This window comes from Pleurodeles waltl, chromosome 4_1 (genome assembly GCF_031143425.1).
Source record: "Pleurodeles waltl isolate 20211129_DDA chromosome 4_1, aPleWal1.hap1.20221129, whole genome shotgun sequence".
Lineage (NCBI taxonomy): Eukaryota > Metazoa > Chordata > Amphibia > Caudata > Salamandridae > Pleurodeles > Pleurodeles waltl.
This window is the reverse complement of record NC_090442.1, coordinates 789211825-789283913: the sequence shown is the minus strand read 5'-3', so window position 1 is coordinate 789283913 and position 72089 is coordinate 789211825.

Below are 72089 nucleotides of genomic sequence, written 5' to 3'. Positions count from 1 at the left end.
AACAACACAACATTTCACCCCATTACAAAATACCACACATGCACCAACAGCACACCATGTGCTCATACTTCTTACCACACATTTCCACCTCCAGGTTCCTCATTTTGTTCTCAATACTGTGGTAAAGGGACTATTTTAATGTAGCACAAACTACATGAAATTGTGCCAGTGATAATTGCCACCCCATTCTAGCGCCCCTTGGTCATACAGAATAATGATGCTAAAAAGGAGCCTCCAGATTCAACGACAACAAACATTTCTGTAGAAAACTGCATATGCCAACCTCTTTGAAAAGACTGGATTTTGAAATACCTAATGTATTTAAAAAATGCCTTACTTGCTCTGGATCTCACCTTTTCATCTGCCGTCTTCACTGCTGCAGGCCCATTAAACACTTGTCTGACTTCTTTACAATAAATTAATGGCATGATGTTGGATAATATAACTTCAATGTATCAGTTGTGCGTACAACTGGTGCCATTTTTTCCTGAACTTCAGTGCAACATGTGACTCAATGTGTAAGAAGGAACTGCCATTATTTGTGCATGATTTTGAGGCTACACAACGGCAGGTACATAACGTGTATAAAGGGAAACGAGCAGAAAAGGCAGAAAAAACTAGCAGAAAATTAGCAAAAGGGCAGAAAAATCAGAACAAAACAAGAAGAAAAAGGCAAAATAGAGTGCAGAAAAGGCAGAAAAAGAAGCAGAAAAGGAGCAGAAAAAGCAGAAAATGTGTGGAAAAGGAGCAGAAATTGAGCAGAAATGGAGCAGAAGAGGCAGAAAATTAGTGGAAAACAAGCAGATCAGGCACAAATAGAAGGCAGCAGAGGGTAGTGGACTGCAGGCAAGCTGGGCAATAGAACTGTCACAGGGGGAGCTGGCACAAGGTCTTGCTCCATTTTTGCACCCTATTGTGCCTTTTTCTGCTTGTTTTTTGCCCTTTCTGCTCTCTTTCAGCTCATTTTTTCTGCTCCTTTTCTGCGCTTTATTTTGCCTTTTTCAGCTTGTTTTTTGTTTGTTTTCTGATTTTTTTGCACTCTATTGTGCCTTTTTTCTGCTCATTTCCTGCTCGTTTTTCTGCATTTCTGATGCTTTCTTGCCCATTTTTCTGCCTTTTCTGCTCATTGTTCTTCCTTTCCTGCCCCTTTCATGCATTCTATCTTGCTTTTTCCTGCTTATTTTTCTGCCTGTTCTGCTCCTTTTCTTCTTTATTTTCTGCCCTTTCTGATTCTTTTCTGGTTGTTTTTCTGCCTTTTGTGCTCCTTTTGTGCTTGTTTTTCTGCCTTTTCTGCCCCTCTTCTGCACTATAGTTTGCCTTTTTCAGCAAATTTTTTTGCCTTTTCTGCTCATTTTCTCCACTATAGTTTACCTTTTTCAGCTTGTTTTTTGTTTGTTTTCTGATTTTTCTGCACTCTATTGTGCCTTTTTTCTGCTCATTTCCTGCTCGTTTTTCAGCATTTCTGGTCCTTTCTTGCCCATTTTTTCTGCCTTTTCTGCTCATTGTTCTTCCTTTCCTGCCCCTTTTATGCACTCCATCTTGCTTTTTCCTGCTCATTATTCTGCCTCTTCTGCTCCTTTTCTTCTTGTTTTCTTCCTTTTTTGTTCCTTTTCTGCTCCTTTCCTACTCGTCTTTCTACCTTTTCTCCTAATTTTTCTGCCTGTTCTGCTCCTTTTCTTCTTAATTTTCTGCCCTTTCTGATTCTTTTCTGGTTGTTTTTCTGCCTTTTGTGCTTGTTTTTCTGCCTTTTCTGCCCCTCTTCTGCAGTAAAGTTGACCTTTTTCAGCTCATTTTCTACTCATTTTTTTTTGCCTTTTCTGCTCATTTTCTCCACTCTAGTTTGCCTTTTCTCTGCTTGGGTTTCTGCCTTTTCTGCCCCTTTTCTGCACTCTATTTTGCCTTTCTCTGCTCGCTTTCTATTTGTTTTTTCCTTTCTCGGCTTGTTTTTTGCACTCTATTTTGTTTTTTTCTGCCTTTTCTTCTCCCTTTCTCCTTGGTTTTCTCCAGTCTTGGTTTGCACTTTCCTGCTCATTTCTTCCCTCTGTTTCTCTCCCAGCACTCCACTCCCCCAGGATCTACATAATGGAGGCCACAAGGGACCCCATATAACAGGTCCTCGCACCAGCTCCCTCTGATGCAGTTTTCCTGCCCAGCTTGCCTGCAGTCTGCTACCCTCTGCTGCCTTCTGTTTGTGCCCCTTCTACTCATTTTCTGCTCCCTTTTTGCCAATTTTTCTGCCTTTTCTGCTCCTTCTTTACTCATTTTTCTACCTTCTTTGATCCTTTTCTGCATTCTATTTTATCTTTTTTCTGCTAATTCCCTGCTCACTTTTCAGCATTTTCTGCTCCTTTTCTGTAATTTTTCTGCCTTTTCTGCTCCTTTTTTGCTCGTTGTTCAGCCTTTTCTGCACTCAATTTTGACTTTTTCTGCCTGTTTTTCTGCTTCTTCTGCTTCTTTTCTTCTTGTTTTTCTGCCTTTTGTGCTCGTTTTCTGCTCCGTTCCTGCTCATTTCCCACTCCTTTTCTGCGCACTTTTCAGCTCATTTTTTGGAGTTTTTTGCTTATTTTCTGCACTCTGTTTTGCATTTTTCTGCTAATTTTTCTGCCATTTTTTACTCTTTTTTTTTTTTTTTCTACTCCTTTTCTTCTCACTTTTCAGCCTTTTCCGCTCCTGGATGAGTGCAAAGATGAGTGCCAGAGTGCATGTAGGATGACTTACTGAGTGCCTAAACACACCGCCACTAAAGGCACTTTCATTCATAAGCCAGACATATTGGGCCTCATTGCAATTTTGGCAGAGGGGATTACTCCATTACAAACATGACACATATTTCGTCCACCGTATTACAAGTTCCATTATACGCTATGGAACTTGTAATATAGCATCCAGGATATCCGTCATGTTTGTGATGGAGTAATCCCCTCTGCCAAACTCGTAATGAGGCCCATTGTCATTTCTACTGCTTGTTAGAAGAGTGCTCGCATCTGTAGATCTCCCCCAATCCTGCTTGGCATTATATTCAGAATATATTTATTTTCTGTTGGAAATGTTTTCAGCTAGCCCTGACGTTTTTGCCATCAGCACATGTTTACAATGCTACGCAGCCAAACTACAAATTCTAAAATGTAATTCACATTGCTGATGCCTAAAAACGCCAATGCTGGCAGATGTTGCACAAGCTGGAGCCACAAGATAGCTATTCATGTTATTGCTTGGTCCTTATCTGCTTGGAAGAGGAAAGGCATTTGTTGCTCCAAATGTTTACTAACAACTAATGTTAAGTAAATGGAACATTTTTCAGTATTTGATGTTCCATTTGAGAATGGGATAAATCAGTCAATGCCTGTTTATAATGCAAGCAAAGCCCAAGCCATATCCGCCAAGTGGTCATGTTTCCTATGACTGACAGCTTTCATCCCTAGCTTTTCAGACAATAGCCTTTTGTATTCATGCAGAACTCTTTAGGGACAATGCAGTTGCTTGAAGATTAATTTCAGGCTAATATTGTAAGACATTTCTGCTTTATTCGCCTCTTGATCATGCATAATTCATTGAAATGTTACACATAAACACACTGAAAACATGGAAATGTCACATATAAGCAAACTTGCAACTGTTTACTAGGCATTCTCGAAACTGATTTCTTATTGGCTAGTGACCCTTGATGTATATTGTTAAAGAACAACTTAGTAAAGAGAAATTACAAATTGCACAGTCACACACACTGAATCGCGTCACAAAATGTATTGGCTGGCCCTATATTTTGTATTGTTGCTTTAATTACAGTATATTCAGTTTTATCTCTGATGGTCGACATGTAAAATGGTGATAAATCATCTCAATTTGATTTATGCCTTGGTATTCATCCATCTTCACATTGTTCAGACTGAAGGTGTCAATCCCTCCAGCTTTAGCAGGGAAAACTGTCCACCTCCCTCAATTTCCTAGCTTTCCAGAGGATGTTCCATCACTGCGAATTATTTCTATATCCACTATACCACAGTTATTGAAATTGAATTTGACATTATGCACTAACACTTTTTTCGTATCAATTTCATGCAAAAGTCCTCCACTGGGATTTCCAACAAATCTACCCCAGGAGCCATTATAGTAGAATTGAAGCCCATCGATCAGATTCCACTCCCTCACATTTACCTGGGTGACCGGGTCCTCAGTGGAATTATCTTCATTTGGATATGAGACATAGCAGTTTTTGCCACAGTTTCCAACAATACTGTAATATGAAAATGGCCCAAAGAAAGCTGTTATCATGGAAGGATCTGGTTTGGAGAGATTGTCTTCACTCCCTGGCATAAAGATATCCAGGAAAAATATGGGCAACAAGGTTTGCAGTATTGCACCATTAGCCCGATTCCACATCATTGTCTTGACCTTGTTGCAGATCGCTTTGTCGTAAGTGGGGGTTGGACACAGTAAGATAGGGATATGCTTTAAAGTATCTGTCTTCCCCAGAGACCTTGTCATTATCAGCCCTGGTGTAGACATACCAGTAAAAAGGTGGAATGGTTGTTACGGTCTTGTACTCTCCCAAAGTCACAACAATGCTGTTGCTTCACCACTTTTGCCATTTAGCATTGACCTCCTGAAAATCTTGTAAGTTTCAATCTCTTCCTTCAGCTCTTTCCGCCAGGTTGGTGTGTTATCCTCATCGTAGATTTCTTTACAATGCATCAGTCTTTCCTGAAGGTTAGCCAGATGCATGTAAGACAATGTCACTGTCAGAAGAATAAGACTCACTGCATTATCTGAGTGTACAAGTCGTCTGTGAAGATCATTACAAACAGTAATGATGGAGGACATCACTGACCCTTTCTCATATGGCTTTGCTGCCACATACTGCTCCATGGTTTGGCGTAAGCCGTCAAGGCTATTTCTCAGCTGGGTTACCTCTGCAGCAAGGATCTTCTTGTCAGTCATGTACTCCACTTGATCCTTAACAAGCTCCCAGATATCCACAGCAGAGCTTGGCCAGAAGAAGCTGATGAGCATACTAACAAACTTCCCAACTGAGATATCTTCCACGTTAATAAGACCAACCAGACCAGTAACCAACTGCTTCATTCGATCATTCCATGTGTCTGTCAGTTTATCAGTTAGAATGACAGATGGGTCGCCCAGCATCAAACAAGGCTACTCTCTAAAGAAAAGATACTAATGAGACACATGCTATGAAAAAAACAAGACCTAGGGACAAGGTTTAAATTATTAATAGTGGCACAAACATGATAAGGCGGTATAAGGGCACCCACACAGATTTTTAACCAGAAGTGGAAATGATGGTGACTCCTCCATAGTGGCCTGCTACAATTATGTTTATTTGCTATTGTCAGCTGCTGTGTTTTGAGTGACCTTGTCCTTGTCAATGATTTTAGCTGGGTAGAGGCAACACGTTGCTAGACTGGCATTCTGTGCTCACTGTATTGCAATTTATCACATTGATAATGGTCCAAAACTTATAACTAGTCAGCTTATCAGTAGACTTGAGCAAAGGCTTGGCCTAGTCTGACTGTTTTATGCCACAGGAACACAAAAGAGACATGCGGTCTGCAGTCTCTTTAAGACGTCAGTACTCCTCAACAGGGCCCACCTGCTCTGTACAAATTTCCCGTTAAAGGTGATTGTGTCTGGCATAGAGCACCCTAGCTCCTTATGCCCTTGATCCAACTGGTACTGGCAGACCTGGTTGAGGCGTACAGTGAAATTCAGATAGTGGTCACTATCACATTTGCAGCCGAGTCTGGCAGATTGTTACTCTGAACAGAATAAAAGCTGAAAGAATAATCTGTCCATTGGTTCTCACTCGATCGTTTTAATTCATGAATCCATTCATAAAAACCACCAGTTGAAGAAAGATGAAAGAAAGAGAAACCAGTATTTTTCTATGCAAAAGGAAAATGAATGGAATAGTCGTTCCCTCATGATAGAGGTCTCTAAAGTAAAATTCCTGCTGACAGAGCACTTATTACACACCGGTTCCCTTGCCACCACACCCAGCAATACACCTCTTCTCTCACCTTACCTTCTAACAGAGCATCTGCTCCCTATGCATTAATCACGGCCTATGCACCTGATCCGTCCTCATACTCACTCGCACTGCATATGCTCCTTCCCCAAGACAAACACTGCACTTGTATGTCTCACATGACTATTGTCAGTACAACTATTCCTTTCCTTTAACCATTAACAGAGATTCTGTTCCTCCGCCATATCCACAAACGGATCTCCGGAGGTGTGATCATTTTTTATTCCAGTGTTGTAAAATCTCAAAACACTCCGATTCAGGTATCCAATAGAAGAATACATAGGCCCAGAGTGAGACGACTTGCAACTTTTCACATGTTTAAACTTTTATTAAAAGTCCAAGAACTCCATAAAGTGAGAAGATTTACCTTTCAGAAAAGAGGGCATATTTACCTATCCTTTATGGCAGAAGGAGGCCCCTCCTCTTGCACGCAGGCTGTTTAGTGCTGCTTAGCAGCCATCTCACATCAGAGCCTCCACCATAGGGCATGTCCTCTCCTCTTATAATTCTCTGCTTAATTAGAATGCAGAGATCTTGTGTTAAGCACTCTTTTCCGTATGCACTCTGTCCATAGATCCCCAACTATGGCCTAGCCACTACCCAGTCCCTGATGCATCTTTCCATTTCCTCGCTACAGGACTTCATGTTCTTAACAGCCCAGTTGTCCCTGATATCGGTCAGAAAATGTCAATTTGGTGACGTGGGGCAGTGTTTTAAAACTTTGCCAAGGTGAATGCTCTGATTGTGTAACTTTGCAGGCAAGGGCTTTCACTTCACCTGCTCATAGTACTCAAATAAACCTTCTTGTTTTGAATGGGGACATGCCATGTAATTATATTTAATTGTCAAGCCATGTCGTGGACTACGATCTAATTATCCTTTCATTGAATGTAATAAAATAGAGGTCATCTTTTTTTTAGGATAGGGTAGGTTATGGGCATAAGGTGAAGAGTTTAGAGGTGAAGGGTTTAAGGGCGAAAGATGGATTTTATATTTGTGAAGGATTGATGGGTGAGTGGTTTAGGAATGAAGGGTTATAGGAAGCCTTTTAAAGGTGAATAGGTGATGGGTAAAGGGTTAGGAATAAAAGGTTTAAAGGTGAAGAGTGAAGGGTACATGGATGAAGGGCATAAGGGTGAAGGTTAAGGAAAGGTTTAGAAGGTGTTGTGTTGTGCTGAGAATGCCTATGAGCCTGGAACCTGGTTTGCACTTGTGTTCCAGCACAGAGAACCTGGAGCCCTGATGTCATTGAGGTTCTAAAGGTCTGAGAGTATAGCCATTCTACGGCGGTTGGTGGAGCTGACAAGATGTGCTGCTTTGGGTTGGTAACCAAATAAGATAAGTTATTGAAGGCTGGTGTGATTGAAGAGATCGAATCTTCTGAATGGTTAGCCCCTGTTGTTCCAGCACCAAAGGATAATGGGAAGCAGATCCGCATGTGTGTAGACCTCAGGGACCTCAACAAGCATATATGGGTAGATTGCCAACCCTTACCTAATATCTCTGAAGTGTTGTCGTGCCTGGGTGGCTCGAAAGTGTTTAGTGTTATAGATTTATTCTCAGCTTATCATCAGATCGTTCTGCACCCTGAGTCCAGACATTTCACCTCTTTGGAACACCTTCAGGGGCCTATCAGTTTTTGAGAATGCCTTTCGGGGTGGCCTCTGCGGCCGCCTGTTTTCAACATATCATGAAGAAGGTTCTTGACGGAATTTCTGGTACCTTGTGTTTCCAAGATGACATATTGATTCATGGCAGAACTGTGTTTGAGCATGACAAAATCTTTCGAGAAGTTTTAGGAAGGTTGGCCAAAGCTGGTCTTACTGTGAAGGAGGAAAAGTGTAAGTTTAAAGTCACTTCAGTGACTTATCTGGGCCATACCATTTCTAGTGATGGAATCAAACCCAAGTTGGAATTAGTGGACTCCATAGTCCGTGCACCTGAACCTACGGATAGAGATGGGGTGAGGTCATTTTTAGGATTACTCTAAATTCATTGCAAATTTTTCAAGCGTCGCCCAACCCCTGAGAGCTCTTTTGAAGAAGGGATGTGAGTTTATTTGGACTAAGGAGTGTGTGGCTGTGGTTTCTTTTATAAAGGATTGCATTGGGAAGATGCCCACTTTGGGGCATTTTGAAGTGTGTGCCAAAACCTCCTTGTATAAAGATGCTAGCGTCAAGGGTTTGGGAGCAGTTCTAACCCAAAGAGTAAACCAGGAAGAGAAAGTTATTGCTTTTGCCTCCCGTTCCCTCAAAGAGGCTGAGCAACATTATTCGGTCATTGAAAGGGAGGCTCTTGCGTGCATGTGGGCTATCAAGCATTTTACATTTTATTTGTGGGGTTTACCCTTCATGGTGAGGACTGAGCACAGACCTCTTGTTCAAATTTTCTCTTCCAAGAAAGGAGAAGAATTAACCCCTAGGATAAAAAGATGAGTAGAAGGTATACTAGAATAAAATTTTGTCGTGGAATATGTACCTGGGCCAAAGAATATAGTTGCAGACTTCCTTTCCCGATCCTCAATTGATTGTAGTGAAGAGCCTGAGATTGAAGTAGTCAATTGAGAAAGCCAAAAATGAGGAAGAATGGAGATCAGCGGTGGAGCGGGATCCTGATAGACATAAACTTCTTGAGTTCATTGTCAAGGGATGGCCAGAGTATACGTATATTCCGGACTCTCTGAAAAGGTATTGGAAGTGAGGGATGAGCTCTCTTTGTGCGGAGGTGAGTTGTTTAGGGGTACTAAATATGTACCTCCCACGGACATGAGGGATAAGATCTTGAATCTGGCTCATGAGGGACACCTGGGTAGGAACCTGACTAAGTCCAGACTCAGGACAACTTATTGGTGGCCTGGTTTAGATTGTGATGCCGAGTCAGTGGTCAAAGACTGTGTGAGCTGTGCACGTAGTGACAAAAACAAAATTGTAGCAAAAGCTCCACTTTTTCCACTTGTGACTCCTGATAAATCCTGGATGAAACTTGGGCTTGACTTCATGGGTCCATTCCATCTTTTGCCAACAAATAAGCGTTATGTTATACTTATGGTGGATTATGCGTCCAAATGGGTTGTGACCAAATGTGTAAATTCAATTGATACCAGAACAGTCATTAAGTTTTTGGAAGAGGAATTCTCTTGGGAGGGTTTACCCAGTCAACTGGTCACTGACAATGGTGTACAATTGACTTCACTAGACATGAAGACCTTTTTGGATTCTTTAGCTATCGAACATTTAAGGACAGCACTGTACCAACCTCAGGCCAATGGTTTTGCTGAGCGTATGAACAGAATGATGAAGTCTTGTGTGCAAGAAGCTATTAGTACCAGGGTTTCCTTGTCTAGTCACCTCAGGGATATGTGGTGGGCGTATCGCAATACTCCTAAAAGCATCACCAGCATTGCCCCTTTTGAGTATATGATGGGGATGTCGGCTTGTACCAAACTGTTCCCGGCATGGTTCAAGAATAAGGCGGTACAAGATAATTTTGATTGGAGCAGATTTGACAAGGCACCCGAACTTAGAGAAAGGTATCAGAATAAATACAGGTTGCGTTATAATACCAAACATGGTGTTTCTAATGTTGGATGGAAGGTTGGCGACATGGTGTTGGTAAAGAATCCCAGCTTCGGTATTAAGGGTATGTCATCTTTCAAGGGGTCTTTCCACATCAGAGAGGTGAAGAAAAATGTTGTGGTCCTTGATAATGGGGATGTGTGGAGCATGTCCAGGATTGTCAAGTGGAACAACTTGGTAGAGAATTCCTCTACCTTGGGGAGCCAGGATGGAAGTCATTCCTCTTCCGGACCCAAAGATTTTCCACGCATTAAAGGTCCTTCCAGGGTACGCTCTAAACCATTGTGGTTGAAAGACTATGTAACGTGATATCTTGCATTTAGTTTAAGGACAATATTCTCTAACACCTTGCAAATCATTATTTTAATCCCTTATACTTTGTAAAGTTGCAGGATTATGCACCTTAAATCCTTGTAGATTATTTTCCTTTAGTTAATTCCTGTTTTTAACTATTGTTGCAAATTCTCTATGTAATTGGTCATTTACGTTCATTATTTATTTATTTAACACTTTATTTTATTATTCCATGCAAAATGTTCTTAATGTTCTTTGTATGTTTAATGTAAGGGAAGGTGATGTGTTGTGTTGTGCTGAGAATGCCTATGAGCCTGGAACCTGGTTTGCATTTGTGTTCCAGCACAGAGAACCTGGAGCCCTGATGTAATTGAGGTTCTGATGTCTGAGAGTATCGGCATTCTACGGCGGTTGGTGGAGCTGACAAGATGTGCTGCTTTGGGTTGGTAACCAAATAAAGCTTCTGTGAATAACTGTCAGCTTCCACTTCATAACAAAGGGTAGAGTTTGAGAGTGAAGCATTTAAGGGTGAAAGGTATAAGTTTGATGGGTGAATGGTTGAGAGGTAAATAGTTTGGAGTAGAAGGTGTTTAAGTGTGTGTAGAGGTCAGGAGGGAAAATAGAAGGGTTTGAGGTGGAGAATTCAAGGGTGAAATATTGTTAAAATAAGTGAAGAAAAATATCTCCAAAATATTAGAGGAAAAGCAAGCATACATCCTATGGTATATCAAGGCTGTACATTGAATTCAAGGTTGACAATCTTTATAAATGGCATGGCTTAGTTTTGAAAGTATTTTTCACTCAGGAAACTCTGAACAGAATTTAAAAATTAATTCAGAAGTGTCAAATGCAAATCAAAATGCTTGCCAAGTCCTAATTAACTTTCCACATGATTCAGCCGTTTGGTCACCTGGGCCTCCAGGAAATGTGTCATGCTAAATACACCTTTTGCCTCAGACTCCTGCTGAGTCAGTGCACCAGAGAGTCCACCTCCCTGCTCCATAAAAGCCTTTGTTTGTCAAAGCTTGTGCTTTCATTCAGTATATGTGGATTGCAGGAGCTAAAATAAAAACAAATCTTAAAATCTGCTCTTCAGCTATACCCCAGTAAAAATATCCTTGGGAAACAGAAGAAGAAAAAAAACAAAAAGACAAATACAGAAGAGGAAGAGGAAGAGGAAGGTAAATCATATCATAAGAAGAATGATAGCAGCAAAAAAAAGCCTACTAATGGTAAGGAATGGGTAGGCTGTAAGCCCACTATAATTTAACAAGAGGTCGTTCACAATTAGACAACTTAATGGCAACCAATTGCAGTGAGTAGCAATTTTCGGCCCACCTCATTAATATTCATTAAGTAAGCTCAATTACGGCCCACTCGAAATTGGAACATTATAGACTGACATATGAATGCATGGGTTGGGCAGTAAAATTCTTTACTGGATTCAAAAATATTGGTCACAAATTCAAACCAGTATTTTGTGACCCGGCCCATTATTCCTACAGGTTCTTGTCTTTGTAGATTCCAGAAAGATGCTTTAAACCTGAACCATGTTGTTTTTATCTGCTTTCAATTTTTTTTAATTATTAGCACAGAGCAGCATATTGGGGAATTTTACCCTGAATCCTCACACTCTGAATGTCAGCTACAGAACGACTTGATGGTTAATTTTTAGGAAACTTCTACTTGCAAATAGAACCAATGATACATGGGAGGATGCCCAACTCTAGAATAACTTTAAATAACATTTCATAATCAGTGTTGAGGGGCAATACCAGCCAAAATGAGCCACACTCATTTTCAACCATTCCTAACTTCTAAAAGCTGGGATAACAGTTGGGGTGTAACACAGGCCCTGCAGCCACTTATGTGGGGGTAGGTGTTGGGTAATCCTTCAGGGGGGCACCAACTCCTTCAGGGAGGCCATTTTCTGTCAAATACCGATGCATATCTTTGAGATAAGGGAGATCCAGAGGCCCCGCTTCATATCTTCAGAAGAAATTCATGTACTGCGGAGCCATTCTGTCTTTATTCCACCTTTTGAATTTGGGGCAAGTGGATGCCTAGTCAGTGGAATGGGCGAAATTACCTGACGTTTTGAGCCAACTTACCACTGATTAAAAAAAAAAATGTGCCCATCCCTTGGTAAATTGCCTGCTTCACTGCTTTTATAATGTAATCAGTTAGTAGGGCTTTGGCAACTCTGCTATCAATTAGAGAAATCACTGACTTCATCTATAAATCTTCATTACAGAGTTACTCATAAAGCTGCATGGTTATACAACGCGTCTCCACTGCCTTATTGATATACTCCCCGATATTGAGGTCTTCTATCATACATCCAGGAAGATCTCCCCATCATCTCTCCCACCAACCAAAGCTTGCTCAGGACCATCAACTTTAAACAACAAATTTCAGAATGGACATCCCAGTACAGTAACTTGGATAGTGGTCTATGATGATGGGAAATACCACAAAGGGTCCTAAAGAGCAGTTCAAAGCTGCCAGGTTACTGGAAACCATACACTGCGTTTTCCTGTTCATCCATCACACTGCTAAGCAATGTGTCCCATAACATGCTATCATCATGGACATTGAAACACCTTCCAAATAGGATGAAAACAAAGCACCCTTCCAACTACACACCCTACAGTGATATTTAAATACCACCTTTTCTTGTGTTTCTAATATTTGCCTTCTGAATACTTATTTAAAAACTAGGCTATGATTACAAGATCTCTGGTTTTTGATGCTGGGAAACCAAGGGATTGTAATCTCCAGTTCCGGCCAGTATCCCAACACCATAAACCAGCAGTAGTGAGTGTTGTTTCCACAATGGAAAATAACCAGCGGGACATAGGAATACCTGGCCCTTTTCCACTGATTACACTTGAAGGTAAATCCACAAACATTTTTCTCAGTAAGAGGGCCAGAAGGGTCATGGAATGAAAAGAGGGTCACAGGATCAGGAAAGAATATGGTTAAAGGAGGCTGGGAATAGCACTGTCTGCTCCCCCTGTGGCACTGCAGGGGTTGGATGTGGGCTAGCTTAGTGTAAGAAATTGGGCTGTTGGTTGATTGGGCTGTGAACCCTGGTCAAGTAGAAACCACAATCCTTGTCAGGATAAGACGCAACCTCCCCAAATTAACCTGTGCTCAACTCCTGGTAGCTTAGCACAGAGCAGTCAGGCTAAACTAAAGTGCAGGTGCTCTCTCCCATAAAAGCTGGTATGATTAGTTTACACTTGTTTGGCATATTTAATAACCATGGCCTGTAAATTGCAATGTTACTAGTGGTAGTGCAGATTGCCCCATCCACAGAAGTAGCCTTTCAAACCTGTCTCAGCCCTGCCACTGCAGTGGCTGTGTGTACAATTTACATTGACCTACCATTTCAAACTACTTGTCAAGGCCGAAACTCCCCTGTCACTACACCTTAGTCACCCCTAAGGTAGGCCCTAGATAGCCCTATGGGCAATGTGCTGTGTATGTAGAAGGTAGGACATGTACTTTTATGTTTCACATGTACTATTAGTGACAAACAGCCTGTTTTGTTTTTCACTAGTGTGAGGGCTGCTCCTCTCAAAGGTTTGCATTGAGAGTTCCCTTATAAACTTTTAAGTGGTATTTTCTGATCTGAAAGGAGTAGCCTGGGCACGTTTGGTATGTTTGAAATGGTAGTGAAAATTCATGCTTACTGGTGTAGTTAGATTTTACATTACTATTTTAGAAATGCCACTCTTAGATAGTGGGAATTCTCTGTGCTTATAACTCTATGTTGTTTGCAGCCTGACTTCAATCCACATTTAGGGCAGAGTGACAGTTATAGTTTATGCATACTTTCCAGACAGCCACAACACAGGAGACACATCTTCATTCATCTGTATACTGATAGTTTTCCTGGGCTGGGAGAGGGAGAGGTCTTTCACACCCAACATGTCAATAGGGTGTGTCCGACCCTCACACAAAGGGTTGATCTACTCACTACTGATGTCCGAAATCCAGGACTGCAGTGAAAGAGGTTTGTGTTGCACTTAAAAGGATTCCTTTTGAAGTGACACCTTACATTAAATACATTTTTGAGTATAGGTACAGGGGCCCTGACCCCATGTATGTAGAGCACTTCTGGAACTGGGGCTGAACCTCTGTCAGAAGGACTACTGAGCTGCACAAAGGACTCATCTGGACTGCTCTTCTGTTGTTGCCCTACTGCCAGCTATCTACTGGGTGGCATAAAGGACTTACTGGATTGCTTTTCTGCATGCCTTGCTGCCAGATACTCCCTGACTTTAGTTTCCTTAGGCTCTGCTGCTTCTGCCAGAAGGAACCATCATTGAGACTACTTTCTTTGTTGTGCCAACCTGCTTGTCTGCTGGGGCAACTGCCACTCTGCTCAAGGAAACTTATGTGCTGGCCTACTGCATAGCTGCCCTGCTTTGTGCCCAAGTGTTCTCCCAGGGGCCCCAGTGAGGGTAGGCACTGTTTTCTGCCCCTTTGCAGCCTAAACCAATGCATTGGGGAACGCTTTATATTTCCAATTCACTTTTTATCACTAGTGGATAGTGTGCCCTTTTACTTTCCCTCAATGCCTGGTGAGCACTGTTTTGCTGCTCTTTCTCTGGACCGAAGAGAGCAGTGTGTGCGTGTAAGTTCACCGGCCCTGCATGCCGATTTCTGGACCACACATTGCCTGGGACATCAAGGAAGACTACTACCGACAGTTGCACAATGCTGTGTGTGCGTCCCCAGTGTGGCTGGTGCTTCCCCCAGAGGCGTATGACAGCGCCAAAGTGTGAGGACTCGATCACTCTCCCTGCACATCAAGATCTGGAGCACAACATCGTTTTGGTGCCCTCACTAGAACCATGCAGCAGCACTAGAGTTCAGAGACTCAAGTGCACTCCACGCACGCTGCCAAGGGGCTTCCCCGTATTTAACTAGCAAACCTCTGAAGCTCCGGCAGATGCTCTGTGTGTTCATGGGCCGCTGCTCTTGGAATTTCTGCATGTGGGGAGTCGCAGGGTGTGTGCACCCCATAGTGTTAGAGCCATATCACAGGTACTTACTCTGTGGCCTTTTGTTGTAGGTCAGGTCTGCAATGGAGGCCCTGTTCACCACCAGAGAGTGGTTCATGTTGCACTTAGGTACTGATTACCATACTCTAGGTACTAGGTGTACAGGAGCTGTCTTAAGAGAATTTGCTCTGAAAAAAATCCCAATAATTACCACATTCCTGCTAATAGGAGTGCAGAGCTCACTGTGCCTGTGTGGGCTTCCCATCTACTTTTGGGATGGTTGATGATTCATGCATTTGTGGCAATTATAATGTTTCATAGGTCTGACCGCTGAAATCCGGTAACATTACTTGCTCTAATGTAACAATTTTTGTAAATGCTCTTTTTAGCTAGCCTGATGTGCCTCAGTAATTACTGATCTAATGATGTGTAACATATACAGTTTTAGTCCTTGTATTGCCAGGATAAAGAGTATTGACAGAGTATTTATGAATCATGCATAACATGGTCTCACAATATGTACAATAGAGAAACCCATTTTGCATATGATCCTATGTGAAGTCTCATTTGTGATGCGTTTACTGTGTCACTGGTGAGAGTGTGTTGTGCAAACGCTTTACACATTGCCTCTGGGGATAAGACTAACTGCTCTATGCCAAGCTACTAGTGGGTGAGCACAGGTTATCTTTGGTGTATAACTTGCCCTAACTAGAGAGGCGGGTTCTTCCTGGCCTTAGTGCATACTCCAGCCAACCATAAACCCCATTTCTAACAGGGGTACACGTTCCAACTTCCCTCATTATTATGGGTAAGGAATGCCAAGTGTGTCTATGCACCCTGCAGGCATGAGCATCCCACTGCGTGGATGATGGGTAGAAGGACAAAGGGGCTTATCTACCTTCTCCTTATTAAAAAAAATACTTGTATTTATTGTATGGATCAGAGCTATTAATTCCTGCATGCTGCTTAAGCACAGCGACCAAGAGGCCCATAAAATGTGTTAGATTGGCTTATACCCAGTTGGCATATTTAATTTACTTGTAAGGACCTAGTGAAGTGCCACCACCTATGCCTAGGGCCTGTAAATTAAATGCTACTACTTTGCCAGCAGCACTGGTTCTGCCACTCATTTATGTAGCACTTTAAACATGCCTCGGGATTGCCACTGCAGTGTTGTGCTGTGTGTGTGCAGTTTTAAACTACCAATTCAACCTGGCAAAGTAAACAAAGTAAACATTTTGCCAGACACAAGCCTTAATTTTGAATACATATAAGTATCACCCCTAAGGTAGGCCCTCGGCAGCCCAGAGGGCAGGATGCAATGTATTTAAAAGTGGACAATGTACTGTCTAGTTTTACATGTCCTGGTAGTGATAACACTCTTACAGTTGGTTTCACTTCTGCAAGGCCTGTCTCTTCCATGGTTTAACATTGGAGTTGCCTTATTACAAGTATTATTAAAAGTGTAATTTTCAAATGGGAAGAGATAATTCCTTCAAGTTTGGTGTCTCTGGAAGCACAAGTTAAAATACTAACTTAGGGTGGAGTTGGATTTTAAATCGCAATTTTGAAACTACCACTTTTAGAAAGTTGGTGTTTTCTTGTCTTACCCCTTTCGTGTCTGCAGCCTGTCTTTCATCACATGACTGAGTAGAGTTGGCAGTTGGGCTTTGTGTATTCCTTCTAGGCAGTCACACACAGTGGGAGCTTAGGTTGACTTGATTTCCCATCCTGGACAGGATGGGAAGAAGGAACTGGACAATGTAATTAGTCTGGATCCAGGGGCCAAGGAGGCCGGACGCCTGTGCATTTCAAAGGCATGCCTCTAGAAGCTTTCCCCAGTTCAAAGGCACAACTGGGTATCAATGCTGGACCTCAGACACCACAGTCTTCAGTAGTCTTCTGAACCTGTGAAAACTCTGCCAGGATGAAGGACGGCTGTGGTGCCGAAAGGAATGCCATTCTGCTGGACTGCTGATCTGAATGAACTGCTACCCTGCTGTGCTGACTAGCTGCTTGATACCCTTTTGGCTGGGTGAGAAAGACTGGGCATGCATCTCTTGAACCAAGAACCCAGAGTGACTCCAAGGGCTAGTTGGCTGGCCTACTGATCTGAAACCTCAGGGACACAAAAGGCTTCCAACCACCTTGCACCTGTACCTGAACTCTGCCATCTGTGTGTCTACGCTGCCAAATGTTGCCACCCCAATCCTAGACTCTTGGAAATGTTCTTAAGGTGCTCTACCAGCCTCTGTGGATCCAGAGGAACCAACACATCTCCTCTGCTGTGTGGCTCAAACCCGAGCAGAATCAATGCCTTGCCACTGCTGCATGGAATGGACCCATCACAAAGACCTGCACTGCATCACCTCTCTTCAAAACAGATGCAATGCTCAACTGTGTGGTGCATTCTCACCACAGTCCCTCGCATCCCTCATCGACAGCACCCTCAACGATGATGAGGGACTGTGCATCACAGCCCTTCAGTATTGAAGCATTACTCCGACTGCTCACCATATCCCCACTGCAGGCCTTCACATTACAAGCCTCGTTAAAGGGCTTCACGCCACAGGTCCTTGACTTGCAGACTCGTTAAAATCGCAGGACTGATGCATCGCTTTGGATGTGTGATGCATCTTCAACGCTGATCATCACAATGCTGTCTAAACCATGATTTAAGGTACTCTGTTCAGCTGGCCTATCTAGGTCTCTGTAATCAACCCATGCTCCAGTGCAGTCAGCCTGAACTTGTGACTTTGTCCCAGCCTTGCGCAACCAGATATCCACAGTTTGCGCTTTGGGATTTTTGGCACTTTTTAAAACAAAATCTTTCAAACTTCATATCTTCAGTTCCAACTGATTGGATTTTTATGTTCTGTTTTCCTAAGTTTGTATGAGATCTTTTTGTGTGGTGCTTTCACTTTATACCTGTTTGAAGTGTTGCACAAATACCTTATACATTACCTCTAGGTCAAGCTTGACTACTCTGTGCCAAGTTGCCAGAGGGTTGAGCACAGGTTAATCTGAGGTCACTTGTGCCTTACCCTGTGAAGGATTTTGGTTACTGCTTGACCAGGGCTCACACTCCAGCCAACCATCAACCGTGAGGTAAATAAGTATTTATAATTCTTCACTTCTTTCTAGTTCCGTTCCAAGATACTTATGGATGGAGTTAATAATAATAAATATGTCCCTTAAAATGTTGTTTCTTGCTCAATGTAGTGAACGATGTATTAATATAGGTTGATACTGTCGATCACATATAGTGCCATACATTTTGTTTTCTTTCTTTACGGCTCCAGTGATATGTGATGCTATTTACTGTGGCAGACAACTTTCCTTCCACCTTATGGAGTATCATTTCCCGAACCCACCTCATGCGTTTAAAGAGTGGCAAACCCCACAGAATCAAACAGTATTTTCAAATGCTTGATTGGCCTGCACTGGTTTCATGTAGCTAAAAGGGCCCCGTATAAAATCATCTGCATTTGCAATCCAGCTGTCTACAAACAGGTTCATTTCTAGTCATTCCTGTTTCAGTCAATGCACATTTTCTTGCTCTCTTTGATCTTTTTGTGACATCACAGATTAGGTATGATCTTTTCCTGTCTCAACCCCAGCTCATAGAACAATTCAAGGCCTTCTCTTCACAGAAAATGCCAGAGAATAAGGGCAATGCTGTATGAAGCAAAACTAGATGTCATGGCCTGGCACTTCTCCATGTTGTCACTAGTTTTGATCAGGTGGTGATGCAATAGCATTACCTCCGCTTTGGAGACCATTACTGGAGACTGGTTGTTTCATGGTGACAAACACAATGGCATCCCTGTGAAATGATTGCCATCAGGAGTTCTAGCAGCCGCTAAAGTTTATAGGTCTCACCAGGAAAGGCATTTTTTTCTTAATACCTTTAGAGTCACTTGAGGAATCTGCACAAAATTTCTCCCACTTTCAGTCTTTCATGGCAAGGTTAATGCAGATCCATTGAAGAAAGGGGCAAGGAAAAAGAGATTGGCAGCAGTGACAAGTCTTGGCTAGCCCTGTGCCCTATTGTCAGTGGGCGGACAACCCCATCACAATACAGCCTTTGAGGCTGTACAGCAGGAATTGGCCAAAGTGCCTTGTTTTAATCAGGCCTTGTACCCCACTCTCTGCAGATGTCCAAGCCTATTGCACATGTCTTTTGGCCGTGCACAATGAATGTTTGTTGCAGGAGCATCGCGCCCCGAGGAGGACAACCTCAGACTGCACGCGATCTGCAGCCTACTGTGGGCAGCAAACCCCAACTGCACACAACCTGCAGTTGTGGATAGCAGGGGTTGGCAGGTCATGGCCTCTGGCCAGGCCCTTTGCCTTACCCTATGTGGGAAGCCAACCCCCTCTGCACACAGCCTTCTTGCTAATGATGCTCATGACCCTGGCATATAAAGTTGGGTGTGGTGGCAGGGCCTTCACACTGGCCAGGCCCTGTGCCCCACCCTCCACTGGCAGCCAAACCCCACTGCACACAGCCTTTGGTTGAGTGCAGCTGTAGATGGTCTCAGGAGTGTAACCTCCTGGATGAGCACCCAACTTCTGCCAGGCCTTGTAGCCAACCCCTTCTATGCAACACTGCAGGCCATGAGCAGCAGATGTTGGCCAACTGCATGCATCAATGTTCAGGACCCAACTAAGGATGGGCTCAGTGGGGTTTGGCTCAGCCTAGAAACTGGCCATGCTCAGGGCTCCAATCTCTGAGGATGGACAACTCCCACTTCACGCATCCATCATCCTTGCCTTGAATCTGTTGGGCAAAGGAGATCTCATCTTCTGTGGGCAATCAACCCATGCTATAAAGGTATTGTAATATTCTGTTTCATGAGGACAGACTATTAAAAAATGACAATACATTCTAATAAAGTTCATTACCACTGTACAAGGTTATATTAACCATTAAAGGCATTCTACAGCATAATAGGTGTGGTCCTATGGCACATCCCTATAACAAGTGAGCTGACCCTTAATGGTCAGTATGCATGGAATGGTCCACAATTATTAATGCTTTTCATTAGGTTTGTGTTTCTATCGTAATACAAGCCTAATGTAAAATGTTATTGTAAGATTTAATACTCAATGCAAATTATGATTAGCATTGGATAGTTTCTCAAACTAAAAGAAAGTGATGTTATTTGCTACTTTGCATTATTTTATGTGAAGTGGTTATTTTATAGGTGGTGCATGGCCTTTTACATGGAACCATCCAGGTATTGTGGTAGAATCACAATCTCCTATCATTGTGAGATAGAGATGTGTATCAAAATCCTGTGCCTCCTCAAGGCAAGCACAATGAGGGGACATTTCTTCATGTATCCTAATATATCCTCCTTAGTATGTCTGCTCTTTTTTAGAGGACTCATGAAAAGAAGGAAAAGTGTCAATAACTGAGACGATCCCTTTCCAGTAGAACACCTAAGGCCTTATTTAGAACTCAGTGGACAGGTTACTCATTCACAATGGTGACGGATTTTCTGCCTGCCAAAATCTAAATCCCATAGGATAGAATGGGATTTAGATTACCATGGATGGGATATCCGTCGCCATTGTGATGGAATTAATCTGTCCGCGGAGTTCTAAATCAGACCCCTAATCTTTACAGAACACATACACCTTTGCAATTAAACTATAGATGAAAGTGTAAATCAACACCAGACATTTTTCAGAAGAGAACAGCTATCTAGTTCTGAGCAGCAGGAGCTGCCACTAGAGGACGCCAAGGTGCCGCCCACCCCATTTTTTTTTCAAGTTATGTGGATGTTTATTGCAAAGAGCAATTACCATCCACATAAGTTATTTTTTAAATTAAATAAGGGCTTTAAGCCATAGGTTGCTGCTTAAGTGCCTAGCTGCCTCACGCATTTGCTGCATGACAGTCATGCAGCCAGGCACTTTCGTGTGGGACACATGACCTACTCAGCATATGAACCTCAGCATTTTCCTTTAAAAAACATGGCTATGCTATGCAATGTTTGAGGGGCTGAAGAGACCTCCCATTCATGATGCCAGCAGTGTCATATTTACAGGCAGTCCAGGGTGTCTAAGGAATAAGCCCTGTATTCCCCGGACTGCCTGTAAATCACTTTCGCAGGCTGTATGCAACACCCTTTCCCAACTCGTCACCTGTGATGTGTTGGGAAAGGGTGTTCCTTGAAGCCTGTGAAAGACTGCAGGCATGTGAGTCATAACTCTGTGACCTCGAGCTACATGCATGCTTTTGCATCAGAGGCTGAGAGGGGACGCTTGGCACCCTCCAGTCTCCCATCCTGTACTGGAAGAGCAGCAGCACATCCTGTTGCGGGCTGCCCTGCTTTTTTCTAGAGCACGATTTGCCAGGAAACTGGGACGGGGAATGGAGGCCTTCTATCATGCCTCCCTGTGGTTTATTATTTTACTGTTTTAGAAACAATAAAACAATAAAAACAAACCGCAGGCTGGCTGAGTTCGGAACTTGTGCGTTAATAAATGCTACTCAATATAGTGATACATACTAATGTTCCTGCATGTTAAAAGCGTACAAAAGAACACTTTTAAAATGTGAGCTCAGTGTGTGTGCATCCTGAAGTGACATATTTAATAGTTCTCTAGTCTCTTTTATGATTTTAACATGTACTGAAAGGCATTTATTAACAGTTATAATAAATGCCTCTGAATATAGTGGCAAACCTAAGTACTAACGTGAAACGCTCCTGCATGTTAAAGGCATACAAGAGGGCACTTCTAAATATGTGAATTCAGGATGCACGTATCCTGAACAAAAGAGCTTTAGAGGGTCATTCTGACCCTGGCGGCCAGTGGCCGCCAGGGCCACCGACCACGGGAGCACCGCCAACAGGCTGGCGGTGCTCCAATGAGCATTCTGACTGCGGCGGTTCAGCCGCGGTCAGAAGCGGAAAGTCAGCGGTCTCCCGCTGACTTTCGGCTGCTCATTGGAATCCTCTATGGCTGCGGAGCGCGCTCCGCAGCCATGAGGATTCTGACCCCCCCTACCGCCATCCAGTTCATGGCGGGAAAGCCGCCATGAACAGGATGGCGGTAGGGGGTTCGCGGGGCCCCTGGGGGCCCCTGCCGTGCCCATGCCAATGGCATGGGCACGGCAGGGGCCCCCGTAAGAGGGCCCCAAAATGTATTTCACTGTCTGCCTTGCAGACAGTGAAATACGCGACGGGTGCAGTAGCACCCTTCGCACCTTCCCACTCCGCCGGCTCGATTACGAGCCGGCATCCTCGTGGGAAGGTCGTTTTCCCCTGGGCTGGCGGGCGGTTTAACTGGAACCGCCCGCCAGCCCAGGGGAAAACTCGTAATACCCGCTGCGGTCTTTTGACCGCGGCGCGGTAATTTGGAGGGCGGGATCCTGGCGGGCGGCCTCCGCCGCCCGCCAGGGTCATAATGAGGCCCTTAGTCTCTTGTAAGCTTTTAACATGCAGGAGCATTGCACTTTAGTGCATCAGTTCGTATCACTATAGTGAGAAGCATTTATTAAAAGTTTAATAAATGCCTCTCACTATAGTGATATAAACTGATGTACTAAAGTGAATATTTGTGTCATGCATCTGGATTGTATTTATTAACTGTTTACCCACTTTCCATGTATTGAGTATTATACACCACACGTTCAAAGTGAAAAAACTTTTTAAGTTACACTAAACATGGTATTTTCTAATGGAGGAGTACTCTTCCAGGAAGAAACCTACAATAAACATAATGCTCACTCCTTTTAACTATGGTAGAACCTGTGTGCATAGTACTAGTTAGTATGAATGTACACCACTACTAGTGTGAGAGGACAGCAGTGCTATATATTAATAGAAGATATAACAAATTCCTTCTCTGTGACTCTTATTCAATGCTATATTTTTATAAATATTTCTGTTTCTCTTTGGGATGCCTTGTACACTAAAGTAAAGATGTTTGACATCATAAACTTAAAAAGAGTTCAGCATTTGATGAAGGCCAAGTGTTGTAGAGTTCTGGCCACCTAAGGGGTTTTGGGCCTTTGGAAGGAGTGGGTTGTAAGTTAGCTGCCCACAGAGGGTTGGGTGTGCACAAAGAGTTTAGAACTGGGCAAAAGCCGTGCGCCAAAGTGGTTTGGCCATCTAAGTGGGATTGAGTGTCTGGAGGGAGTGAGCTCTTCTTGAAGGTTTGTGCTCAGACCAAAGACCATGCACAGCAGGGGCTTGCTCATCTGTGTTTAGTAAGTTGTCCACAAGTGGTTGGCTGTTGGCAAAGGGTTCTGCGCTGGGCAAAAAAAAACATGTATAGTAGGTGTTTGGTCACCTACGGTTAACCAAACAACAAAAGGTGTCTTGGATGTTTAGAGGCAGTGAGCTCTCTGTGAGGAGTTATGCACAGGCTCAAGACCATGTGCAGCAGGTGCTTGCCCACCCATATGTGGTTAGTTGTCCACAGAGGGTTGGGTGTCCACAAAGAATTGAGCACAAGGGGAAGGCTGAGCTTGGTAAGGGTTTGGTCACCTAGTGGGCTTGGGCATCTGGAGTTAGTGAGCTATTCATTAGTGGCACTCCTCGGGGCAAAGACTCTCCACAGCAGAGTCCTACCTACTGATATGCAGTTAATTTCCACAGGGGCTTGGGTTTCTGCAAATAGTTTGGAACTGGGCAAAAGCAATGCATAATAGGGATTTGGCCACCTACGAGAGCTTGGTTGTCTGGAGGGAGTGGTCTCTCCATGAATGGTTGTGCACAGGGCAGGACTATGTGCCACAGAGGTTTGCCCACCCACATGCAGTTTGTTGTCCACAGGGGATTGGCTGTCAGCAAACGATTCGCATTAGGGTAAAAGTGGTGTGTAGTAGAGGCTTGTTCATCTAGGGAGATTGACTTTAAAGAGAGTGGGCTGTCCTGGAGTGGTTCTAAAAATGGCAAAGACTGTCTGCAACAGGATCTCACCTATCCATCTACAGTTGATTGTCATGGGGGTTTGGCTGTCTTCAAAGGATTTGATATAGGGTGAAGGCCGCGCATAGTAGGGCTTAGTAGGGTTTTGCCCACCCATATGCAATTAGTTGTAGAAAGAGGATTCAGGCTCTACAAAGGGTTTGGAACTCGGTAAAAGGCATAGTCAGAAGGGTTTCTATCTCCAAAAAGGGCTTGGGGGTCTGGAGTGAGTGGCTCTCTGTGAGGGTTGTGTACAGGGCAAAGACTGTGCACAGCGGAGGCTTGCCCACCCATATGCAGTTAGTTGCCTTCAGAGGGTTGGATCTCTGCAAAAGGTTTGGAACTGGGTGAAAGCCCTACGTAATAGAGTTATGGCCTCCAAAGAGATCTTGCATGTCTAGCGGGATTGGGTTGCCCATAGGGGGTAGGGTGTCCGCAAATAGTTTACACAGCACAAAGGCCCATTATAGTGGCTGTTTGGCTATCTAAGAGGGATAGTATGGCTGAAGTGATTGGAATATCTGTAAGGGACTCTGCATATCATAAAGGTCATGAACATTAGGGGCTTGCCCATCCATATGCGGTTAGTTGCCCACAAGCAGTTGGCTGTCCGCAAATGGTTCAGCAATGGGCAAAAGATGTATAGAGAAGAGGTTTGGCCACTAAGGGGTGTGGGTGTCTGGAAGGAATGGGCTGTCCCAGAGGAGTTCTACACAGGGCAAAGACAGTCTTCAGCAGCAAACTGACCACCCTTATTCGGTTGCTTGCCCACGGGGGTTGGATGACAACAAAGGATTGGGCACGTTCGGGCTTGGATAGCTGGAGGGAGGTGGCTTTATGTAGGAATCTGTACTGAAGGTGGTGGAGACCGTGTGCAGCAGGGGCTTCTCCACCATATAACCTAGCTTGTCCACAGGGGATGGATGTGATCAATGGGTTAAGCACAGGCCAAAGGGAGAGCATAGTAGGCTTTTGGCCACCTAAAGTAGCTTGGGGATCTTGAGTGAGTGGGACCCCCCATTAGTGTAGCTCCACAGGGCACAGACTGTGTATAGATGCTTGCTTACCCATATGCAGTTAGTACCTACAGGAGGTTGGACCCCCAGAAAGGGGTCAGAACTCAGTGAAAGTCATGCATAGTATGGGTTTTGCCACCTAAGGGTGCTGGGATGCCTGGAGGAGTGGGCTGTCTGTGAGGAGTTGTGCACAGGGAGAAAACTGTGCAGCAGGGGCTTACCACACATATGCTGTTGATTGCCCACAGGGGGTTGGAGGTCAGCAAAGGGTTTAAAACAGAGGGAAAGCTACATAGTGGGGATTCAGCACCGTAAGGGGATTTGAGAGTCTGAAGGCAGTAGACTGTCAATGAGCGGATATCCAAAGGGCGAAAACGGTGCACAGGCAGAAGCCTGCCTATCAGTATGCAGAAGGTCACCCACAAAGGGTTGGCTGTCTGGAAACGTTTCAATGCAGGCTGAAAGCCATTCACAATAGGGGTTTGGCCACCTATGGGGAGCTTGAATGTCAGTCAAGTTTAAGTTTATTGGATGAATAATTAAAATCTTTACAATATTGTGCTCACATAAGTTAACAAATACATTAAAATATTATTTAAAAAATCACTCTACACAATAATCTACAATGGAATGCAAGGAAATTCGTCCATAGGGGGCTAAAAAGTGCTTGGGTGTTATTGAGGACCTAGACCTAGATATTTTGAAGTGCATGTAGCTGGTAAAGTGCTACTGGCTGGTGAAGGATTGACTGGCTGGAATAATGTGTGCTGTGGGCAAGTGAGCGATCCGTACTGGTGGTTTTATAGGGAGAGCGTGAACATTTCCTGACAGTTAGCTCACTACTGAATCAGGAAGTGTGAGTGTACTGAGGGAGTGGGCTTTCTGTGTGGGGTTGTGCACAAGATAAAGACTGTGTGCAATAGGAGCTTGCCTACCCGTCTTCAGCTGGTTGTCCGCAGAGGTTTGGCTGTCCCCAAAGAGTCTGGAACAGAACAAAATCTGTGCTTAGTAGTAGGAGAAACTGTAACTCACTCCCAGCTATGCACAGTCTTGTCACCAACGAGGTAATTTCATTTGTCATCAGTGATGTTATCAAAGAAGCCATAAAACATGTAATGAGTGTTGTAATATGTGAGTTCATAAGCAGTGCATGGTGAGAGTGTGAGTTACAGTTTCTTGAGTTAAATACAACTGGTGAATTTCAGTTTTTTTTTTAACTTTATAATGTTACGATTAAACTAATACTATGACCTAACTATAACTCACTTTCACCTTCGTTTTTTAATGTGAATTTCTAAGGATTATTTTATTGTAAAGTAAGTTGTTATTACCACACCCAAAAATAACGTCACTTTAACCTTTGCCTTTTTCAATTAATGTATACTGTTTATTAATGCAAAATAAAATTTTATTACCATATGCAACTATGACCATCTCCCAAAGCTCCTGGCGTTCGGCCGTGTACGGCATGAAATTGACACCACGGCGTGGCCTATGGCCAGGCCTTGCTCTGAACACTTCACTGGAGGCCAACTCAACACCTTGCAGGTTCACCATTTGCCAGGCGTTTACATATGTTATTTTGTGTTGGCATATGGTCTGTGCAGGGATCAAAGGTTTCATGTGGATCTTCTAAAGGTGGGCAAGCTTGTTGTGTGCAAAACATCTGAAGTACTTGCGTAACTGAAGCTAAGCCAAGACTTGTAATTAATTGTAAGTACCTTAATAACAGGTTCCTTGATGAAAAGCTAGCAAATCAGTAGATCCATTGGTGAAATAAATGGTAATGTCCTAGGTGATGGTATAAGTAAAGGCAATTCGAAGAACAGTATTACAGCTTTAGCTTGCTAAAGTAATATCCAAGCCCACCTGGAATAAGTAAAAGCAGCTACATATACACACACACATTATGTCAGTGAAGATAAATATAAACGTGGTCCCATCAATAACATGTTATAAACATCAATTATACAAACATTAACAATTACATATTCCCCCATTCATTACAACAGCATGAAAGTCACATTTCATGTCATTTACACAATAAACTGAAGGAGAAAGGAGGTAAAAATCTGTTCACTGTCTCAAAGGGACACAACCCTGCTCATAGTCAAGGGCCCTCTTCAGTGTGATTTGATCTCATTCTATAATCTTTTTATCCTATTTTCGGATACGTATGGCATATACCATATATGTAGATGTATAGAGTGAGCTATGCTATGTATTATTATTATTGATGGAGAAGAGGGGCATCATGACCCACTCGAAGCTTTGCCTCTCATGCATTGTGCAGCCTCCCCACACTTCAAAAACATAAAAGGAGGAATGCTTGCAGGACCTCTAACCACCAGCAATTGATCAGGGTAGCATTCAAACCCACTGTTCTTTTGACCACCTCAGTTTGGAATATGCAACAAATCAGTCATGACCCTCCCCACACTTAGGGGCTCATTATGAACCCCAGCGGTTTAGACCGCAATGCCAGCGGCGGTGGAAAAGACCGCCACTGGCATGGCGGTCTGAACTGCCATATAATAAACACAGACACAAACACAATACCGCCGACAGACAGCCTGACGATGGCAGATTACATTATCCGACAGGGCAGCGCTACAAGCAGCGCTGCCCCCCGGATAATGTACCCTGTTTTCCCCAGGCTTTATCTGGTGGGAAAGGCTGGCGGAAGGGGTGCAGGGGCCTCACTTGGCATGGGCAGTGCAGGTGCCACCGTGCCGTGCCCCGTTGCGCAGGTCACTGTCTGGTTTACGGGCAGTGATCTGCGCGACGGGTGCTGCTGCACCCGCCGCACTGAAGGACTGACAACGGCTTCATGTGGAGCCGTCAGCAATGTCCCAGCCCTGCAATCTGCTGGGCCTGCAGGCGGAAACCCAGCAGAATGTTCGTAATGCGTCCGGCGGGGTCTCAAGGGGTGCTGGCGGTCTATGGAAAGACTGCCAGGATGAACGTGGCGGTGTTTACCACCGTGTTCATAATGACCCCCTTAATAAAGAAAATAAGTAGAATATTGAGGTCATCCCTTTTCGCCTAAACTCTTCCATTGCACCAAGGAATAGACTGGTGGTAAGCTTATTAGAAGTCGCAGAGGCATACTGCACATGAGCCGAGACACATCACCAATAATTCTTACATCTAGGCACTTTGAATAAATGTAAATCTCTAAGTAATTTTCACTCCGATCACTGTCCATTGGGAAGCAGCATTTATCACACAGCCTTTATCATGCAGGACCTTTATCTGACAGTCTTTACCATGCAGATAAGTACCAGGAAGGTAAGTAATTGTTATAGGTTTTAACATTCAACACATATCTTTTACTAGACTATACTTCACCAAGCAGGTAAGTATTTTTTCAGTAACATACTTTTTATGTTATTTATTTAAAAAAGGTTAAAAGTGCAGGTAGAGGTAAAGGGAAGTATAGGTGTTTTTAAGGTTTAGGGATGAGAAGAGTTAAAGGGGTGAGTGGAAATTTATGGCTTGGAGAGGGACAAGGTAAAGGGAGGTTAGAAGTAATAAGGCAAAATAAAATAAAAAGTATATATATATATATATATATATATATATACCCATATATATGTGTGTGTACACATACATAGTCACAAATAAACGTATACATATATACATAGTAAATACCATAAAAATGTTCCATGCAATGCGTTTCTTGCATAGGTGTAAAGGTCAACGAATTGTAGTACATGTTTGGTGAAATCATGCCTGGTAACTCTTATATTCTGGAATTGGATTGTCTCATCTAAGTATTGAGGACTGGTTTAGGACTTCGTTGAATGTGCAATTGGTTTTGGTCTTCTGAAGTGGGACATTCATTGGGAGAATAAACAGAAATGTTATAGTATGAGATCCAAGAAACTGGGACTGAGTGAATTATTAAATTAATTAAAGTAAAGTGGAAACCCGACAGGCCGTCCTACGACCACTACCCTTGCATCTGCCTTACCTTAGATTTTGCATAGCCTTGTGTAGCCTTTTGCATAAACTTATAGGGGGTCATTTTGACCTCGGCGGTCTTTTTGAAAGACCGCCGAGGGCCGGCTGTGCGGAAGACCGCCAGTGGCCTATTATGACCGTTGGCAGCTCTCTGTCCTTTTTCGGATGGAGAGCTGCCAACAACCATACTGGCGGGAGGCAGGGAAGTGGAGGTTGCTCACCTCCACCGCCACGGCAACAGAACACCGCCCAGCGAATCACGCCCTGTGATTCGCCATGGCGGTGTTCTGTTGACGGTGTGGTGTCGGCGGAGCAGCCCCCATGGCTCCTGTCCCCTCCCAGAGGATCGTCGGACCAGGTAAGTCGATCGTCCGTGAGGGGAAGGGGATGGTGGGGTGTTGGGTGTTGTGTGCGTGCATGGGGGTGTGCGTCTGTGTATGTGAAGGGGGGTGTGAGTGCATGTATGTCTGTGGGTATGTCAGTATGGGTGTGTGCGTGAATGTTTGAATGTGGGTGTGCGTCTGCCTGTGTGTGTGTATGTAGGCATGTATGTTGGCGTGTGTGTGTGTGAGTGTGTAGGTGGTGCCTGTGTGCGTGTCGTGTGGGAATGGGAGATGTGATGTTGGGGGTCGGGGTGGGGAGGGTGGCCAAGCCACCTTTGGGGGGTGGCAGGGGTGGTGGGGGGGTAGGGGAGGGAGTTGGGGTGGGAGACCCCTATCAGTGCCAGGGAAGGAATTCCCTGGCACTGATAGTGCTTACCGCCATGGATTTCATTGCGGTTCAAACCGCAGGAAATCCGCGGCGGTAAGCCGGGGCAAAATACCACCGGCGGTGGTATAGTGACGGCCTCCGGGCTGGAGACCCAGGTCTCCAGCTCGGCGGGCGGAACGGAGAACTGGCGGTAACCGCCATGGTCATAATTCCATGAAGGGAGACCGCCAGTCTGTTGGTGGTCTTACCGCCGGTTCTCCCCCTTCCGCCAGGGTTGTAATGACCCCCATAGTCTTCTAAAACACATTGAATCTTTTCGAACACTCAACTTTAGTTCACTTAGGGCCAGATGTAGGAAACTGTTTGCGACTCGCAAACGGCAAAATTTTCCGTTTGCGAGTCGCAAAAAGCAGTTTCCTATGCAGAAATGCATTTTGCGAGTCGGAACCGACTCGCAAAATGCATATCCGACTCGCAAATAGGAAGGGGTGTTCCCTTCCTATTTGCGACTCGCAGTGGGATGCAATACCATTTGCGACCGCGTACGTGGTCGCAAATGGCATCGCAGTTACCATCCACTTCAAGTGGATGGTAACCCACTCGCAAATTGGAAGGGGTCCCCATGGGACCCCTTCCAGTTTGTGACTGGACCCACAAATATTTTTTCAGGGCAGGGAGTGGTCCAAGGGGCCACTCCCTGCCCTGAAAAAATTCCGAAACTAAAGGTTTAGTTTTTTTCTTAAGTGCAGCTCGTTTTCCTGTAAGGAAAACGGGCTACACTTAAAAAAAAAAACTGCTTTATTGTTCAAGCAGTCACGAACATGGAGGTCTGCTGACGACAGCAGGCCTCCATGTTTGCGAGTGCCTATACTCGCTATGGGGCCGCAATTTGCGACCCACCTCATGAATATTCATGAGGTGGGTCATTGCGACCCCATAGCGAGTCGCAGTCGGTGTCTGAGACACCGTACTGCATAGCAATTTGCGACTTGCAAATTGCGAGTCGCAGGGACTCGCAATTTGCAAGTCGCAAATTGCCGTTTTGCTACATCTGGCCATTAGTCATTTTTAAAAGAGCGGGGGCATATTTTGGTATGTGGTGGTTTTTTGTGTTCATCAATGAAACAGTGATTTCTGCGAGCTAAAGCAGGATCTGTGCTTTATGGTGGGGTGGGTTATGGAGGGTTTATTACTTACTCAGTAGGTGGAGCAATGACGTATGTTGTTTTGGTTCTCCATCACCTAGGAACACACAATGTTTAAGATTAACAAATATAGATAGCAAATTTTGTCATTTTAGAGGCAAAGCTTGTAGAGTTTGCACCTGACATAAGATAACTGTTCTGAAAAATAGCCAGGCATTTAAGTTACAAAACATCTAAAGAATGACACCTGCTGGAAATGCAGTTACCCTCTCCAATTAAATCCTACATTTACAGAAAATGTGCAGTGGAATGCTGCATGCAAATCTACTGTGTTCAGTTGCGCAAACGGGAAAAAAGTGCAGGCACCATATTTACTATGTGTCGAGTATCAATGCTGTGATTAGCTGTGCTAAAATGCTGTGTGTGCAAGGCAGTGCTTGAAATGGAAAAATACAAGTGCAGGTACTCTGTATCGGAGTACCTTCTTGTTTCCGAGAAGTGCTGGTACTCTCCAATTAAAAGTATAACGTTTTTCCTGAGAAGTGCAGGTACTCTCCCTCTCAAAATTAAAAAGTGCCGGTACTCAGTACCGGACAGTACCGGCCCATTTAAAGCACTGGAAGGTTAACAACAATTTAGCATTGCACTACATCATACAGGTGAACGAAAAGTGGCTTGTGTGACTTCTGTACTTGGGGCACATTCTCCAGTACAAATCTCCGCGCACAGGCAAATCTGCAAGAGCAAGCTGTGTAATGCATGTCCTTTCGAAACAGCTTATGTTATGCATAGAAATATGCGATATTCCTCTTGCCCACGGTTTGTACTGGTTTTCATTTGAAGCTAGAATTCCCCGTAAAGCCTGGCCATGAAATTTTGGATGACTTTAGTAGATCTTTCTACACAGGGAATTCTGGAGTTCTTTCTGCTGCTCCAGGAAGATTACGCCCCTCAATGCATAGTTTATGAGGAGCTTCGTGCCACTTAACATTACAGTGTCAGGTGCTGCACTTGCATCAGCTTTCGATGCAAAGGTTCCTTTTGCACATGAAAGATCCTTGGTGCTAATGTTTGCCATGACTGTCACATTTGCATTGCCACTGAACTTTAGGACATCTTTGCCCATGAATGCATGTGTCTAGAATGAGGCTAACATGATGAATGGGTATTTCAAACACAAGTCGGAATCCGCAGCTGTGTTCAAATTCCTATTTGAGCACGGATGGAGGCCTTTGTCTTAAAACGTGTAGAATTATAGATGGATAACAGTGAATTACACAGATGTAGTTCACCGAGGGGTTCTGAGTGATATGAAATAGACAATAGGAGCAAAGCTCGAGTTGTCTATGATGACTTTCAGTACCCTGGGGTGAAAAACATCCTCTTAATTAACTTTTTACCAATCTAGAATGCTATGCTATGTATGCCCACCAAAATCATCTAGCCCTGCTTTCACCTGCTACATACTGGCAGAGTAATAATGGGAGAGCCATACATAACATAACCTCTGCTTTGTATGCCTGTCCAAAATGTTAAAAAATAAATTAAAACATGCCTTACTAGACATCATTGCGGAACGCCCTCCTGCAACTCAAAGCAGAGAGCAGGGAGCAGAGCTGCTCTGACAAGCTCTTTGAGAGCCCTGTCAGCCTGGCCTTGAAGGGCTTTATGATGTAGCAACAAAGGGTAAAGATTTTTCTTATGAACCGTTTCTAAGTCATAGCAGTAAATGATCAAAATAAGAAACTCATTTAAATGATAGTGGCTCGCTATCAGAGCCAAACACATCAGTATTTTAACTGTTGAATCTTCTGCAGTTAAGCTTTCCTAACTATTTTAACAGGGAGGGTGGTGATTCATAATTGAAATTTGGGTAATCCTTTCCTTCTGCCGGGGGCATAGCTCGGTCAGTAAGATAAGGTGGGTGAACCCCTTAAGCCTCTCTCATACAGGTCACATGAGAGAGGCTTAAGGGGCACTGGAACGGGAGAGGAGTGCATATTGTTAGGAATACTAAGTGAGAGAAACACAATATTTTGTAAAATAACCAACATTTTTTAAGACTTTCAAAAAAGAGATGAGGGAGAACAGTGCTTAATTTGATCAGGTGGTTTACGGTGCAGGGCACCGGCACGTATTGTTGAGGGCCAGAACTTCTGCCTCAAGCATTTACTGTAAGCAAAAGACACATATAAGAAAAACACAAAAATCATCACAAAGGGCAAAAACAGAAAGCTGCAACACAGAGCTGAAGGGGCAGGGAATGACTGTAATTGGATTATGGAGACATGAGATGGGTTTAGGATTATGCTGCCTCGGTATTCCGTGCTTGCACGTGTAATTGCAGCAGTCACGGGTTTTTCAGAGGAGAGCTTTGGGCACTGCCATGTTTTTATTTACAAATTTAGCACTGAGGGAGTATGTGTGTTTTTGTCAATGTGTGCTACTTACATCGCCTCTGTGACAGTCAGTAAAAGCCGAAGCTTAGAAGCCCAATTTTATTGGATAACATCTGTTTACTACTTCATATTTTTCTTGTGGATGCGTATTGTACAAACAAAATGCTACAAAGTTAAACATACCTCTTATAATGGTCACTTTCAAACATACAAGCAGGAGAAAGACGATGTTTGTGCAGAAAGAACTTTTCATCCAGGTAACATAATAAAATATAAAGACAGTAATGCCAGTCTGAATCACAAACAGGACAGGTATAACGTCACATAACCGCTTATAAAGGGGAAAGCTTCCTCTGCATGCAAGTGTGAATCAATGACTCAGAACTGCAGTGCAGGACAGTCCCCTGTGGTATCATGTCCATGCTCTTATTATGTTGCAAGAACTAACACTAAACTAATATTCTAACTGCATATGTTCAGGAACCATCACTATAAATTAATACTACATGCTGCAAGATGATCTAGTCAATGCCCTTGTTGAAATTCACAAAATCTTGCTGTTGTTAAAAAAAACAAAAAAACAATGGCTCATCAGGTCCAGTCCTCTGGCAGAGGTATATGAATCATTATCTTACATATGATGTAAGGCACCCAGGAGCAAACAAATCATAATCCACAACTGTGGGGCAACTATAATTTTTTTTAAAATGTGCAAGTGCCACTCAGTCAATGTGTCCAGTAAGTTACTAGTTTGCAAGTGTAGGGATTGTCTACAGGTTTATCATTCTTTACCGGAGTGCTCAGAAAGCCCCAATATTGTTTTTGAAGAAAAGGGGAAAAAAGGCTAGTCAGAAGAGCTCCTTAAAGTGTCACTTGTCTACGAGGGAATGGGTGAAGGTTCAGAAATCTGTTAGCAAAATTGAAATTCACTAAAGACACTTAGGCCCATATTTATACTTTTTTAGCGCCGCATTTGCGCCGCTTGCGGACGCAAAAACGGCGCAAACTTGCAAAATACAATTGTATTTTGCAAGTTTGCGCTGTTTTTGTGTCAACAAATGATGCAAATGTGGCACTAAAAAAGTATAAATATGGGCCTTAAGGTCGAGAAAAGCACGTATGTGCAAAGCTTCACCAGAAGATACTAAAACATTAGAAAATGACTCTATGTCCAAAATAAAACTTTACCATTTTACTTTAAATTCACTGGGAGCTGCCGATAATATAGAACCATCGAGAGGACTATTAAAGTCTTTGTGGACGGTCAGAGTTTTAATAATGAGTGAATCCCATTGTCACACTGTCTGCTAAAGAAGAGGGTCTTAGGAATTTAGTGACGTTGTTCATTGTTTCACTGTGAGGGTGTGGTGTGCACATGTGTGTACTTTGGTGCAGGTCTTTGTTGCCTTGTGTTGGGTAATTACATCTTGTTCTGGTGTGTATGGTGCTGCCGGCGGTCTTGTGTTATATTATTTGGTGGCTGGGTAGGTCCTTTCCGCCGGCCTGTGGGTGTCCGCCTCCATCCTCGTCGGGACTACAAAGATGGCGGTGTGTGGATGTACCACTACTTGTTTCTCATGTGCTTCATTATTTGGTGGTCCAGACCGCCAGCATGTTGGCGGTAGTTACCACCACTGCTAGCGGGGTGGCGTTTACCGCCATGTTCATAATGACCGCCTATTTCTTTTGCAAATGTTTGAGTGTGAGAATTGTCATTATGGTGTGCTGCCTGAGGCGCATGATTACATCTTACCTTGTCGGTTTCAGTGGAGCAGCAAAGACCCTTTCTGACCCCAACAGGCACAAACAGATGATGCCCTTGTCTGTGTCCACCTAGATAATGCACACCCTAAAAGATGATTGAAGAAGGAAGAATACAGGAAATTACTTCCAGTTGAGTTGGACAATAGATATTCCAGGCCTGATTTAGCGTTAAATATTACATTCACGTTATTATAAGCGCCACAGGATAAGATTGATTTGTAATAATGCAGACATGATCTGTTTCATTTGTGAGAGACTAACCCTTGACTTTCTGTGCAGATGGATGACTGAGAATGGAGTCGTTTTTCCTGGCTTCTATTTTTGAAGATGGTTTTGGGCGTAAACTTGTGCCATCAATTTTTGTGTACTATCACTATCTATGCATTTGAATGACTGGGAATGAAGTCTTTTTGCCTGGCTTCTTCTTTAAAAGATGTTTTTGCTGGGAAGCCAGGAAATGAAATCCTCTTGGCTGGCTTCTTCTTTTAAAAATTAATTTGGCGGGAAACCAGTGATGTCACTTTCTGTTCATATGGATGATGGTGACTGTAGTGGTGCTATTTTCTGTGCAGATAAATTACACGAAATGCAACTAAGTAATTTTTTCTACAGATGAATGAGACATAATGAAGCCCTCTCCTTCCTCTCTTCCAACCTCTTAGTTTTCCCCAGTATGCTTTCTTCATTCACCCCATACATCACTCCTTTTGTTTCTCCCTCTTTTTTCCCCCTGTGTGGTTCTTTGCAAACCCACATTCTGCCCCTGTGATTACTCACTCCAGCACCTCACTTTTTATGCTCCTCATTCCCCCACCACCCGTTTTCCTACTTCCTACTACCCCTCTCTTTTTACCCTGTGTGTTGTCTTTCTTCCCTCACCTGAGCTACTCTCCCATCCACGGCTCATTAGAGCCTCTCAGCTTGTTAGAAACAAGACTTTCTATATCAAAGGCTCACTTGCTTTTAATACAGTCCTGTTTTTGTTTCCTTGTGAATTTATGGTTAGGTGGTAAATGAGCCTTTGTTATAGCACTTTCTCCTTTTCTACTTCACAGTATCTGAAACTGTAACAAAGTCCCCTTTAACATCTAATGTTAATTTGATGTAGAAACAAAAAAAGACTGCATTTAAAGTAAGATAGCCTTCTACAGCTTCAACCTTTCTTTTTTTTAAATTGTATGGCCTTATGAACTTATGCTGCATCTGTTAGCACATTCTACCCAGACCTAATAGCTATGTCAATGCTTGTTTAGTCATGTACTCAGTGAAGAGCTGTATTGTCAAAACTGAAGTTGTCCACATTATAAATATTCATAATTGGAAAAAAGAATGCACATATGTTCTTTCAAGATTTACAACACCTAGATACCCGACCCACTGTGGTCAGTTTCTTGAAAACAAGCATAATGATGGTTTATTCCTACCATTAGTCTGAATATTTGCCCCAAAATTATAATGGATACCTCAGTAGTGTAATGAAATTTGAGGGGGCACACTACATGGAGGGCCCCCCTCCGGACTCACTTAGAAGCTCTGCGGCCAGAGTACTGTGCTGGAGGGGGCCCCTGGAGCTCGGGGACCCCCCGCACAGCAGTGGCTGTGGGAGCCTTTGTTATGCAACTGGGTTACATTTATTATTTTTATTGTCATTAGTAGGTAGTGTTTCTAAAGCACACTTTCTACCATTTGCATGGCCCATTTGCAAGAAATTCTCTAACTGGGATGTTGTGCTTATTTGGGAGTGTACCATGCTTTTGTCTATGTGCAAGCATCTATGTCCCATGGTCAATACCATGATGTTGTTGCCTGATGACTGTTTATTAGTACATGCAGCCCTGCATTTGCACTACAATGATTGCATATAAGTGCATTGTTCAGAATAAGGCAGGTGGCCCATCAGCCCCAACAATGTGGAAGAGGACAGCTCACCATATTACAAAATCTACAGTATACTAGTATGGTTGGGAATGGTTTTGCATAAACTTCTCCTGCAAATGCAGCAGCAGCACTTTGAGGAAAATGTAGTGCTAATTAGCGACCATTTTATAGAGGTCTGTCATCATTCTTTGGTAAGAACTGACCTCCAAATTGGGGGAATATTTCTGCAAAACAAAAACCAATGCCCATGACATGTAAAGGAGAATACTCCCTCTGCGTGAGCACCATCAATGTTTTTTTAAGCAAAGATCTGCCATCCTTCATATGGAACAATCGATCATGAAAAATATACTTCAGAAGGCCCCCCATAAATTAGGTGGGGTTTCAAATGTAATGACCTTTTGGTTCAGATTCAGATGGCTGCAGGATTATAGGATTCCACCGGCACAGCAAGCTGAGGCTCTGATATTGGAACCTATTTGTTCCTCTAACTCTAAATGAGCAGAGGAAACAGTGACTTTGGCAGCACAGGAGGTCCATTGATTAACAGCAAGGCTGCCCCTCAGGCAAGCCTTAAATGAGCTCTCAAGCCACCTCCAATTTTGTGCAGAAAGTTAGTACCTCTCCTCTCCATGTAATTACTGATTAATATTGCAATTGTCACACAACATAGATAACATTGTATCTCTGGGAATCAATCAATCAATCAATCAGTGATTTTTGACGTATGGGAAATCACCCGTAGGGTCTCAAGGTGCTGTTTGTGGGTGTGCTGCTCAATCGAAGAGCCAGGTCTTGAGGTCCTTCCTGAACTGCCTCAGTGATGTGGTGTGCCTGAGCTTGAGAGGTAGCGTGTTCCATGTCCAGGCTGCGAGGTAGGAGAAGGATCTTCCTCCTGCTCTGCTTTTCTGGATCTTGGGAATGGCTTCAAGGGTGAGCTGGGAAGAACGGAGATGTCTGTTGGGTACGTAGAAGGTGAGGCGGTGGTTGAGGTATGCCGTTCTTATGTTGTGCAGTGCCTTGTTGGTGTGGATCAGGAGTTTGTATGTGATGTGCTTGTTGATCCGGAGCCAGTGTAGGTCTCTGAGGAGGGAGGAGATGTGGCTGTGTTGGGGAATGTCCAGGATGAGTCTGGCTGCTGAATTCTGGATTCTTTGTAGTCTTGATTGTAGTTTCTTGGTGATGCCGGCATAGAGTGTGTTGCAGAAGTCCAGTTTGCCAGTGACAAGTGTGTGGGTGACTGTCTTCCTCGTGTAAGAGGGTATCCACTTGTAAATCTTGAAAATATTTCACAGGAGTCGGAGGGTGTGGAAGCATGACGGTGAGGCAGCATTGACTTGGCGGGTCATGGATAAAGGGGAGTCCAGGATGAGGCCCAGATTGCGTGCGGGGTCCTTGGGAGTGGGAGCATTTCCCAGTGGAGTGGGCCACCAGGAGTTGGTCCAGGCAGAAGGGGTAGAGCTGATTACAAAGATCTCTGTCTTGTCTGAGTTGAGTTTGAGGCAGCTGGCTTCCATCCAGGCAGCAACTGCTCTTATCCTGTTGTGGAAATTTCTTTTGGCCTTTGCAGAGTCCTCGGACAGGGAGCAGATCAGTTGGATATCATCAGCATAGAAGACCATGTTTAGCTCATGTTATTTGATGATTTTGGCTAGCGGGGCCATGTAGATGTTGAAAAGCGTCAGACTGAGTGATGATCCTTGGGGCACTCTGCATCATGTGTCTTTGGGTTCTGACATGAATGGCGGTAGTCGGACACTCTGTGTTCTTCCGGTGAGGATGGACCTGATGCAACGCAGTGCTTTATATCAGATACCGGCGTCATGTAGTCTGGTGCAGAGGGTGGAGTGGGAGACAATGTCAAATGCAGCAGAGAGGTCAAGGAGGATAAGTGAGGCTTTGCCTCCGTGGTCTAGTATGATGCGCATGTCGTCAGTGGCTGCTAGGAGTGCTGTTTCAGTGCTGTTGTTGCTTCTGAATCTGGATTGGGATGGGTATAGGATTTGGTGTCTCAAGGAATTCAGTCAATTGCTGGTTGATGGCCTTTTCCGATACTTTGACCAGGAAAAAGGGCAGAGAGCTGGGTCTATAGTTTTTCAGCTCCCTTGGGTCGCAGTGGGTTTCTTGAGCAGTGGGTGGATCTCAGCGTGCTTCCAGTTTGATGGGAAGGCGGCAGCTCAAAGGATCAGTTGATAGTTCGGCAGAGCTCAGGTGCTAAGGTGGTGCTGGCCAGGTTGAAGATATGATGAGGGCACTGATCCGAGGGTACTCCAGAGTGGATGGAGTTCATGAGTCTTTGGGTGTCATCTTTGGTGATGGGCGTTCAAGAGTTCAGGATCTGGTGAGGTGCTGGGTCCATGGTGGTTTTGGTGGGTGGTGCAGGAGGGTTTTGGTTCCTGAAGCCTTCGTAAATGTCCTGGATTTTTTGGTGAAAAAAGGTGACAAGGTTGTTGCAGAAGTCTCTGGAGGGAAGGATAGATGAGGTGTCTGTCCTGGGGTTTGTGAACTCTTTGACAATAGCAAAGACCTCTTTGCTGTTGTGAGCGCTGGGCTGAGGCATTCTTGAATGGTGGCTTTTGTGACAGCTATGATGTTATGGTGGTGAGTGGTGACTGCATTCTTGTAGGCTGTGCGGTCTTTGGTTGATTTGCTGTTCCTCCATTCCATTCCAGTCATCTGCAGGAGCATTAGGATTCTTGTAGGTCTGCTGTAAACCATTTAGGTATTTGCTGTGTCGGTTTCCTGCTAGTTTCCTTATGTGGCACATTCTGATAACCAGAGGTGTAGATTGCATGTGGCTTCATTAGTGTCTGCTGCATCCGGTGGGGAGAGCGGTTGACAGCATTGATCAGTTGTCCTTCTGTAACTTTGCCCCAGCGTCTGCCGAGGGGGCGGGGGCATAGTGGCATGCAGTGTTCTTTGTGAAGCTGAAGTGTACACTTTTGTTGTCAGTCCAATCATGTTCGGAGGTGTGAGAGATGGTGGTGTTCCCTGCTGAAAAGACGGGGTCGAGAATGTGTCCGGCTCTCTGGGTGGGGACGTTGATGAGTTGTTTGAGGCCGAGTGTTGTGAGGTTGTCCAGGAGGTGTGTGGTGTTGGGGTCATTGTGGGTACTGTTACAGAAAAAGAGAGTACTGGGAGTATATAAGCACCACAAAATCTCCCTTATACATGAAACTATAAACACAACGCATAGGGTAGATACTAGGAACGGGCCCCTCTGGCCTGTTCCATAGGTGAGTAGGGTGCAGTAGATGAATAGGTGTAGTGACGTTTGAGTGTTCAAGGACGTGTTGGGGAGTTCCCTTTACCGACTAGGTGGTCTCACACACATTATAGTGTCATGCTTCATCATTTGACCACCTAGCCCTACCCAGGTAAGATGATACCACGTGGGCGGACGCAAACCACTGGAGATACCATCTTTTCTTGATTTTCTATTGTGGACTTAGTGAGAGAAGAAGCCCTCATTCTACGATGACCTATGTCTAGCTTGCGAACGAGAAACCACTACACCCTGCTTACACACTGGCACGATGCTGGGCCGTGTTTATGTGAAGGAGTTTGTTACTTGTGTGCCAAGTAACCACTCTTCTTCAAACACCACTGCAATACTTTGCTCCTATTGGCACTCTTTTGTGGCCACATCGATGTATACCTAAATCCAGAATGACTCTAAAGTTCGTTTCTCATATTCCAGTTTAAAAAGAGAAACTGTGGATTAATCTAAAATTCTCAAAGACTTGCCGAGCTAGAACCCACTGCCAGCACGGTAAAGTGCTGTCAGCACATTTCCATTGTCACACTGAAAAAATGAATGTACTGCCTCACAAGACATTTTGGCTGAGCCAGCATTTCCAAAAGCAACTTCAGAATAATACTGGAAAGTATGAGCATTGTATGTAAAGGGTGATCATAGAGTCTCACCTCCAGAGCCAGGAAACAGAAGGACCCATGGAAAAGAGGCAATGTGTGCTCAGCAAACACAAAATAAAGACATCTGGTTTATTTATGAAATTTAAAAGTTAACTTGAAAATAAATAGATATTTCCCATATGTGCGAAAAGAGCAAAAGGCCTCTGGCGAAGTGGACTCATATTTTTGGCCTTTGTGGAACATTATTGGCAGAGTACATTTTGGGATTCCCTTGAACAGATGTAGAAGCAGTGACATGGTGCTTAGGAAACAGTCCAGGCTAATGTTGCCTAAAATGTCAGGATTTTGGAGACAAAATTCGACAGGGACTGGGTGGTGACAATCCTTAGTAGGGAAACCTGAGACCTCAAAAAGCTGTAGCAAAATGTCATGCAATATAACATAGTGAAATATGTGAATGCACTACAAGTGATGGCAGTAATACATAACTAAGAGAGATGGAGGCGTAGAACAGTGCAAGGATTTTAGCCTCGGCTGAGTGACATTTTAACTCTGTCCTACTCTGACACCAGCAAAGGCAACGTTGCTGTCTGTAGGGACAACCCAGTGCCCCACAACCTTTTACTCTTGACACCTTAGACAGTCACAGGAGCTATTGTATCGAGTGACCATGTTCTAGGACTAGGGCTCCACTTTCGCTTTTGATGTGACAGTATTTATTCCTTGGAATTTGGAGGTCAAATTATATTTTAAGGAGACAAGAGTTATTCCAATCCCTGATGGGAGTATTTTTAGGTATTTGTATTTATGTTTGAATGTTTGCAAAGCATGAGGTAGCACCTTATGTTAACTGTGACATGCTGAGATTGTCAAAGTGAAATAAAGGAAACAAGCATTGATAATGCCACATGGTCTAGGCTGGAGCTCTCTGTTGAGATGGTTGAGTATGCATTTCAATCGTACCTCAAGTGTGAGAAAGACACATTGAAGTAATGTAAAACATTTCCTTTTCACTGTTACTGTGCAAAGAGATACCATACAATCACTCTATTCTTTATGACTATCTAGATATATAGTTTCCTATTAAATACTTCAGCATTTACTGTAGCACTATCTGAAGCTTTAAAAAAAAAAATCTAAATAATAAAAGCTGTAGCAGAGGGTTAAAACTGCTCTGCTGGAGCTCATTGGCCTCTTACAGCTTCATGCTTGGCACGTGAATTTATTAGACATAGGTGATGCAGAAAGTTTGAGTCTATTGAAAGTTTGACTCCTACTTTTTCGATGGTTTTCATAAGAATTATATTAACAGAGGGATATTTTCACAGGTTTGTAGTCCTGCACCCTGGGTGTCTCCGTCAAGTGAATAGACTTCATAATATTGTGTTTCTTCTGTAAATTACTTTAATAGTACCATGAAATCATAAGGCCCTCCATGTAATCAATAAAGACTATAGCTAATACTAATTCTTACTTTCGTATTTTAGTACATACAAAGATGCTTAGTTGCATGAAATATATCTCTGTACAAGTATATATATGAATAGCTACTTGTATGGTAGAGAAACACCTTGTTTACAGACTAAAAGAGCTCCTTATGCTAGGGCTGATTGGTGGTGGCTTCTATCTGCTTCATGGGCAGGAGGCTGTGATCAATTGGCAGCTCAAAGGAAGAATACACACCAAGGTTAGTAGTACCATATCGAGTGACTGAATGTACTAAAACATGCTCCTCTTCTTACTCTGCATTGAACCTTGGCTAATCCCATCCATTGCAGCAAGCACTAGTAGGAACCGCAGACACCCCAAACTGTCAGCTTCCACTGTGATTCCTGGTTGCACAGGCAGCACCACTGGGCTGATTTCCTAATGCCTCTGAGGTCTGCCCTGGGATAGATGTTGTCAGTTTTGTTTGGGATGTGCAATCACCTAGACAGAGTAGGACATTTTGAATGCAGAGAATGAGTTGAACTACTGGATAAATGTCCAGTGAAGTAGGATGTCAATTACAGAGAAGCATTGCCAAGATATCGACCATGCTGGTTTTACATTAATGAGCTCCTGCGCTGTGCCCGGAAACATATATCCTGCAGAGTGAAGTGAGTTCTCCCTCTGACTGGAAAATATATCAGATCTCGTCTGTCAGGTCGGATAGGGCTCTTGCAGGCAGATCGAATACATTAAATGGCCTGAGCGGTGAAGAGACACCCTTGGTCTAATTGGGTCGGATGGAACAGAGGCACAGCTTTGGAGCTGAGGGATGGGATTGCGAAGCCTGCATGGTGCATACGGGAACTGAGTTGTCACCCGGGCCAGGGGTGTGGTGGGCTCTTCTCTCATGGTCTCACGCACATTGCTCCAGCATGTTCAGTATTTGCTTATGAGGACCCAACTCATGACCCACCACATGTTTGGTGATGCAGAGCTCCCGAGTGCCCAGTGGGGATGGACCAGCGGCCCAAATTGCTGGCAACCTATGATGACAGAGGAACACATGAAAAGAGGAGGCCCGGGAACAATTCACACAAACAGAGCCACTTCATGCAGGTGATACTGTAGTGCTGGGGGCAAATGGCACAGGATTGAGCGAGGGACTTTCACACTGAGAGAGTCATCTTGGTCTCTGCATCTCCGGTGGGGTGGCATAATCTGGCACACACAAAGTGCTCCCTTTTATTTCCCACCCCTCAAGCGAATGGGGTGAGTCATGGTGGTGCATCTGAGGGACCCAAAGCAGAGATTTCAAACAGAACCAGATTAGTGCCAGGTTGTACACCCAGAGGCAGCAACCACCAGACCCTTCCATGGTGGGCACTGCAGATTTGATCACTGAGCAACACCCCCCCCACTGCTAAGAAGTAAGGTCATCACAGAGCATGTCAATGCAGGATGAACACATAAGCTATGGCGACGTTAAAGGTATCTAAGAAGGGCACTGTCCCTGTATATGGAACTTTGACTCACCCCACTAATCCTGAACACACGCCGGGGACTAGTGCGGTGGAGCAGACTTTACAGACCCATATGGGGAACTTCGATGTGCTTCTGCAAGCTACCACAGATGTGAAAACAACATTGGAGCCTAAACATGATGTATTCACTACTGAGATGGGACTTTTGTGAGAAGATCATAGAGAACTTGTGAACCGAGTGGGCTCTACAGAATCAATATTGGCAACCATGTGGTCTTAATTAGCGGACATGCAAACACAACTAACAGATCTGTGGGCAGTTGCTCTGCTTGAATTGCAAGTAGACAACACGGAAGGCCGCTCGAGACGCAACAATATGTACACCACTGGTCTCCAAGACGGGACTGAAAGCCCCACTATGGAGGTGTTATTTTAAGACTTTCTAGTCAATATGTATTGGACGTGAGCAAGTCACATTTGTTCTCTGCAAAATGGGTGCACATAGTACCCTCCAAGATACCACCCCCCAGAACATCTTGTAGACCAATGTTGGCTATGTTATTCAATTACCGGGATAGAGACCATGTCCTGCAGGTCTCTAGAGGTAAAGGCCTGTGGCAGGTGGACAATGGGAAGGTTGCATATTCCCAGAATACACAAGGACAGCCCAAAAGTGCTGTGAGTCCTTTCTGGACACCAAAAGGAAGTTAAACCAAGTGACATTAAGTACTCTCTCATGTTTTCAGATACAGTGAAGTATTGGGCTCAGAGAATGCTGTCTTCTTCACTATACCATTTGATGAACATAACTGTCTGTAGTGCATGAAAGGGGTGGCGATGGACAACAGTCTGACTCTGATAAGTGGATGGGAAAAGGAGAAAGCATGACGCAGACCCAATGGGACCATGAGGGGTAAGCCTTCAAGAGAGCAGGCAGTCAAGGAGACAGTCATGGTGGTGGCCGAGATTGAACTACATAGCAACAAAGACTCCGCATCACTCACCACTTCTGAGGACTCCCCATACCGGCCGCTTATTGTCAAGGTGGTGGATGTAGAACTGGACCTGAGAGCTTTACTGGCTAGTACCCCAATGACATCCAACCAGATTATCTGACATGGACATCACAATATCCTTTTTGGTCCACACATATTGATGCTACACAGCCTTGGGGGAGGGAAGAAGAGGTGAAAATAAGTAAGCAGCATGTTCAGGAAGGGGAGACACTGGAGAAGATTGATGGGGTGTGCCACAGGGAAGAAAACAGTTCCACATGCTTTAGGTACTGGCTTTACTCCCTCCTCCCCCGATTTCTTAATTGTTTTGATACTGCTAAATACTTAACACATTTTTCTTTAAGTTAAGCTTGTCTGCTCTGTGACATAGCTACTAGGGTTCAACCTAGGTTTATTTTATTGAACTTGTGTGTTGTTTGCGAAAAAATGTTGGACTTATTACTTAGGAAGGACTCTCATCCTCCCCAACTAATAAGCAATTTTCTTACAGTAATATATGAATTTATATATATATTTATTTAACACTTTTATGTGGCACAGAGCACCGATAAGTGTGATACTGCTTTACTTAAAACAGCAAGGAGCAACGTTCTTAGAAAACATCACTTGTAACAAGAACAGAATAACTTAGTAACTGGCATTTCACATTCATTGAATAGCTACATTAGCATCATTGCAGGAAAGGAGCAATTAGGATGGGCATGTGCAGGTGGTGGATTAATTAGTCGGTAGAATATAGTCCTAAGAGATGGGTTTTCAGACATTTTCAAAATACAAAAATGCTGTAAGAACGGATCAACACTGTAACAAGCAGTCAGCAGTTACAAAACACCAAAGGTTACAGTACTGTAAAAAAGAAGTGGGTAAGGGGGAATCATATGCAGATGAGGAATGAATACATCTGAATGATATAGTCTGGAGGAATCTGTTTTCACATGTTTGCGAAAAGACATCCAGATGAATTTCACTCTTAGACCCAATGGAAGTAAATATCGCAGGAGTGGGCATGAGTGATTTTAAGGTAAATCAGCTTTATTGAAATCACAAATAAATGTAACATATCTTAACAATAATTATTATTAACCACAAAGATAAACTTTAAGCATACAAAAAATGCAAGAATACTGAGAAAACTGTTTAACATTTAAAAAGTAATGGGGGTAGAAAAAGGAAGAAGGAGGGAAAAATGTTAAGGAAACAAAACCAATAACACTTTATAACATAATCCTAGTTAAATGTTAGGTAGAGTGAAATCATGTAGCAAAATGTGGGATTAAAAGAACCAATGACAGAGAGATTTAACCTCTTATTGCAGCTTCAAATTTTCAGATAAACTACGTGTAGCAAATTTGCGAGCAACAATATCAAGATAAGAAGTTAAATATATATATCTCTATTCATCAAAGGGCAACACAGACAAGTAAATGCAGTATCCAGCCTATGATAGTGACAAACATTATACCACCAAATTGTATACAAAATATTAGAAGAATGTTTCCTATGTTTCCTAACTTGTTGAAAGACTAGAACTAGCATGAGATCCAGCAACCTAAAACTATCAAAATCTGAATCAATATCTTCCAACAGACTGTCTAAAATGAGTGTGGAGGGAGATAATTGGAATGTAAATGAAAAATTGAGGTAAGCTGAAACCAAATTTTTTCCCAAAAGGAGGTAGAATGAGGGCATTTGAAAAGGATATGCATGAGGTCTCTATTGGGATAGTCACATGACCAACATTTTGAAGTAGGAGGAAATGTTGGTCATGTGAGGATATAGCGGACATGGAACATTTATCTATGGGGGGAAAATATAGTTGATGATATAAAATGAACAATGATTGTGAAGTAGAAGCAGACCTAGAAATCTTGCATGACCTAGCCCATATTTTATTCCATAAAGTAATAGTCCAGGTACATCTCAAATCCAATTCCCATTGAGTCTCTATTTTATACTCAGGCCTTGTCAGAAGAGGAGAACAAAATTGTTTGTAAATAATTGACACCTTGGAATGAGAGGTAAGAATGGAAGATAAAGACGAGTGCAATGGGAAAGAAGGTTGGAGAATTGGCAGTTAAAAGAAGATATCAAGAAGGATATTTATAAGGAGAAGATACCTAGGCATAAAGGTATTACGACAGTTGAATAGCTGTTGGAACTGTGAAAAACAAAGTGGAGTACCATTAGAGAATATATCTTTGACCCATGTTATACCCTTTTGTCTCCAAAACATCCAAAATATTTTTTATTATTGATAGTAATACGTTTATTATGCCAAAGAAGAGAATGTAGAAAATAAATTTGAGGTACAGGTGAGGATAAATAGTACATTCTTAGAAGAGGGCAAGTATGTTTAAGAAGCAGGGAAGATATAATAGAGGTATTAGAAGAAAATTACAACATCTCTAGAGGATAAAAAGGTACAAGAAAAGAACATTCAAAATCCAACCATAAAGGGGTAAACGGAGATCTTGGCAAGGGAATCCACCTGGAAGCTTGTTGTAGACAAAAAGATTTATGATAAAGCCAGATGTCAGGAAAGCTAGTTCCACCTTCTTGATTAGAATGGCAGAGATGACTAAGAGAAATTGTAGACTTCTTATTGTTCCAAAGAAATTTAGATCGTTTTGAATCAAGTTGTTTGAAAAACGTAACAGGTAGAGGAAATGGAATCATGGATAAAATATTTAATATGATGGAAGAAATCATAGTTTTGATGGAATCAAGATGACCCCACCAATATGAATTTAGGAGATTCCATAACATTAGGGATCTGTCAATCCTATCTAAACCATCAGATAGATTTGCAGCAATGGATGTCTTAATGGAAGAGATAAACCAAAATGAAATTTAGTGACATCAAATGATTGTCTAAAACAAAATTAAGTTAGAAGGAGGATTTCATTTTTATCCGAATTTATGTTATATCCTGAAACAGAGGAAAAGTCAGTTATCTGTAGGAGTAGAACAGTTACAGAGCATTCAGAATTGGAAATATATAAAAGTATGTCATCTGCATAGGCAGAAAGTTTCAAATGTTTATCACCATATCAGAATTCTTCAATTTTAGTATTATTTCTAATACGAGATAAAAAGGGCCAAAATAAACAGAAGAGGGGATAATGGACAGCCTTGACAAACACTGCAAAGTAATGAAAAATAGCTAGAAATCTTCTCATTGACCAAGAAAGAGGCCATTGGGTATTGATAAAGCAAAGAAGTAAATAAGATCAAATGGGGACCCAAACCATGTAGGCATACGGCTTTTAATAAAAAAAAACAATCAATACTATCAAATGCTTTTTCAGCGTCTATGGAAATGGCTGCTAATGAATATTACAAATCCAGATTGTTCTAATCCTATCATTAACGCAAAAGGGGATCAGGACGTAAAGGTAACAATTTAGCTTAGAATTAGTAGTCTACATTAACCAGAGAAATTGGTCTGTAGTTTTTACAAAAGGTAGGGTCCTTAACTTCTTTTGGGATAAGACAAATGGTGGCTTCTTGAAAGGTATCCTGAGTTTGAGAAGAATTGGAAAAATATGTAGAAGTCTGGGAAGTAAATTATTTGAAAAGTGAAGGAAGAATTCCACAGTGAAATCATCTGGTCCAGGAGTTTTACCTTTTTTAAGAGAACAAAGGGATTGAAGAATTTCTGACAAAGAAATATCTGATTCGAGCGAAGAAAAAACAATTTGATTTGTGATCGAATTTTGAACTTTCTTTATATAGTTCTCAGTCTGAGAAGGGGGTGGCAGCACCTCAGGAGTATAGAGAGTTTGATAATAGTTTATAAACTCAGCCAAGATTTCATTATTTTCAAAAACAGAATTACCTGTACCAGTGTTTATAGATTGCACTGTATGACGTTGTTTCCACATTTTTAAATAATTTGTAAGAGGTTTCCCCATTTTATTTTAACCTCCATAATAGCGGGCACTGCTACGCAGGAGAAAGGAAGATGCATTATCCGTAGAGATTTTATTAAACTATAATTTTGCTCAAAAAAGTTGGTGGAAATTAGGAATAGTGAAGGAAGAATACTACTGATGTTCTAAACGCTTACTGTTTGATAACAGATATTGATGTTGTTTATTATAAGCTTTTTTCTTTTTGGAAACAAAGTCAATAATATATCCACCGACTGTAGCCTTAAATGAATCTTACAACAATTGAGGGGAGATATCAGAATTTTCGTTAAAATTAAAGAATTCCTGAGCAAAAGCAATAAAAGATGAGGAAAAGTAGTATCAAGCAAAAGAGAGCTGTTAAATTTCCACCTATTAGATTTGGAATGCACCAGAAGTAAATCAAAATCTTAAATAACTGGTGCATGGTCAGATATCACAATAGGTTCAATGGTGGAACTAAGAAGGTTGTGGGAGAGGGATTTTGAAGTAAAAATATGATCAAGTCTGGATAAAGAGTGATGAGGTAGAGAGAAAAATGAAAAATCCCTGGTATCTGGATTACATATTCTTAATGAATCAACTAAATTACATTGTGATAGGAGAGAATAAAACTGTTTGTACATTTTATGAGGAACACATTTAACTGTGGATTGTGGATCTATAAAAAGGCCAATTATTTGGTTACAATCCACTACTAAAAAAAAAATCATCATTATACTGCATACATTGTTTAGCAATGGTAGGCCAAAATAAATAGTCTGATTGAGTAGGGCCATAAATGTTGCTAATCGTTAACGGAGTACGATTAACAATTAGCGTAACAAGCAGACACCTGCCGTCTGATTCAGACTCCTGAGAAACGACACTCAAAGTAAATTTTCTAATACAAAGCAATATTACTCCATTCTTCTTTGCCAATGCAGATGATGCAAAAACAGTGCCCACACATCTGCATTAAAGTTTCAATGCTTCAGGGTCAGATAGGTGGGTCTGTTGCAGAAAGGCAAGATTTGGATATTCAGCTAAATGGGATCAAATTTGCGGCCTTTTTATTGGATTAATAAAACCCTTGACATTCCAAGAAGTAACTCTGAATGTTGCAATGAATAACCATATAACCAAACAAAGGGTCTTGTAAAATATTGAGCTCAAGAAACATCAAAGAATTAGGGGACAAGGAGATCAAAGGGAAGGAAGAAGCAAGGTAAAACAATAAGGAAAAAGAAGGAAGAAGATCAGAGAACGAAACGACAGTGCAAGTCAAATTCTGACAAGTGTAAAAGCATACCTGATAAGGATGAACACTATGGTAGAGATGATGACAGCACAGGTTGAAGATGGCACAGTGAGAGAACGGAACGCATCAACAGACGAATGATACGAGCACAGGTAATAATATAAAGGACAACAGGAACCTGCAAAAAAAGAAAAATGTTAGACAATAAAGACAAATAAGGATCTTGTTACCCAGCCAGGAAATTTGATTTTTAGACTTTGGGGGTCATTACAACCCTGGCAGACGGTGTTAAAGCGGCGGTAAGACCGCAAACAGGTCGGCGGTAAAACAATGGGAATTATGACCGTGGCGGAAACCGCCAACAAAGACAGCCACTTTAACACTCCGATCGCCACGGCGGTACAGACAAACAGCGCAGTGGTCACCGCCAACAGACAGGCGGAAGACAAAGTGCCGCCCACAGTATCACAACCTACCAATCCACCACCTTTTCCGGGGCGGATTCACCGTGGATAAAAACACGGGGGAAACAGCCATTTCAAAGGGAAAACGCTCACCTCTACACACTCCACGAGGAATCAGAACCCCATGGATCCGGAACTCCAAATACTCCCTGCGATAGTCTTCCTGCTCCTGTACGACCATCATCAACGTCGGCGCCGAAGACAACGGTGAGTACTGCACCTACGACATAGGGGAGGGGGAGGCAAAAGTCAGGGACACACACACGCAACACCCCCACCCCGACCCTCACCCACTACAACACTCACACCAATGCATATCCAAACATTACAGTAACAACCCCCAAACCAAACCCCCCGGAAAAATGCAAAGACAAAAGGAAATGAGTGCAACCATTGTAATATATCAAATTACAGTAACCAAATATATACAGATCAATAGACACATTCAACAAAATATACATCACGATTAGTAGTGCAGGTAATGCACCATTCAATGTCCGTGGACCACTGGGCCCAAAATGCATGGGAGAGGCCCACATCAGATACTTGATCAAAACAGAGAGAACACTGCTGGGCATCAGATAGAAATACAACAGGCACCTCAGGAGGAAGGGAAGTGGGGGCACCTCAGCCGGATGACTGCACGACGCCAGATCCACGAGGGGGCTCCATGCCCATTGATGTATCCTGGGGAGTGGAAAGCCACAGTCTCTCAAGTCTCTACAGTGGGTTGTTTGCCCACTGTACCATCCTTGGGAGTGCAAAGCCCCAGTCTCTCAAGTCTCTACAGTGGGTGGGTTGCTCACTGTTACATCCTGGGGAGTGCAAAGCCACAGTCTCTCAAGTCTCTACAGTGGGTGGGTTGCCCACTGTTACATCCTGGGGAGTGCAAAAAGCCACAGACTCTCAAGTCTCTACAGTGGGTGGTTTGCCCACTGTACCATCCTAGGGAGTGCAAAGCCACAGTCTCTCACGTCTCTACAGTGGGTGGTTTGCCCACTGTACCATCCTGGGGAGTACAAAGCCACAGTCTGTCAAGTCTCTACAGTGGGTGGTTTGCCCACTGCGATATCCTGGGGAGTGCAAAGCCACAGTCTCTCAAGTGGATAACAGTCTCCACTGGTTCTGGAGGGGGACTGGTGCCCAGAGTGCTTCATCCTGGTAAGGACAGACGGAGTGGATGCTATTCTCAACTGGTTCTGGAGGGGGACTGGTGCCCAGAGTGCTTCATCCTGGTAAGGACAGACGGAGTGGATGCTGTTCTCCACTGGTTCTGGAGGTGGACTGGTGCCCAGAGTGCATCACTCTCCCCGTGACGGTCCCAGTTCCGTCACTGCCCCTGCCGCACATGGGCTAGCGGTGCCTGAGTTGGCGGTGCTTGTCCTGTTCAGCGGTGCTTGCCATGGCGGTCTGTGCCCTGTTCAGCGGTGCTTGCCCTGTTCAGCGGTGCTTGCCATGGCGGTCTGTGCCCTGTTCAGCGGTGCTTGGCCTGTTCAGCGGTGCTTGCCATGGCGGTCTGTGCCCTGTTCAGAGGTGCTTGGCCTGTTCAGCGGTGCTTGCAATGGTGGTCTGTGCCCTGTTAAGCGGTGCTTGCCATGGTGGTCCTTCATTGCCCAGCAGGGCTGTGGCTGCTGGGGCCCTCCTGGGCACTGACTCTGGCGGTGGCCTCCTGGCCACTGACGTTGGGCTGCCCTCCTGGGCAGTGATTCCCGCGGTGGCCTCCTGGCCACTGACGATCGGGCTGCCCTTCTGGGCACTGACTCTGGCGGTGGCCTCCTGGCCACTGACGATTGGGCTGGCGGTGGCCTCCTGGGCAGCGGGGATGATGGCGGTCTTCTCCACCGTGCTGCTCTTCCCAGACTTTGGTGATTTCTTCTGCCCCTTCACCACCTTGGGAGGAGTCACAGCTGAGTGGACACTCCCCCCGGGCCCCTTGTGAGCGGCTTTGCCTGCTGGAGTCTTCCCCCTCTCCCGCCGGGAACTGTCCAACTCCTGGTGCTTCACAGGGGGGGGACTGGCTGTGCTGTGGCTCTGTGTCACACTGGCTGCCCTGGTGCCCGGTGCACTCCACATACCTCTAACAGGCTCCACTGGTACCGGCAATTTTTTGGCTGAGGTGCTAGTACGGGACCTATGAATTGGAGGGGGGGTGGTGGGAAAGAGGTCAAGGTTGCTCAGGAAAACTTTCTTAGGGACACTGGGACGGGTAGCTGGAGGGGGTCTGGGAGTGGAGGAAGAGCAGGTGGTTGTAGGAGGTGTAACTTTTGTGGCTTTGGGTGCAGGTGCATGCGCTGGAGGCTGTCGTGAGGTGGATGGCTGTTGGGTGGGTGTGTGCCTGCGTTTGTGTACTTTGGGAGGGGGCGTCACAGACACACTGGCAGAGGACACAGGGGACGTGTAAATGGTAGTGGGGGTGGTGAGTGCAGGTGAGCGGGGTGTTGTGGTGGGTGTGCTGGTGCGGGACCTAGTGGCTGTAGTGGTAGTGCATGCAGGTGAGAGTGTAGACGACACTGGGAGGGAGGAGGGATACGACGAGGAGGGGGACACAGTGGAGGCAGTGGATGTTGTTGTGTCTGTATTTTTTTATGATGCTTGTGTGAGTGCCTGTGTGATGTGTGGTGCTTATGTTTGCCTGAGCTTCCCTTGTGTGTTGATGTGTGTGCCGGCTGGTCTGATGGTATGCTTGGGATAGGCTGAGGTACAGGGGATTGGGTCTGGGCAGAGGAAGTTGGAGGGTGGAGGCTAGAGACAGGGACAATGGCTGCCATCAGTGCTGAGGCCAGAGATTGCAGGGTTCGATGAAGGGCAGCCTGACCAGAATGAATGCCCTCCAGGAATGCATTTGTGTGTTGCAATTCCCTTTCTACACCCTGGATGGCATTCAAAATGGTGGACTGCCCAACAGTGAGTGACCTGAGGAGGTCAATGGCCTCCTCACTGAGGGCAGTAGAGGTGACAGGGGCAGGGGCTGAGGTGCCTGGGGCGAAGGTGATGCCCACCCTCCTGGGTGAGTGGGCACGGGGCGAAGGCTGAGGGGCTGCTGGGAGGGCGGTGCTGGTAGGGGGGGTGGCGGCTGTACCTGTAGAAGTGGGGGGCACAAGGGAGCTCCCATCAGAGGATGAGTCTGTGTCGCTGGTTGCTGATCCTGTCCCCGTCGTGAAGCTCCCCTCGCCCTCCGTCCCACTGGTGTATTCTTAGTCTGTGGTGTGGCCCTCCATGGCCATGTGGGATGCAGCTCCCTCGTGCTCCGGTGCCACTGTACCTCCGCCTGATGATGCTGATGCACACAAGAACAGGGAGACCACAAAAAGGGGGAGGGGGACGACAGAAGAAAGACAGGTTGAGTGCATGGCTTACCATTACCGTTGGCGGACAATACAGACACAGCAGCCCCCTGCACTACGCCGCGCTGTTGGGCTCTACAGATGCAGTTCCTGAGATATGGCCTACATGGCTATGGTGGACATCAGCACACATAGATGACACAGGGGCATGTATACCTGTACTTGGCACTCTACAGAGGTGGGGTGGAGTGCCACATGGCCTGCATTACGGAGGGGCCTAGCCTACAGAACTCGCCCTGGCCTAGGGAAACCCACAGCCCTCCTCCCCCACCCAGACACCTTCACTGCACGCAAAGTCCGCAGAATGATCTTGTACTTACCCCCTTGTGTCTGCTGTGATACCCTCAAGCGCCCATCCAACTCCGGGTAGGCCACCGACAGGATCCGGAACATCAGGGGGGTCATGGTTCGACGGGCACCCCTCCCACGTTGGGAGGCCATCCCCAGCTGAGCCTCCGCCGTCTTCTTGCTCCAGCGGCGAATGTTCTCCTATCTCTTCCGGCAATGGGTGCTCCGTCTCTGGTGGACCCCCAGGGTCCAGACATCCTTGGCGATGGCACGCCAAATATCCTTCTTCTGGTGGGCGCTGACCTACATGACATGTACAGGGGAAGAAGAGAAGTCATTAGCAACTGCACCGTCAAAGTGAGTGGCCCACATCCCTCGCCTTGCCATGTGGCACATGCATTCACAGTCCTTCATGCACGCAGAATTCTGCTCCCTTGCTACTTACAACCAGCCCTCTCCACACAGGCATAGCCCATACAACATGCTCCCTGTGTACTCACCTGTTGGTCTGGAGGACCGTAGAGTACCGTGTACTGGGGGAGGACCCCGTCCACAAGCTTCTCCAACTCCTGTGCAGTGAAGGCAAGGGCCCTTTCCCCAGACGCACGAGCCATTGTCTCTTCCAGACCGAGGTCACAGCAACACTTGCAGTGTAGGTCCTCTCCTGTCGAAGATCAGGTATCGAGTGATTGAACAGATAGAAAATGGCGGTCACGTCCACGGCGGTCATGTCCGCGGTGGTGCGTATCATCACCGCCGGCGCACTTCCTCATTGGCTCCTGGGACCCGTAGGGTCCAATGTTAACCAATGCAGAATTGCGCTGCGGTCTTCGACCGCCTACCGTGACGGTGTACATCGCCAGCGCAGTTACCTCACATCCAATTGTCCCAGTTTAGAGGTCAGGCAGCCACCATTTCAGGGGCCCACATGGCTTCATTTTCAAATGCGTCACACATACCTAGGCCTGGACTCAACACACATACAGACAACTATTTGGATTTTCTTTCGTGTTCTGTGTACACTGTGGGTACATACCTCTGAGTTGTTTGACTCTGTGGTCGCTGTTGTCCTTCCTAGGCACCGTCAGCTGGGACATGTGAGGACATGGCGGAATCCTCCGGTGTACCGACCGCTGGTGGACCTGTTGACAATGGAGGAGCGACATTTAATCATCACCTACAGGTTTGACCGTGCCACAATCCAGGAACTGTGTACCCAGTTGGAACCTGACCTGATGTCAGCTATCCGCCATCCCACAGGGATCCCCCCTGAAGTGCAGGTGCTATCAGTGCTCCATTTCCTTGCAAGTGGGCCATTTCAAACAACAGTGGCATGACATCAGGGATGTCCCAGCCTATGTTTTCCAACGTGTTGTCCAGAGTGTTGTCTGCCCTCCTGAAACACATGAGAAGCTACATCGTTTTCCCTCAGGTGGAGGATTTGGCTACAGTTAAAGGTGACTTCTATGCCCTGGGACATATCCCCAACATCATAGGTGCCATTGATGGGACCCATGTAGCTCTGGTCCCCCCCCCCCACAGGAGTGAACAGGTGTACAGGAACCGGAAGAGTTATCATTCCATGAATGTACAGATGGTATGTTTGGCAGACCAGTACATCTCCCAGGTAAATGCTATGTTCCCTGGCTCAGTGCATGACGCCTACATCCTGCGGAATAGCAGCATCCCGTATGTGATGGGTCAACTCCAGAGGCACCGTGTGTGGCTATTAGGGGACTCTGGTTACCCCAACCTGTCATGGCTACTGACCCCAGTGAGGAATCCCAGGACCAGGGCAGAGGAACGCTACAATGAGGCCCATGGGCGGACTAGGAGGGTGATCGAATGCACCTTCGGCCTCCTGAAGGCCAGGTTCAGGTGCCTCCATATGACAGGTGGTTCCCTATTCTACTCACCAAGGAAGGTGCTCCAGATCATCATCGCCTGCTGTATGCTTCACAATCTGACTTTGCGACGCCAGGTGCCTTTTCTGCAGGAGAATGGTCCAGATGAAGGTGTTGTGGCAGCTGTGGAGCCTGTGGACAGTGATGAGGAGGAAGCAGCAGAAGAAGACATTGACAACAGGGACTCACTTATCCAGCAATATTTGCAGTGACACACAGGTGAGAGCACATTCCTGCCTACTACAAGTACTTTCACACTTCTACCTCTATCCTGTCTGTCAATTTCAACCTGTATATTGTAACTGAGTTGTACATTTCCATTACGGTTTCACAGGTGTGGTTACCAATGTGTCATGTGCTTACATTCCTCATGGACTTGTGATGTGTGATATAGGTATGTTGACATTACATTTGAGAACGGATTTTGTCACTGTCATTGGTAATACACATTTTCAAAATCACAGACTGACTCCAGATCGTTTTGTGGTTCAAGGGTATTTATTGAAGTGCTAAATATTGGAGGGGGGTGGTAAAATGGTGAGGGGTGATGGTGCAGGAATGTCCATGGCAGAGTCCAGTCTATTAGTCTCACAGGTGCACTGCCCATATGGGCATAGGAAGTGGAGCTGGGGCAGTTCCAATATGGACAGGGTTACAAAGTGGGACAGTGGGATGACAATCAGGGTGGTCTCATTTCTTGGCGGGGGTCTTGCCATTGTGCTCTGTCCTGTTCCTGGATCTCAGGGACCGCTTGCGGGGTGGTTCTCCGTCTGCAGGGGGTGGGGTGCTGGTGTGGTGGTCCTGTGGTGGTGCCTCCTGTCCACTAGCGCTGGCGCAATTGGTGGGCAGTTCATCGTCCATGCTCGTGTCAGGGGCCCCTGGGAGTGCCACAGTGTCCCTCCTGGTGTTAAGTATCTCCTTCAGCACCCCTACGATGGTGCCCAGGGCGGAGCTGATGGTTCTGAGTTCCTCCCTGAAGCCCAAATACTGTTCCTCCTGCAGGCGCTGGGTCTCCTGAAACTTGGCCAGGACCGTAGCCATTGTCTCCTGGGAGTGGCGGTATGCTCCCATGATGGAGGAGAGGGCCTCGTGGAGAGTGGGTTTCCTTGGCCTGTCCGCCCCCTGTCGCACAGCAGCCCTCCCAGTTCCCCTGTGTTCCTGTGCCTCCGTCCCCTGGACCGTGTGCCCACTGCCACTGCCCCCAGGTCCCTGTTGTTGTTGGGGTGGTGGATTATCCTGGGATCCCTGTAGTGGTGGACACACAGTTGATTGACGTGTCCTGGGGACGGAGGTATGGGCCCGCTGGGTGGGTGCTGTGCTGGTGTTACCAGAGGGTGGAAGGTCTGTGGTTGGCTGTGCCTGTGCGAGGGGAACTGACTGTCCTGAGGCCCACGATGGTCCGGGCTGGTCATCTGGATCCAGTTGGCCAGAGCTGCTGTCATCACTGTGGGCCTCTTCTGTGGGTGGGGTAGAGATGTCTGGACCCTCCTATCTGGTGACCTTGGGTAGTGGTCCTGCAGGGGTGTAAAACCATGATTATTGCATGTGTGTATGTCACGGTGTGCAATGGGTGGGTGAGCGTGTACCCCGGTGCTAGCATTCCTGTGTGGGGGCTTGTGTGATGACGGTTGGGGGGGTGTTATGGGTATGTGCTGTGGGCATGCTTTAGTGAGGGGTGTCCATGCTTTGTTGTGTCATGCAGGGTTTGTTGTTGGGATGGGTGGTTTGTGTAATTAGTACATTAATGAGGAGTTGTAGTGATGGGGGAGGGGGGGAGGGTGGGGGTCTGTGATAACATGCAGGTAGGGTGGGGGATATGATATTTAAGATTTGACTTACCAGAGTCCATTCCTCCACGACTCCTCCGAGGCCCTCAGGATGCATAATGGTCAAGACCTGCTCCTCCCATGTTGTTAGTTGTGGGGGAGGAGGTGGGGGGTCCGCCGCCAGTCCGCTGTACAGCAATGTTGTGCCAAGAGACCACGGAACGCACCTTCCCTCGTAGGTCATCCACCTCTTCCTGATGTCCTCCTGATTTCTTGGGTGTTGTCCCACTGCGTTGACCCTGTCGACTATTCTTTGCCATAGCTCCATCTTCCTAGCTATGGAGGTGTGCTGCACCTGTGATCCGAATAGCTGTGGCTCTACCCATACGATTTCCTCCACCATGACCCTGAGCTCCTCCTCCGAGAACCTGGGGTGTCTTTGCCGTGCCATGGGGTGGTGTAGGTGATGTGTGGGGTGGTGTATGTGGTGATGAGTGTGGTGATGTGTAGTGGTGTGTGGTGTTTTGTGCGTGGATGTAGTGTGGGTGATGGTGTTGTGTGCCTCTGTGTGGTGGGGTTGTCTATACTGTGCAGTCTCTCTAGCCTTCGTCAAAATTTTTGTTCGTATGGGTTTGTGGGTGATGTGGCTGTGTGTTTTATATAGTATTGATTGTGTGGGAGTGGTGTTTGTATGTGTATCAGGTGTGTGTATTTGGAATTGTCCAATGTGGCGGTGTTTTGGAGATGTGTGTGTATTTTGAGTGTGGTGGTGTGTCCTGCCAATGGAATACCGCGGTTGAAAGACTGCCGTGTGGATTCGTGGGTCGTGATACCATGGGCGTGTTTCTGTTGGCGTGACGGTGGAGGTTTTGTTTTCACCGGTTTATCACTGACCTTTGGTGTGGCGGACTTTTGTGGGTGTCTGAATTTTGTCAGATTCCGAGATGTGGGTCATAATAGTTGTGGTGGATTTCCGCGGCCGCGGCGGTGTGTTGGCGGTCTTCTGCACGGCGGTAAGCAGCTTTTACCGTCAATGTTGTAATGACCCCCTTTGTTGCTTCAAGGACTTTTAATAAGTCAGTGAATTCAAGAAAGAAAAGTATAATTCCTCTTGGTTTAGATGAAAAAGAGTTTTGGAGACGTTGGCCTAGATGATGTTCCCTCTGAATGTTTAGTACTGTAGAAGTCGGCAAGCCTACTAACTTAGGTAAAAATGAAGCAAAGAATGAAGTCAGATCATTGCCTCCAAGTCCTTCCGGTAAACAATAAAGGGGAATGTTATATAGTCTAATTCTGTTTTCTAAATCCTCAGAGAGTGCTTTCAAATTTGCCACTTCCTTCTCCAAAACTGCAATTTTGTTTGCTTCATCTTGCACATTGCTAACACATTGCTCCAATGCAAAAACTCTTATTTCCATTTGAGACCATTTGTTGTCTAAATTTTACAGCAGATAATTAGTTTCTTCAATAAATGGCATAATACTCACATTTTATTAAGCACAAGTTCCAGAGAAATCAGTGAATAAGATTTCACAGGAGAAGGTTGGTCCTGTTTGACTCGTTTATGTGTGGTCGTAGAAATAAACTGAGAGGTTTTGGGAGAGGAGAAAGATGATGAAGATATCCTTGAAATAGTGAAGATGGATGTTATGGGACAATTATCAGACCAAAAGTCCACTATCCATTCAGATACACATTCTGAAATAATATAATGCGAAGAAGGTTCAGGTGTCGGAAAACCGTCCAACAGTGTGCAGAGCTCCCGTGGTAGGCGGCCACCTGGGCTGGCAGTCAGGCTCCGCCCCTGGCATGAGTGATTTTAAATACGGGTGGTTTGACTAGTAAATTAATGTTGCCTGCAGATCATGAGTAGTCTCTCGATTGAGGAAGGAAGCACTGTAGGGTGGGGAGTTGAAGTGGATATCTTTAATGCCAGGCACCCACATTTTGAACCATAGCCAACATAATTCAGTCAAACTATAAGTAATGTGGTCGCATTTTTAAGTAGATGACACGCATTTCAGGAGTAAAAAGGAGCTCTGCGGGATGCTTCCCAATACACAGGTGCCAAAGTCAATCCTTGTGAGTTTGCGCTGTGATTTAAGAAGGGTGGGGATAAGAGTGGTTTAATGGTCTTTAATGTATGAAAGTAAACATTACTTGATTTGGCCAGTTTGTTGGCAAAGGGGATAATGGGGAAGTTTGTATCTCATGAACCTCAAGAGAAGAGACTGAGGGAGAGAGTGACAGGGTAAATGTTGATAAATTTACATTGCTTTCTTAAAACTTGGAAACAAAAAAATTAATTTGCTTTTGAGGATCTTGTGTGCAACAGCTCTCAAACATTCAGGACTGCATCATCAGTAAGACTGCTGGAGGTCTATAAATGCCTTCAACAAAGGATGTTTTAAGGTAGGTTTGAGTATCATCTGTCTATTGGTGGATAAATACCCCAATGTCATGACATATTTCAGCTGGAAGCAATGTGCAGAGTTTAAGGAGAGTGGAAGCCAAGAAGGAAACTTGTGGGACCCCAATTATGACAGAAGAGGGTTTGGATACTTCATTGTCTTCCTTTTTAGTGAGCGGTTTGATAGGTAGAATTTCAGCTATTTGAGGAGCGCACCTCTGGTGCCAAAGCATTGTCAGCGTTGGGTCATCAGTTGAGCATGGTTGGTGGTGTTGAAAGTAGCAGATAGGGTGAGAGGAAAAAAGAGACATATAATTCTGCTATCAATAATATGGTGGAGGTAATCAAGGACTTTGTGTACTCACTCAAAATACTTGATTCTCTCAAATAAATCCTTAATAACTGTTTCAATACCATGGCAGCTCTTTATCCTGACTGGTGAACTGTGAGCAGGTTAGCGCGGTTTATGAAATTATTAGGTCGAAGAAAACTCTTTTTTTCAAGTGATTTTCTTAGCCAATCAAGGTTGGCAATGGTTTGGTAGTTAGATGACGTTTGGTGGATTCATGATATTGAAGTAAGGGGATGGCTTGAGGTTTTTTATTATTTTCAAACATTCTTCTGGAAGGATTGTTTGAAATTCATCTGTATTTTATCAGGTGGCACAAGGCTGGAGACGTCATGGGATGAAGAGACCTAAGTGGAACTCACAGAGTTTAATTCTGTGGAATTGCACTGAGTTACATAAAAACTCTGCAAGATTCCACAGAGTTCTGTAAGTAGATGGAATTTGAGTATGTCATGCTCCTCCTGTTGATTTTTAGCTCTGGGAGCTTGTTCTGTGTTGTAAAATCAGCACCGACTGCACCACGCAGAGCACCAGAGGTTGCTGCTTCTTTTTGTCGCTCAAGTTGATTTTCTACTTGAGCTGCAGCTTTCTCAAGGCAAACAATTGTGACCTGCCCGCATGGAGAAATCTTCCTGATAGGGGTTCCAGTAACCAAAAATCAAACTAGGGGTGCAAATTCCCACTCGAGCTCACAAACTTAACATTGGTGAGCTGTGCATGAGAAAAAACTCCATCATGCAGCAGTTGTTGGAGTTTTGCTGGAGCTCAGTGCTATGCTTGCTGCGCAGAGTAGTCAAAACTCTGCAAACTCTGGCAGCAGAGCAAACTTATCTCTATGTTTGCAGTGGTGGCTGGCAACAGGAAGACTGGGGGGATGGGAAAATGGGTGGTGGGTGCACGCATTCAAGGCGAGTGGCAACTATACATATGAAGACAAAGGCCCTCATTACAACCCTTGCGGTCGGTGTTTAAGCGGCGGTAATACCGCCAACAGGCCGGCGGAAAAAATGGGATTACGACCACTGCAGAAACCGCCAACATAGACAGCCACTTTAACACTCCGACTGCCATGGCGGTACAAACAAACAGCGCAGAGGTAACCGCCAACAGACAGGCGGAAGACAATGTACCGCCCACCCTATCACAAGATGCCAATCCGCCACCTTTTCCGGGGCGAAACCAACATGATCAAAAACACAGGCGGAAACAGTACACAGAAGGGGAAATCACTCACCTCTCCACACCCCACGAGAAACCAGGACGCCATGGAGCCAGAACTTCACATCTTGCCGGCGATCGTCTTCCTGCTCCTCTATCAGGAGCTCCAGAGACGGCAGCGACGACCACGGTGAGTACTGCACCTACAACACAGGGGAGGGGGGGAGGTAAAAGAGAGTGACACACACAGGCAACACCCCCACCCCCACCCTCACCCACAACACCATACACACAAATACATGCTGCAACGTTACATCTACACCCCCCCACACCCCCTTCAATAACGCAAGGACAAAAGGAATTGATTTGAATGAACGTAATCAATAAAAATCCAGTACTCAAAACTCTTAATACAGTATATACAATTATGTACACCAGCTACACAAGTCCAGATAGTGCAATAATCATTGTCCATGGACAACTGGGCCAAAAATGCATGGGCGAAGCCCACACTCAAAACCTGACTCCAAACGGAGAGAACACTGGAGGGGCATCAGATGGAAAAGAAACAGGCACCTCAGGGGGAGAGGGAGGGGGGACACCTCAGCCTGATGAAGGCACGACGCCACTGCTCCACGAGGGGGCTCCATGCCCACTGCTGTATCCTGGGGAGTGCAAAGCCACAGTCTCCCAAGTCTTTCCAGTGGGTGGTTTGCCCACTGCTTTATCCTGGGGAGTGCAAAGCCACAGTCTCTCAAGTCTTTCCAGTGTGTGGGTTGCCCACTGCTCTATCCTGGGGAGTGCTAAGCCACAGTTTCTGAAGTCTTTTCAGTGGGTGGTTTACCCACTGCTCTATCCTTGGGAGTGCAAAGCCACAGTCTCTCAAGTCTTTTCAGTGGGTGGGTTGCCCACTGCTTTATCTTGGGGAGTGCAAAGCCACAGTCTCTAAAGTCTTTCCAGTTGGTGTGTTGCCCACTGCTTTATCCTGGGGAGTGCAAAGCCACAGTCTCTCAAGTCTTTTCAGTGGGTGGGTTGCCCCCTGCTCTATCCTGGGGAGTGCAAATCCACAGTCTGTCAAGTCTTTTCAGTGGGTGGGTTGCCCTCTGCTCTATCCTGGGGAGTACAAAGCCACAGTCTCTCAAGTCTTTCCAGTGGGTGGGTTGCCCACTGCTCTATCCTGGGGAGTGCAAAGCCACAGTCTCTCAAGTCTTTCCAGTGGGTGGGTTGCCCACTTCTTTATCCTGGGAGAGTGCAAAGCCACAGTCTCTCAAGTGTATGTATCTCTCCACTGGTTCTGGAGGGGGCTTTGTGCCCAGAGTGCTTCATCCTGCCAAGGACAGAGGTAGTAGATGTATCTCACCACTGGTTCTGGAGGGGGCTTTGTGCCCAGAGTGCTCCAACCTGCCAAGGACAGAGGTAGTGGATGTATCTCTCCACTGGTTCTGGAGGGGGCTTTATGCCCAGAGTGCTTCATCCTGCCAAGGACAGAGGTAGTGGATGTATCTCTCCACTGAAAGTGATGCATCATTGAAGCTGCCCAGGCTCCTGGAACTCACCACCGGCCTCAGACGACTGACCACTGGGGATGGCAGCCATGTCTGCGGTGGTGCCTCTGGCTTAGGATGTCGCGGGGCTGCTGGCCGTGCTTGCGGCGGTGTCAGTCGCGGCAGTGCTTGCGGCAGGCTCTGGGGCGGCGGTGCTGGCGGCGGGCTCAGTGACTGCGGTGCTGGTGGCGGGCTCAGTGACTGCGGTGCTGGTGGCGGGCTCAATGACTGCGGTGCTGGTGGTGGGCTCTGTGGGGGTGCAGATGGCGGTGCAGGTGGCGGTCTTCTCCAGCGTACAGGTTGGCGTCGACGTGGACAGAAGGTGTGACACTGGTCCCTCAGTCTGTGCCACCATGCCCACTTCTGACCTGCTCTTCAGTTTCTGGCCCTTCCCCACCTTGGATGGTGGCGCTGCTGTCTAGCCACTATCCCCTTTCGGTTTCCCTGAGCCCTTGGTGTCCGGTGTTTTCTGCTTCTCCCTCCAGACTGTGGGCAACTTTTTAAGTTTTGCAGGTGGCGGAATGTCCTTGCCCTCGCTCCGAGGCACACTGGCAGCCCTGATGGTTGGTGCACTCCAATAGCCCGCAGTTGCTGGCACCACTGTGCCTGGTGATGTGGTGGCTGAGGTGCTGGGTGGGACCTGGAAACCCTGGCCTTAGGGGACGGGCGGGGGGGAGGTGTAGGGAAGAGGTCAATATTAGCCAGGAAAAGTTTTTTAGACACACTGGGATGGGTAGATGGAGGGGGTTTGGGAGTGGAGGAAGAGGTAGTGGTTGTAGGAGGTGTACGTCTGCTGAATTTGGGTGAAGGTGCATGGGCTGGAGGCTGTTCTGAGGTGGACGGGTGTTGGGTGGGTGTGTGCCTGCGTTTGTGTACTTTGGGAGGAGGGCTCACAGACACACTGGGAGAGGACACAGGGGATGTGTGAATGGTAGTGAGAGTGGTGAGTGCACATGAGCGGTGTGTGGTGGTGGGCGTGCTGGTGATGGAGGTAGTGGCTGAAGATGTAGTGCATGCAGGTGTGAGTGGGGACGGGACTGGGAAGGAGGAGGGAGACGTAGAGGAGGGGGACACAGTGGAGGTAGTGGATGTTGGTATGTCTGAATGGGTATGATGCTTGTGTGAGTCCCTGTGGGATGTGTTGTGCTTTGTTTGCCTGAGCCACTTTTGTGTGTTGAGGTGTGTGCATGCTGGTCTGATGGTGTGCTTGGGATAGGCTGACGTACAGGGGATTGGGTTTGGGTGGAGGAAGTTGGAGGGGGGAGGCTGGACACAGGGACAATGGCTGCCATCAGGGCTGAGGCCAGAGCCTGAAATGCTCTCTGTTGGGCTGCCTGGCCAGAATGAATGCCCTCCAGGTATGCATTTGTTTGTTGCAAATGCCTCTCAACACCCTGGATGGCATTCCGAATGGTAGACTGCCCAAGAGTGAGGGATCTCAGGAGGTCAATACCCTCCTCACTGAAGGGAGCAGGGCTGACTGGGGCAGGACCTGAGTTGCCTGAGGCGAAGGAGATGCCCACCCTCCTGGGTGAGCGGGCACGGGACACACGCTGAGGGGCTGCTGGGAGGGCGGTGCTGGTGGGGGGGGTGGCTGCTCTACCTGTGGATGCGGGGGGCACAGAGGGGCCCGCCACCGCAAGGGAGCTCCCATCAGAGGAGGAGTCGCTGTGGCTGCTGTCACCTCCTGTCCCCGCCGTGGAGCTCCCCTCACTCTCCATCCCACTGGTGGCTTCAGACTCCATTGTTTCTCCCTCCAGTGCCAAGTGGGATGCAGCTCCCTCCTGCTCCGGTGCCACTGCTCATCCGCCAGATGATGCTATTGCACTCAAGAACTGGGAGACCACAAAATGGGGGGGGGAGACAGAAGAAAGACATGTTCAGTGCATGCAATACCACTACCGTTGGCGGACACTACAGACACAGCAGACCTCAGCACCATGCCATGCACTAACAGTTCCTAGATTATACACAAGGCCATGGGGTACAAGGCCTATGCCCGATTGCTGCACACATTGAAGTCACAGGAGCCTGACTAGGTGTTGATGGCTCATACCACTGGTGGGGTTGGGGTGCCACATAGCCTGCCTCACAAGGGACCTTGCCTACAAACTTCGCCCTAGCCTAGGGGAACCCACTGCCCACCTCCCCCACCCAGACAACTCGTAATGTGCGCAGAGTCAGATGAATGTGTCTGTACTCACAACCTTTGTGGCTGCTGTGATGCCCTCAAGTGCCCATCCAACACCAGATAGGCCACCACCAGGATCCGGAACATCAGGGGGGTCATGGTGCGACGGGCACCTTCCCACGTTGGGAGGCCATCCCCAGCTGGGCCTCCGCCGACTTCTTGCTCCAGCGGCGAATGTCCTCCCATCTTTTCCGGCAGTGGGTGCTATTTCTGTGGTGGACCCCCAGGGTCCGGACTTCCTTGGCGATGGCACACCAAATATCCTTCTTCTGGTGGGTGCTGACCTAGAGGAATAGTACAGGGGAAAAGGTAAATCTTTCACTTTCCAGACTGTCATAGTCATTGGCCCAAGTTCCCAACCTCGCACTGACGCACAGACACTCACCGTCCCCTCATGCAGGGCTCAGTCCCCCCCATGTATCTTCCATCCACACCACTACAAACAGCCATTGCCCATGCAGCATGCTCACAGTGTACTCACCTGTTTGTCTGGAGGACCGTAGAGTAGCGTGTACTGGGGGAGGAACCCATCCACTAACTTCTCCAACTCCGCCGAAGTGAAGGCAGGGGCCCTTTCCCCAGACACATGAGCCATCGTCGCTTCCAGACTGAGGTCACAGCAGCACTTGCAGTGTAGGTCACCTCCTGTTGAAGGTCAGGTATCAAGTGAGTGAACAGACAGAAAATGGTGGTCACGTCCGCGGCGGTGCGTACCGTCACCGCCGGCGTACATCGTCATTGGCTCCTCGGACCCATAGGGTCCAATGTTAACCAATGCAGGATTGCGCCACGGTCTGAGACCCCCTACCGCGACGGTGTAGAACGCCAGCGCAGTTACCTCATATCCCCTTGTCCCACCGTACAGGTCAGGCAGCCGCCATTGCAGGGGGCCACATGGCAAGAATAATAACTGCGTCACACCTATGTAGGCCTTGCATACACACAGTAACAGGCACATTGCGGATTAATAAATGTGTGCTAATGACAATTTGTGATACCTCAGTGTTGGCTGACTCTCTGCTCGCTGTTCTCATCCATAGGGCACGTCTGCTGGGGCAGGTGATAAGATGGCGGCATCCTCTCGTGTACAGACCGCTGATGGACCTGTCGACAATGGAAGAGAGACACGTAATGGTCACCTACAGACTTGATTGTGCAACAATCAATGAACTGTGTGCCCAGTTGGAGCCAGACCTGATGTCAGCAATCCGCCTCCCCACAGGGATCCCCCCCTCTAGTGCAGGTCCTGTCAGTACTCCATTTCCTGACAAGTGGGTCTTTTCAAACTACAGTGGCCATAGTATCAGGGATGTCCCAGCCTACGTTCTCCAACGTGTTGTCCAAAGTGTTGTCTGCCCTGCTGAAACACATGCGCAGCTACATTGTTTTCCCTCAGGTAGAGGATTTGCCTACAGTGAAAGGTGACTTCTATGCCCTGGGACATATCCCCAACATCATAGGTGCCATTGATGGGACACATGTGGCCTTGGTCCCCCCGCAGGAGTGAACAGGTGTACAGAAGCAGGAAGAGCTACCATTCAATGAATGTGCAGATGGTGTGTTTGGCCGACCAGTACATCTCTCATGTGAATGCCAAGTTTCCTGGCTCAGTGCATGACGCTTACATTCTGAGGAATAGCAGCATCCCTTATGTGATGGGGCAACTCCAGAGGCACCGTGTGTGGCTAATAGGTGAGGACAAGGACCCTATAACCTGTAAATAATTGTCTGGGGTTGTCCCTACGGGTTAGTGTGTGTCTAACAGTTGTCCCTCGACATTTGCAGGTGACTCTGGGTACCCCAACCTGTCATGGCTACTGACCCCAGTGAGAAATCCCAGGATAAGGGCAGAGGAATGCTACAATGAGGCACATCGGCGAACTAGGAGGATTATAGAAACAACCTTCGCCCTCCTGAAGGCCAGGTTCCAGTGGCTCCATATGACAGGTGGTTCTCCCTACTACTTATCAAAGAAGGTGTGCCAGATCATCGTGGCCTGCTGTATGCTGCACAACCTGGCTTTGTGATGCCAGGTGCCTTTTCTGCAGGAGGATGGTCCAGCTGGAGGTCTTGTGGCAGCTGTGGAGCCTGTGGACAGTGAAGAAGAGGAGGCAGAAGAAGAGGATATCGACAACAGAAACAACGTTATCCAGCAATACTTCCAGTGAGACACAGGTAAGAAGATATCACTGCCTCACACATCGCATACTATTGTTTGAACTATCATAAGTCTGTCACTTTCACCCAGTGTATGGACCCTGACTTGTCACTTTGCATTTCCATTTCACAGATGTGGGTTACACTGTGTGACCTCTACTATATTTCCCCATGGAATAGAGCTGTGTTACACCGGTATGTTGACAATAAAATAGACATTGCTATGTTCCATAGTTATTGTAAATACACATTTGTGAAAGCACAGACTGACTCCAGATTGTTTTGTGATTGATGTGTGTTTAGTTTTGTGCAAATACGTGAAGGGGTTGTAAAATGGCCAGGGGTGATGGTGGAGGAATGTCCATGGCAGAGTCCAGTCAATTTGTTTCACAGGTGCATTGTCCAAAGGGGCATAGGAAGTGGAGCTAGGGCAGTTTGAGGATGGACTTGGTGACAAAGTGGGACAGAAGGATGACATTCAGGGGGGTCTCATTTCCTGACGGGGGGTCTTGGCAATGTTCTCTGTCTTGTTCCGGGATGTCAGGGACCGTTTGCGGGGTGGCACTCCATCTGCAGGGGGTGAGGTGCTGGTGTCGTGGTCCTGTGGCGGTGCCTCCTGTCCACTAGCGCCAGCGGAGGTGGTGGGCTGTTCATCATCCAGGCTAGTGTCAGGTCCCCTTGTTGTGCCACAGTGTCCCTCCTGGTGTTGACAAGGTCCTGCAGCACCCCTACAATGGTGACCAGGGTAGTGTTGATGGACTTGAGTTCCCCCCTGATCCCCAGATAGTGTTCCTCCTGCAGCCGCTGGGTCTCCTGAAAGTTGGCCAGTACTGTTGCCATCATCTCCTGGGAATGATGGTACGCTCCCATGATGTTGGAGAGGGCCTCGTGGAGAGTGGGTTCCCTGGGCCTGGGCCTGTCCTCCCCCTGTCGCACAGCAGCCCTCCCAGTTCCCCTGTTTTCCTGTGCCTCTGTCCCCTGAACCGTGTGCCCACTGCCACTGCCCCTAGGTCCCTGATTTTCTTGGGGTGGTGGGTTTGCCTGGGTTCCCTGTAGTGGTGGACACACTGCTGCTTGACGTGTCCTGGGGACAGAAGGATGGGCCCGCTGGGTGGGTGCTGTGCTGCTGTTTCCTGAGGGGGAGGCTCTGTGGTGGCTTGTGCCAGTGTCAGGGGAACCAACTGCCCCGAGGGCCCAGATGGGCCGGGCTGGTTATCTTGATCCAGTTGTACAGAGCTGCTGTCATCACTGTGGGCCTCTTCTGTGGGGGGAGTGGACATGTCTGGAACCTCCTGTCCGGTGACGTTGGATAGGGGTCCTGCAGGGGTGTAAAGGCATGATTATTGTATCTGTGTGTGCCATTGTGTGCAATGGGTGAGTGACCCTGTACTCCAGTGCTTGTATTCATGTCTAGGTCCTTGTGTGATATTTGGTTTGGGGTCTGTGTGGGTATCTGAAGTGGACATGCTTTGGTGATGGGTGTCCATGCTTTGGTGTTGCATGCAGAGCTTGGTGTTGGGATGGGTGGTTTGTGATAGTGGGACATATGTGAGGTGTTGGAGTGATAGGGTGAGGGTGAGGGTGGGGGTATGTGACGGCATGCAGGTAGGGTGGGGGATATAATAGTTAAGAGTTGACTTACCAGAGTCCATTCCTCCTGCTACTCGTGCGAGGCCCTCAGGATGCAGTATTGCCAAGACTTGCTTCTCCCATGTTGTTAGTTGTGGGGGATGATGTGGGAGTCCACCACGAGTCCTCTGTACTGCAATCTGGTGTCTTGAGACCACAGAACGCTCCTTACCCCATAGGTCGTTCCACCTCTTCCTGATGTCATCCCGTGTTCTTGGATGCTGTCCCACTGCGTTGACCCTGTCGACGATTCTGCGCCATAGCTCCATCTTCCTTGCAATGGAGGTGTGCTGCACCTATGATTCGAATAGCTGTGGCTCTACCCGGACGATTTCCTCCACCATGACCCTGAGCAACTCCTCTGAGAACCTGGGGTGTCATTGTGGTGGCATGATGTGGTGTGGGTGATGTGTGGGGTGGTGGGTGTTGTGATGTGTGAGGGGATATGTTTGTGTCTGTTGTCTGAGGTACATGGATATTGTGTGAGTGATGACGTTGTGTGTCTGTGGATGCTAGTGTTGTTTCTGGTGGTGTCTCTCTCTGGCCTTCTTTCACAATTTTGGTAGTAAGGGATTGTGGGTGATGTGGGTGGGTGTTTTATATTGGATTGGGTGTGTGGGAGTGGTGTGTGTATGTGTATTAAGTGTGTGCATTTTGAATTGTCCAATGTGGTTGTGTTTTGTAAATGTGTGTGTATTTTGAGCACGGCGTTGTGTACCGCCAATGGAATACCGCAGTTGAAAGACCGCCGCGTGGATTCGTGGGTCGTGATAGGGTGAGCGTATTCCTATTGGCGTGATGGTGTCGGTTTTGTTATCGTCAGTTTATCACTGACCTTTGGTGAGCGGACTTGTGTGGGTGTCTGGATTTTGGCGGATTCGGAGCTGTGGGTCGTAATAGCTGTAGCGGAATTCCACTGCCGCAGCGGTGTGTTGGCAGGCTTCTGCACGGCGGTAAGCCGGATTTACCGCCAATGTTGTAATGAGGGCCATAGTCACTTACCTTGCTTGCTGCACGACATCTGACGGCCCCCTCAGCTCAGTTCTGTGTTCTGCTCCTCCAGGCTCCATGGGCTTCAGCCAGCTCCCCTAACCAATCCTAATGCTTCTCTGCCGCTGGTAACCAACATGTGAGAAGCACCAGGATTAGAAGGAGCGGCATCTCTCATCGCTCTAAAGAGCACTGGAGGCCTTACTTTATCCATCCAAGCTGTTTAAGACAGCTGATAGAGAGGTTTTAAATGCACATGTCTGGCTGGCGGTCGCAATACAGTCGGCCAAAGAGACTTTAAACCTAAGTGCACACCCAGCCCACCACTCCTCCCTGTTGCACCAATGGCCTCACCTTGTCCTAACACTGAGTTTAGGGCAGGTTGGTGAAAAATAAACTGGTAATAAATTAACTTTACTACCATTTTATTTTTCATCTCTGGGGCATTTTTAGGGGGGCATTTTTATTAGAGTGGGGACGCTCCTAACGGAGAAGCCGCACCTGTATGTATGGTTCATGTCAATCAGAATGCTTGTACACAGAAATATCATTTTTGTCAAAAGGATGGGTTTGGAATGAAAGCATCTTTCAAACTTGTACTGCACTGTGAAGGTTAATAGGGTATGGAAATGCATTTAAGTCTTAAAACTGTATTGGCTGCTTGAGATTGTGAAGCTCAAAGCTTATTTAAATTCCTTTATCTACAATTGTGGTGCTAATCTGCATACCATGAGAAACAGAGGTTAAATGCTATAAAAATAAGTATGGGAACAGAGATCTCAAGAGCAATGGTGCTGGGAAAATGTAGGGGTGGGGTCAAAGAGTTTGGCCAAAAAGAGTAAAATATTTCTGTAAGAATTTTGATGGTCTTTAACCTCCATGTACCTGCATATAAAATAACACAAAACTTACATGAAAAAGAAGTACGAGTTAAACTAATCAGTGGGAAATGTGCAATCTCTATTGGTTAATGTGATCGCTGCAGATGTCAATGCTTGTAATCAGAGGAACACAAAACTGAATACTGGTTGATGCAGTGAGGAAGAGTGACTGGTGTATTCTTAGTGTTACGCGGTCCCAGTCTGGGGTAGAAATCACTGTGGATATATAATTTATTATTTAAATCTTGCACTACATATAGTATAAAATAAAATAGGCTGCTACTTACTGTGCAATAAGATTTCGGTTTCAGATAAAAAAGTACTTCCAAAATATAGGATTTAGTAATAAGCAATCATACCATACCTAGTGTAAAAATTATTTACAACTTTCTTTTAAAAGCAGGCTCTCCACAGCTCAGCTGGTAACACCCTTACAGTGCGTCTCAAAAAAAGTATAAATCTCTGTCATCGTGAAGCTTTTAAGTGACTTCATCTGTTCAAAGCAGCCTTCAAATATGTAGGCTACACAACAGTGAGAGAGTACTCTCCTACGGGGAAAACAGGTACTTTGGGCTACAAAAGCATTGAAATCATGAGTGCTACTGACAGAGAGCCATTGAATTTTCATGGTCTTGGGCTGAAAGAAAGTAAGGACTGAGGGGGTCATTCTGCCCCGGCGGTCATTGACCGCCAGGGTCAACGACCGCGGGAGCACCGCCAACAGGCTGGCGGTGCTCCCAAGGGCATTCTGACCGCGGCGGTATGGCCGCGGTCAGAAACGGAAAACCGGCGGTCTGCCGCCGGTTTTCCGCTGCCCTGAGGAATCCTGCGCCGCCATGGGGATTCCGACCCCCTCACCGCCATCCTGTTCCTGGCGGTTGTGACCGCCAGGAACAGGATGGCGGTGAGGGGTGTCGTGGGGTCCCTGGGGGCCCCTGCAGTGCCCATGCCAATGGCATGGGCACTGCAGGGGCCCCGGTAAGAGGGCCCCTAAAAGATTTTCAGTGTCTGCCATGCAGACACTGAAAATCGCGACAGGTGCTACTGCACCCGTCGCACCCTTCCCACTCCGCTGGCTCCATTCGGAGCTGGCTTCCTCATGGGAAGGGGTTTCCTGCTGGGCTGGCGGGCGGCCTTCTGGCGGTCGCCCGCTAGCCCAGCGGGAAACACAGAATAACCGCGGTGGTCTTCTGACCGCGTAGGCCGCCCGCCAAAGTTAGAATCACCCCCTGATTCTCTTTAGCAGAAAATGTATTTAAAATAAATTATGGATTTTTTAGCTTATGCAGTTCAGGCAGTAATAAAGAGGGTGAGGCTGCAAGT